General features: G+C 52.2%; 6 protein-coding genes across 9 annotated transcripts; 4 read left to right on the top strand and 2 right to left on the bottom strand.

The window, feature by feature from the left end:
• Nucleotides 1-6,109: 6,109 nt before the first annotated feature.
• LOC144953123 (uncharacterized) lies at nucleotides 6,110-11,712 on the top strand. Its single transcript, XM_078883677.1, has 4 exons — nucleotides 6,110-6,138; nucleotides 7,551-7,729; nucleotides 8,582-8,695; nucleotides 8,940-11,712. The coding sequence occupies exons 2-4, from the start codon at nucleotides 7,603-7,605 to the stop codon at nucleotides 10,172-10,174; spliced, it is 1,476 nt and encodes a 491-aa protein (XP_078739803.1). The 5' UTR covers nucleotides 6,110-6,138; nucleotides 7,551-7,602; the 3' UTR covers nucleotides 10,175-11,712.
• A 2,155-nt stretch (nucleotides 11,713-13,867) lies between these two features.
• LOC144953117 (uncharacterized) lies at nucleotides 13,868-17,177 on the top strand. Of its 2 annotated transcripts, none has more exons than XM_078883662.1 (3): nucleotides 13,868-14,139; nucleotides 14,508-14,768; nucleotides 15,074-17,177. In XM_078883662.1, the coding sequence occupies exons 2-3, from the start codon at nucleotides 14,576-14,578 to the stop codon at nucleotides 16,594-16,596; spliced, it is 1,716 nt and encodes a 571-aa protein (XP_078739788.1). In that variant the 5' UTR covers nucleotides 13,868-14,139; nucleotides 14,508-14,575; the 3' UTR covers nucleotides 16,597-17,177. The 2 variants fall into 2 exon arrangements, with proteins under 2 accessions (XP_078739788.1, XP_078739787.1); XM_078883661.1 differs by having other exon boundaries at nucleotides 14,505-14,768.
• Nucleotides 17,178-19,781: 2,604 nt separating this feature from the next.
• On the bottom strand, nucleotides 19,782-26,736 carry LOC144953129 (uncharacterized). Of its 3 annotated transcripts, none has more exons than XM_078883686.1 (7): nucleotides 26,692-26,736; nucleotides 24,551-24,663; nucleotides 23,864-24,250; nucleotides 23,315-23,401; nucleotides 22,466-22,667; nucleotides 21,200-21,381; nucleotides 19,782-20,438 (listed from the first exon to the last, which is right to left on the bottom strand). In XM_078883686.1, exons 2-7 carry the CDS (start codon nucleotides 24,609-24,611, stop codon nucleotides 20,044-20,046), a joined length of 1,314 nt encoding a protein of 437 aa, XP_078739812.1. In that variant the 5' UTR covers nucleotides 24,612-24,663; nucleotides 26,692-26,736; the 3' UTR covers nucleotides 19,782-20,043. The 3 variants fall into 3 exon arrangements, with proteins under 3 accessions (XP_078739812.1, XP_078739813.1, XP_078739811.1); XM_078883687.1 differs by lacking the exon at nucleotides 26,692-26,736 and adding an exon at nucleotides 26,600-26,661; XM_078883685.1 differs by lacking the exon at nucleotides 26,692-26,736 and adding an exon at nucleotides 25,745-26,082.
• Nucleotides 26,737-28,462: 1,726 nt separating this feature from the next.
• LOC144953167 (uncharacterized) lies at nucleotides 28,463-38,280 on the bottom strand. The gene is made up of 4 exons (XM_078883726.1): nucleotides 36,896-38,280; nucleotides 31,081-31,176; nucleotides 30,757-30,882; nucleotides 28,463-30,212 (listed from the first exon to the last, which is right to left on the bottom strand). Exons 1-4 carry the CDS (start codon nucleotides 38,277-38,279, stop codon nucleotides 29,080-29,082), a joined length of 2,739 nt encoding a protein of 912 aa, XP_078739852.1. The 5' UTR covers nucleotide 38,280; the 3' UTR covers nucleotides 28,463-29,079.
• A 3,016-nt stretch (nucleotides 38,281-41,296) lies between these two features.
• On the top strand, nucleotides 41,297-48,042 carry LOC144953165 (uncharacterized). Its single transcript, XM_078883725.1, has 4 exons — nucleotides 41,297-41,342; nucleotides 41,516-41,565; nucleotides 43,620-43,803; nucleotides 46,230-48,042. Exons 1-4 carry the CDS (start codon nucleotides 41,297-41,299, stop codon nucleotides 47,510-47,512), a joined length of 1,563 nt encoding a protein of 520 aa, XP_078739851.1. The 3' UTR covers nucleotides 47,513-48,042.
• Nucleotides 48,043-55,939: 7,897 nt separating this feature from the next.
• Nucleotides 55,940-57,319, top strand: LOC144953164 (beta-1,3-galactosyl-O-glycosyl-glycoprotein beta-1,6-N-acetylglucosaminyltransferase-like). Its single transcript, XM_078883724.1, has one exon. It carries the CDS (start codon nucleotides 55,940-55,942, stop codon nucleotides 57,317-57,319), a length of 1,380 nt encoding a protein of 459 aa, XP_078739850.1.
• Nucleotides 57,320-60,948: the final 3,629 nt, after the last annotated feature.

Raw genomic sequence — 60,948 nt, 5'->3', positions numbered from 1 at the left:
AACGCGGACGCTCTGTCGCGCTTGCCAACCACCTCCGAGTGTGCATGCCTCCTGGGGTCTGGACGTTGCAGACCTCCAGGGGACACATCGGTTCCTGTCTTGGCGGCCGCCAACGACGACGATACAGTAGTTACTAATTCGATCGAACAACAGGGCAAAGATTCCCTGTTGGGGTTGCCCGTCATTGACTGGGGGCGCCTCCAGATGGAGGATGTGTCCCTCCTCGGGTGGCGACGTCGCGTTGGCGGTGCGGCGGGGGGAAAAAGAGGTGGTTCCGACGCATGGGAAATGTGCCAAGGCCTGCTGATGCATTGGGACGGGAAGTCGCGTCGACATCGGCTGGTGGTCCCTACTGGGTTGCGGGGCAGGGTGGTATGGGCCGCTCATGAGCGCCTCCTACACCTGGGGACCCAAAAGACTCTCGCCTTGCTGCAACTTGATTTTTATTGGCCTGGCATGACGAGGGATGTTGGGGATTTGTTGGGATCATGCCCTCGATGTGCACAACGCAAACCGCCGGCACGGGAGTCTAACCCGCCCTTGCAATCGATCAAAGTGTCCAGGATAAACGAGCTGGTCGCTCTGGACATTTTGGGACCATTCCCCGCCACCCCCAGGGGGAATAGATATTTGTTGACTGGTGTCGAGTATTTAACACGCTGGCCTATGGCCTGGCCTCTGGCCAACCAGTCGGCAGCAGCCATCGTGGAGGCCTTTGTTCAGGGTTATGTCCTGGACAAAGGTGCTCCGGAGAGGCTGCTGACCGACCAGGGCAGAAATTTTTCCGGTAAACTACTCAGACAAGTCTGTGATCTCCTGGGCACAAAGAAAATTCGGACCTCCCCATATCACCCACAAACTGACGGGATGGTCGAACGGTTGCATCGCACCATCACGTCCATGTTATCACAACAAGTTTCGGACTCGCAAACGGATTGGGACCTACAAATTCAGGGGGTCTTGGCGGCGTACCGGATGGCACCCCATGCAGCTACGGGGTTTTCTCCCTTTTACCTCATGTACGGCCGAGAACCAGACCCGCCTGTTCGTGCCCAGTTGCAGATCCCCGTGCCGCAGGGAAAAACTAATCTGGCTGACCACGTTAAATTTAATCTGGACAAATTGACCGAGGCACGGGATGCTGCAATGCAAAACTCTGACCTCCGTCAGAAGGCGAATGAGCGCCTCAGATTGAGTCGAGCGCACATGCTGCAGTGGAAGCCGGGGGACAAGGCATGGCTGCACTGCCCCCAGGTGCCACTGGCAACCTCCTCTAAACTGGTGCGGCCGTGGCGGGGCCCTGTGGAAGTGGTGGAGGTGTTACGACCGCAGTGCGTGCGCATCAAGTGGGGGAAGCGGCGATGGTTCGTGCACCCCTCTAGGTTAAAACCCTTCTCTGCGGTACACAATCACACTTCACACGCGCGTGGCCAAGCATGTGGGGGGTCGGCCGACTCGCTGGGTCCGTCTCCGTCGCTCTCACCTAATGCCTTGCCGGCTGTGCCACCTTCAGGTGCATCAGGAGTGACGGGCTCACGCCCAATCACCCCTCCTGCGGATACCGAGGGTCACGCGGAGTCTGATGAATGCTCACCCCAAGACGGACAATTGCCACCTGATGGTCCGCCACACGCGGTTACCCCGTGTGAGGGGCCCGCTGCAAGGACGCGCGCTAAAATGCGCAAACTGTTGTGAGGCCGGAAAATGTGTACATAGCTGTTGTGTTCATTGGATGTTGTGTGGGTGGTGTGTTCCCCACTCCTCGGATGTACATATGTTGGCTTCACCGTGTGTTGTGTGTGCGTGGTGGGTTCCCTGCTGATTGTATATAGGCTGTTTTTTTTACGGAATTCGTATTTATTCGGGGGGGGTGCGACGGGTTGTTTTCTCATCTTGCTGTTGCGTTCTTGTTCTGGTTCCTGTTATTGTTCAAAAATAGTGAGGCACACGCGCGGTCAGGGGGTGAAGGCACCTTTATTGTCAAATTTTTGTATGTTGGCAGCCGGGACGGCTGCATGCTATGCGGGGGGGAGTGATGTAGGGGTGTTAGAGAGAGAGCCCGTTATGCATGGCAGCCTATGGTAAACAAACACAGTAGGCGGGGCTACATGTGTGCACGAGCAGGTGCCCTCTGCGACGTCCGCGCCAGACACCCTGGGGGGTCGATTCGGTCATTATGATCCCCCGGGGCCCCACCCCTCAGGGAGGGGTTGGGTATAAAAGGGGAATGTATCGAGGGGCTCGGGAGTGTTGTGTTAGCTAAGAAGAGGAGACGGAAGACGTCCTAGATAGAGCCCTGGTCTCCCCCTGGCACGCCGTCCTTATCAGGACCGCGCAGGCTCGAGCCAGTGGCGTGGTACCAGAGCCAGAGCCAGTGCTGGTCTGGACTCTGGGTACCGGGCCCGACTGACCAGTGTCGGGCCAAGATAGCCTCCCCTAGCCCATTAGAGGAGGACTCAGAGGCAGGCTAGGGTTAGCCTAGAGGTGTGTCCTCAGATAGACGGGTGAGGGGGCCGATACCCCCTCAGTGTGTATGTCACAACGTGTGGTGTTAAATAAACAAGTGTGCCTCCAACTCCGGTGTGAACGAGTCATAAGCGTTACTACAGTAGTGTAGAATGTAGAATAGTAGTGTATAATGTAGTGTATAGTGTAGTGTATAATATAGTATAATAGTATATAATTTAACGTGCTCTCCACTGCTGGCTTAAGGGAGAGCCGCGCTCTCTCCACTGCTGCCCTGAGGGAGAGCCGCGCTCTCTCCACTGCTGCCCCGAGCGAGAGCCGTGCTCCGTCCACTGCTGCCCTGAGGGAGCTCCGTGCTCTCCACTGATGGCCGCCTGAGGCTCGCGCTCCCGGGGCTGGTGGGGCCGTTTGTGCGGGTGCCGGGGGAGCCGACGGAGGGAGCCGATGGAGCCGAGGGGGCTGGGTGAGCCGATGGGGCCGGGTGGGCCGATGGAGCTGGGTGGGCCGCCGCAGGCTGTGGTTGTTCGGGGGCGCCACTACTGGACATGTGATTAAAGAGCTTTATAGCTCATCGGGATTTCTCGTGAAGTATCTTCTGAATGGAATAGGCACGGTTATCTGAGACGTTGCACCAACCTACGGTCCACCACATTGTCCAAGTGCATGAAAGTGTTTCGAGAAAGACTCGTGAGGCGACATTTTAACACGTCGGAGGCTTTTACGACCAATATCGACAATACAGGTTTTTTAGGGTTAGGGGCCGTCCATAAATGACGTCACGCACCTAGGAGGGGGGGGGGGAGTCAGACATTTGTGATGTGTGACGATTGGGGGGGGGGGGTTTGAGAAATGTGACGTCACATCAAAATGCGCAACTTTAAATAAATATAAACAACACGTTTTAATTAAATAGAATTTTTAATAAATGTTTTCTACAACAACATCAGAGTGCAGCGTCACATTAAATACTCACTACAATGACAATAGTTTAAAGCGATTTGGATGGCTCTTAGATCGCGGAAATATAAATGCTGCGTCGTTAAACCTGCCACCACCCGACACAGACAATTAGTCAGGTTTGTCACGTAAACAGATCATGCCAATTCGTTACACTCACCCACCCACTCACCTGCTCACACTCACCCACTCGCCCACCCACCCACTCACCCACTAAGTGGCGGTGATGTCACCATGGCGCTTGTGCCAGTGAACGAGTACATTGAGGCCACGTGAAGTGTCGAACGCCTGCTGGCAGGAGGTCACGGGGCAGACCCAGCAGGTGCCATGGGTCTACTGACTGAAATGAGTGGCCGATGCACCACATGTGCCCTCTACTGTGCCAACTTGCTGTGTTTAGCTGCCCGGCTAAAACACAGATCGTTGTGAGCGTCGCTCCTCTGCCCTCCGTTGTTGTTGGACGGCGACTGCCTCCAACTGCACAGTAGCGTCCTTCACGAGTCTCCTCCACAGAGGCGGATCTTGACACTGCTGGTATCAGTCATCAGCAAGTCCACTCAGCTCCAGATTGTTTATGGATTTGTGAGCTCCTCACACAATCCAGCCTGGTTAAACCCAGGATGGATCGTAGGCAGGCCAGCCTAAATATTTCTAACCGGCGAAGATGCTCCATTAGGGGGGTCCACGTTTCGCAAGCGTAGAGAAGGGAGGGAATGACTGTGGCCGAGAAGACCTGAAGCTTCGTGGGGAGCGACAGACCAGGTAGCTTCCACACAGCGTTACGCAACCGATGGAAAGATATTGCCGCTCGACTGATTCGGAGTGAGACCTCTGCTGTTAAACCGGAGCCGGTCATGAGCACACTGCCCAGGTATGGGAAACTCTCCACTACTGCCCCATCACCGATTGGGAGTTGTGGGGGTGGAGTGTCCGATGGTACAAAATACCCAGGCAGGTGCTTAGTTTTGGTGGGGCTGATGGTAAGGCCCCACCTCTTAGTGGTACGCTCCAGTCTCAGCAGCAGCGTCTCCAACTCCTCCTCTGAATGACCAGCTATTACCAAATCATCGGCATACATAACGTGGTTGACCAATAGAGAGCCATCCCTTGATCGCACCCGGGCATCGATCAGCCTCCCATTATATCTGTAACAAATGGAAATTCCCTCGGTACAGCTATTGAAGGCTTCACTAACTACGTGGTCAAAATAGATGTTAAATAATGTGGGAGCCAGAGGACATCCTTGTCGCACCCCAAGGTGTACAGGGAATGGCTCGGATTCCCGGCCACGTAGTTTTACCTGGGCCCGCTCACCATCATGAAGGTCCTTAATGATCGTGAGCAGAGGGTCAGGGACTCCGAAAGCACAAACAACAACGCAGAGCCCAGGCCTACTGATGGTATTATAGGCATTGACCAGGTCAATAAAGCAGAGATGTAGGCCGTGTTGGAATTCCCTACACCTCTGCTGTAGCAGACGGACAGAAAATATGGCATCTGTGCAGGACCGCCCTTTCCTGAAACCGCATTGGGGCTCCACAAGCCTCTCCTCAGCGTGCCTAGCAAGGCGATGTTGAATAATCCTTGCCAGGACCTTTCCCGGCACAATGACGAGATGCCCCTGTAGTTGTTACAATCTGTGCGGTCCCCCTTCGTAAAGAGGGGGACCACCAGGGCATCCTTACAATCCTGCGGAACCCGTCCAGTGGTCCGGACTGTTGTTATGATGTCATATAGGGCAGTCTGTGCACAAACGCCACCCTCCCTCAGCATTTCGCTTGGGAGATCATCTCTGCCCGGTGCCTTTCCTGGTCTCAAACACACCTACACACACACACACCTACACACACCTACACACACACCTTACACACGACCTCCTGTACATCACGTGAGGCAGTGAACATCTCCCGGATCACACCGCGGGAGAGAGGCGGAGCGCGAAACGTCGAACGCGGAGCGTTGCTGAGTGGGTGGGTGGGGGTCTACAACTGGCAAGTGAATGCACAGCCAAGACGGAGCACTCCAAACGCCGCCACCACCACCACCACCACGACTCCACTTTGACGTGGGGGGGGGAGCGGGAGACGTTTCGGGCAACGACCCTTCGTCATGGCCGGCTCAGACCCCTCACCTCCTGAACCCCCTCCCCCATTTCTGTAACCACGCCCCTCCTATCAGATGCCCCGCCCCTTCTATAAGTGGCACCGCCCACTCCAAGGCCCTCGACCACTCACATCCTTAGATAAGGAGGCCATTTATCTCTAGCCCCGCCCTCAATTTTGTGGTACCGCCCCTCCCCACCCGTGACTCCGCCCCCTCTTCCTCCAACCGGCTTGGAGCGGTGAGAGCTGCACCACCACGGCCACTGCCGCTCAGCAAGTGAAGCGTCTCCTGCGGTATCTCGCCTCTCTGCTGCTGCTCCCCCCCACACACTCACCCCCCACTCACCCCCCCCACACACTCACCGCCCACACCCCCCCCCCACACTCACCCCCCCACACTCACCCCTCCCACACTCACCCCCCCCCACACTCACCCACCCACACTCACCCCCCCCACACTCACCGCCCACACTCACCCCCCCACAGTCATCCCTCCCACACTCACCCACCCCACACTCACCCCCCACACTCATCCCCCCACCACCACCGCCCCCCCCACCACAACCGCTCGGTGTGGGGGCAGAACGAGGAGCCTCCTCCACCTCCTCCTCGGGTGCGAGCCGCGTTCTCCTCTTCCTCCTATTCCTGCTTCTCATCGTTAGCCTCCTGCTCCTCCTATTCCTCTTCATCCTCTTCTCCCACCTATTCCTGTTGCTCCTATTCTTCCTGTCCCCCCTGCTATTCATAATCCTGTCCCTTCTATTCCTGCATCTCCTATTCATCTGCTCCCATGCCTCCCTCCTATTCCTGCAGCCAAATGACTCTCTCTCTCTCTGTGTGTGCAATGACCTTGTAGGAACTGCCTCGACTTACAAACGAGTTGTGTTGTCTGTGGTCTGTCTGGTCGTAAGTACAAACGGGTTGTACTGCGCGTGCACTAAACACGGGAAATGGCTCTAAAAGTTGGGAAATGTTCTGCAGATGTAGATGCCACTGGTTCTTCATGTTCTGTAGATGTAGATGCCACTGGTTCTTCACGTTCTGTAGATGTAGATGCCACTGGTTCTTCACGTTCTGTAGATGTAGATGCCACTGGTTCTTCACGTTCTGTAGATGTAGATGCCACTGGTTCTTCACGTTTTATATATATAGATGCCACTGGTTCTCCATGTTCTGTAGATGTAGATGCCACTGGTTCTTAATGTTCTGTAGATGTAGATGCCACTGGTTCTTCACGTTTTGTAGATGTAGATGCCACTGCTTATTCGTGTTCTGCAGGTGTAGATGTCACTGGTTCTTCATGTTCTGCAAATGTAGATGCCACTGGTTCTTCACATTCTGCAGACGTAGATGCCACTGGTTCTTCACATTCTGCAGATGTAGATACTACTGGTTCTTCAGGTTCTGTAGATGTAGATGCCACTGGTTCTTCATGTTCTGTAGATGTAGATATCACTGGTTCTTCATGTCCTGCAGATGTAGATGCCACTGGTTCTTCACGCTCTACAGATGTAGATGCCACTGGTTCTTCATGTTCTGTAGATGCCACTGGTTCTTCATGTTCTGTAGATGTAGATGCCACTGGTTCTTCATGTTCTGTAGATGTAGATACCACTGGTTCTTCATGTCCTGCATATGTAGATGCCACTGGTTCTTCACGTTCTACAGATGTAGATGCCACTGGTTCTTCATGTTCTGTAGATGCCACTGGTTCTTCGTGTTCTGTAGATGTAGATGCCACTAGTTCTTCATGTTCTGTAGATGTAGATACCACTGGTTCTTCATGTTCTGCAGATGTAGATGCCACTGGTTCTTCACGTTCTACAGATGTAGATGCCACTGGTTCTTCACGTTCTGTAGATGTATTTACCATTGGTTCTTCACGTTCTGCAGATGTAGATCCCACTGGTTCTTCACGTTCTGCAGATGTAGATCCCACTGCTTCTTCACGTTCTGCAGATGTAGATCCCACTGGTTCTTCACGTTCTGCAGATGTATATGCCACTGCTTCTTCGTGTTCTGCAGATGTAGATGCCACTGGTTCTTCACGTTCTGCATCACGGTCAGTGACGAGGGCATGTCCGAGGCTCCGTCGTCCGAGGAGGGGCAGTCGCCCGTCGGGCGAGACGTTGGAGGGGACCCTGGCCGTGAGACGCCGTCCCTTGGAGGAAATGCTCAGCGCGGGGATGTTCATGCCGCCGCCGGTGAGCGATTTCTTCCCCGCACTTTTCCCTTCAGGCTGCAAAGTTGCGGGGCGAGCAGGCGGCATTAGCATTGAGTGAGTTTAACGCGTAGTAGTAGTCGTAGTGGTAGTTGTGGGCTTTTGCGACCAATATCCATAATAATGGTTTGGGCGTTTTGTTGTTTAGGTTAGATCGCGTGGATATAAACGTTATGTCCTTAAACCCGCCACCACTGCCAACATCACCACCACCACCCGACATGGCCAATCAGTGAGGGGGGGGGGGGTTGTGTCACCGAAACAACACGTGGCCGATTAGTTATTGAGTTCAGCACTAAACCAGGTGTGTTGTTACCTGTTTGGAGAGTTAAACCCGCGGCAACATTTACGCATTCGAGTAGCTGGTGACGTTTCGTTGCTGATTACAACAACAGCCAGCAGCTTCCATCAGTCGATTAGCCATCAATTGTGAAGAAGTCTTCCGGCCTTAGAGGGGGAGTAAAAGTGGTGTCCAGTAGTGTTCACGGATGTCCAGTAGTGTTCATGGATGTCCAGTAGTGTTCACGGATGTCCAGTCGTGTTCACGGATGTCCAATAGTGTTCACGGATGTTCAGCAGTGTCACAGATATCCTTGTGCTACGGCAGATCTCTCGCCTACTTCAGCAGTTTTTTCTTGCTGTGGTTGTCCCACCTGATGAGGATTGCTTGTGTTGCGATCGAAACGTCGTGATCTATTATTTTTCTACCTACGTGATTTTACCGAAAGAACTATAGAGTATGGATTCCTGCAGTCACGAAAGCTTCAAATCAAGATTAGTATCCAGTAGTGTTCACAGATGTCCAGTAGTTCTGCTGTGCTCTCACTTTGGGCAGATGAGATGGCAGCCTCTTTGCCGGTGGAGCCACGTGACGGGAAAGCGGGTCAAGAAAAGCCGAGGAATGAGACGTGGCCACGGGTGAAAGTTAAGAGTGAAGACACTGATGATAGTAAGTGGCTTTGTCTCCTGGTAAGATTACGGTGATGAGACTCGACTGTCCCCCATCTACTTCATGATTTTAAATCCTTTGTCGGTTGTAATACTCTAAATACTACTAATTAAAAAATCATCTGAACATTAGCTTGCTTGTCCATTTTTTAGCATTCCCGCTTTGCTGCATATGCATCACGAGCTGACGTTGTCCCGTGTATGACTTCGCACTGAGGCTCAACTCTTAACGTTTCGCCTCCTAGGTCAAGAAGAATCCGACATTCGTTTGAAAGAAGAAGACTCCGAAGGAGAGGACCTTAGCAGTGAGGATGAGGATCTTCAATCCGATGAGCGAGACCTTCATTCCGACGAGGGGGATGATGACAACCACGATGAGGAGGAAGCCTTTGAGGCCAGCAGTTCCAAAGGGAGGCTTCGGAGAGGGCCACGGAGCTCACGGAGAGACGGGGTGATTTCGTCGGACGTGGCCGAGATTGAGGTGGTCCTGGAGGACAGCCGGAGTCGGAAGTGTTCGACGATCGACCAGAAGGCCCACGATGAGAAGAAGTCCCACCGGTGCACCCTGTGCGGCAAGGGATTCTCCTGCCTGTCGCGCCTCAAGAGCCACACGATGACGCACACCGGAGAGCGGCCCCTTGAGTGCTCCGTGTGCGGGAAGGGTTTCCGAAAGTCGTCGGCCCTCAAGAGCCACGCGATGATCCACACGGGGGAGAAGCCGTATCGGTGCTCGCTGTGCGAAAAGGGATTCATCCAGTCGTTTGCCCTCAAGAGGCACATGATGAAGCACACGGACGAGAAGCCGTACATGTGCTCGGTGTGCGGGAAGACCTTCACGGACTCGTCGACCCTCAAGAGCCATCTTCTGATCCACACGGGCGAGAAGCCGCACGAGTGCGCGACGTGCGGGAAGACATTCGCGCACCTCTCCAACCTCAGGAGCCACACTAAGATCCACACGGGTGAGAAGCCCCACCGGTGCCCCGCGTGCGGCAAGGGCTTCATCGAGTCGAAGTCACTTAAGAATCATATGATGAGCCACACGGGAGAGAAGCCGCACAAGTGCTCCGTGTGCGGGAAGGACTTCAAGCAGATATCCACGCTCAACGTCCACATGAAGACCCACACGGGCGAGAAGCCGCACAAGTGCGACCTGTGCGCGAAGACCTTCACGCATTTTTCGACCCTCAAGAGTCACCTGATGACCCACTCGGACAGGAAGTCACACAGGTGCGCCCTGTGCGAGAAGGAGTTCGTACACCTTTCGGCGCTGAAGATCCACATGATGACCCACACGGGCGAGAAGCCGCACCAGTGCCCGATCTGCGAGAAGGGCTTCGTGAGCCCGTCGGCCCGCGACAAGCACACGAAGACGCACAACGTGCAGAAGCCGTACAAGTGCTTTGTGTGCGGGAGGAACTTTGCGGACCTTTCGAACCTGAACTTTCACATCAAGTGTCTTAATCACTACGAGTCTTGAAGCCGAGCGCGTGCCGTTTAAGGTTCAGAGGCGTCGCTTTAAACTCCTTGGCTTGACGGCCACTGGAGGCTTGGCTGCTATCGCCCGTTGCTGACATTGGGAAGCTGCAGATTTAATCGTGTTCCCATGCACATTCTTACCACCTATTCATCCCACTACGGTGTTTATTTATCAAGTATACCTTTGAGTCATCTGGGAAACCTGCTCGCATCAATGGAATCCCATCATATAGGTTTTTGGGTTGGAGCGTGTAAATATAAATGTGTCATTAAACCCGCCACCACCCGCCACAGCCAATTAGGTAAAGGGGTTAACCCCCCCCCCCCTGGTGGGTTTAACGACACATTTACGCGATCTAAACCCAAAAACCTCGATCATGGATAACATTGATCGCGAAAGCCTCCTGCTGCTACGTGTTAAATGGAACCCCAGTTCCACTTTCAAGAGGCCGAATTCCACCACGCAGGTCTGCTCCCTCACTTAACAGCGGTAGATGCTTTCCAATTTTTTTTTCCAACATGGCGCGCCAAAACGAAATCGCGGTGGTGTGGAGCGGGTGGGCACACGGTAGCCCAACCCAGAACGCACCACGGACAATGCGCAGCACGAATGGCAAAGAGTCAGGAACTTTTAAATCAGCAAGGAAGTAGGAACCGGCAACTGCATTGCGGTTGAATTGTTACGTACGCTTGTGTGTGTACGTTGAACTTCTTTCGCACACCACCGTATGTAGCGAACCGGAGGTGCGGCGGTGGGGGTATTTTCTGCTTGAACCGAGTGCGGGTGAAAGGGAAGCGGTACAGCGAACCCTCGCCCACCACGGCGGGGGTGCTACGTTTTATTGAAAATCTGAACCGCGATCGGCAAATCCACGATCATCCGAAAACTTGGAAGGCCGTTACATTGGGGGGGGATACACTGCGGTTTGGTTCGGCGTTCAGCGTAGTACGGACACCCACGGACCCACCTTTGTTGTTATGTTGCTACCCTGCGTCGACCCAACACACCAAACGGGAAGTATTTTGTTAAGTAACAAAAATTCAAAATTGTTTGTTAAATGTAGAGAATTAAAGAAGTAAGTACTGGTGGTTCAGGACCGGCATGCGGCATTTACTGCAGCACTAAACTATTCATGCAGTGCTCACCAAGCGATGAAAACAATTTTAAATTAGTTTAGTTGCTTTGTATGTATGTTGAACTTCTTTCGCTTCGTGCGTAGCCAACCACGCTAAGCAGAGGTAAGGGGGGGGGGGGGACAACAACCTAAACACAACAACAAGCAGTTCTAAACAAATTAGTTCGTCAATCTAGATGATTCAAAAGTGCGTAGCTTAGCTCCAGTGGCTTCCTAACATTGGAAGGAAGAGCGTTCCAGACGGCCGCAGAAGCAGCGCATCTGAAAGCGCCACGCGATGCGTCGACTGCCGTCTTCGTTCGATGGCCGCCCAAAAGCCGCTGCCAATTCTGCTCCTGCGAGCATGACCGGAGTTTGCGTGATGGTTTTTTTGTTGCTCGCCGATCAAATAAATGCGCATTGCTCCGAATGGCGGGTTGGCGAATGCTCCCTTCTTGTCTGGATGTGCGTGCAAGCGTTGCTGACCCACGAGATGAATCGTCAGAGCGACGCGTTTCGAATGCGCAGCACTGCACCATAGACTCAACACTGCACCATAGACTCAACACTGCAGCATAGACTCAACACTGCACCATAGACTCAACACTGCCCCATAGACTCAACACTGCACCATAGACTCAACACTGCACCATAGACTCAACACTGCCCCATAGACTCAGCACTGCACCATAGACACTGTGTAGTGCCGTAGATGGGCCACACTTACCGGCAGTGGTGGACAGGGCCCATCTGCAGGTACCTCGGACCCCCAGGGGAGGGGCCACTGTGCCAGTCCAAGAGGGGGGGGGGGGCTGCTGGGGGCTCAGGATCCTAGGCAGCTAAGCCATCGGCGCCAGGGCCTCAGGTTCCCAGACAGCTGAGCCCCTTGGCGCCACCAACGGGGGGCTGCAGGGGATCTGCGATCCCACGCAACCCCATCCCTCGATGGGCAATGGGGATAAAAGGGCCGCTCCCCAGCCGATCGGGACCAGTCGCCACTGAAGACCCAAGACCAGCCAGCTTAGGACCCTGGACCCCCTCGCCCCGCTTGTACTTGTAAAGGCCGGGACGCTGTGCGGGCCAGTGGTGGGACTCTGGGACCCTTGTAAGGGCGAGGTCCGAGGAAGCCAGAGTCTAGACCCGCACCTTGGCTGGGTCGGGTCAGGTAGCCTCCCCTAGGGTAATTGTAGTCGGAGGACCCGAGAGCGTAGCCAGTGTTAGGCACGCTAGAAGTAGGCTGTGTCCCTAGGCTGTAACAGTGTATAAGGACTGTTGGAAAGGTGTATTGTAATAAAGAAGTTGCATTTACAAAGTGTCTCCGGAACCCATTACAACTGCACCACAGACTCAGCACTGCCCATAGATTCAGCACTGCACCATAGACTCATCAATTCACCATAGACTCAGCACTGCACCATAGACTCGGCACTGCACCATAGGCTCAGCACTGCACCATAGACTCAACACTGCCTCATAGACTCAACACTGCACTATAGACTCAACACTGCCCATAGACTCAACACTGCCCATAGGCTCAGCACTGCACCATAGGCTCAGCACTGCACCATAGATTAAAAACTGCCTCCGTATATGAAGCAGTCCACCCTCCTCAACCTCCTTTTCTCTCAAGTCCCCTAAGATGCCCTGGGGTAATCTTTGAATTGTAGCTACTTAGAAAAAGTATATATAGGGGACTCCTCTACATTCGACTTACGGACTCTCTGACATATGAACAAACCAGGTCCCGTTTGTCCAGCTGCAGCCTGTTGGGATTGAGAGTCGTAAGTTCATCCGCCTCGCAATAGATGGCGGTGGTGGCATCTACATCTACAGAACGTGAAGAACCAGTGGCATCTACATCTGCAGAAGGTGAAGAACCAGTGGCATCTACATCTACAGAACGTGAAGAACCAGTGGCATTTTTATCTACACAACGTGAAGAACCAGTGGCATCTACATCTGCATAACGTGAAGAACCAGTGGCATCTACATCTGCAGAACGTGAAGAAGCAGTGGCATCTACATCTGCAGAACGTGAAGAACCAGTGGCATCTACATCTGCATAACGTGAAGAACCAGTGGTATCTACATCTACAGAACGTGAAGAACCAGTAGCAAGTACTATATAATGTAGTGTAGTTTTATAATACAGTGTAGTATATAGTAATGTAGTAGTGTATAATTTAGTATAGTAGTGTTTCATGTATAGTAGTACCGTACATGCCGTTCAATACATTTGCAGTTGACAGGAATAAAGTTGGGACTTACGAACAGACAGAGCCTCCTGCAAACCCAACTCGTTTGTATATAATGTAGTATAGTAGTGTATAATGTAGTGTAGTAGTATATGATGTGGTGTAGTATATAATGTAGTGTAGTATATAATGTAGTATAGTATAATCGACAGGAGTGAAGTTGGGACTTACGAACACATCGACTTACAGACAGACCTCCTGCAAACCAAACTTGTTTGTAAGTAGGGGCATTCGCTGCGTGCCATCTGGAGTCTACTTGGAGTGCTTCGTCTTGGCCGTGCATCTACCGCCTCTCACGCCCTCGACTCCACCCCATCCGCCATACGCGGGGGCTATGGCTGAGTGGCTACGTCTGACTCACTCTGTCTCTGTCTCACTTTGACTCCCATCTCGAGATTCGCGCTGCTCCTCACCGTCCCAGTTGGCCATTGTGGACCCACCCACACGCCCGGCCGCCTTTGTCTCTCCAGTGGCGATGTTTACGCACCGCACCAGGTACTCATTTACGGCTGAGTCGACCTAGGGGAGGCGACAGGACCGGTTCAAATTATCGTCATCGGTGTTGGCCGTGAGCGGGAATCGAACTGGGGCGCCAGGTTCGTAGCGCTGACCACTACACTCAGCCACTCAATCACTCACCCACCTACCCACCCACTCAGCCACTCACACATTCAGCCACCCACTCAGCCACTCACCCACCCACTTAGCTACTCACACACTTAGACACCCACTCACTCACCCACCCACCCACTCACCCACCTAGCCACTCAGCCACTCATCCACCCACTCACTCAGCTACTCACACACCCACCCACTCACACACTTAGACACCCACTCACCCACCGACTCACTCACCCACCCACTCAGCTGCACACTCACTTAGCTACTCACACACCCATGGAGAGCGGCAGCAGCGTCAGCGTCTTGAGTCTCTCACCGCGCTGGGTTCCTCTTGGGACAGGAGACGTGGAGGTGGAGGTGTAGCAGGAGGAGGAGGTTGTGGAGTCCCCTTCTCTGCGCGTGGAGCCACTCATGAAGCGAGAGGAGGAGGAGGTGAAGGAGATGGAGCAGGAGGTGAAGGAGGAGTTGGAGGTGAAGGAGGAGGTGGAGGTGAAGGAGGAGGAGATGGGCGCTGAGACGTGGCCACCCGTCAAGGTGGAGAGAGCTGACTCTGATGGCGGTGGTGATGATAGTGGTGGTGGTGACAGTGGTGGTGACGGTGGTGGTGAGTGATCTACTCTGACCTGGCGAAGGTTTGCGACCGTAAAAATTGTCCGCATTGAAAGATCCCCATCCACACCACTACTACCAATACTACCATCACCACTACTAATACCACTACTACCACTGCTATCACCACTACTATGACCACTAGTACTACCGCCACTACTACCACCAATACCACTACTACTACTGCCACTACCACTACTCCTACTGCTACTACTGCCACTACTACTACCACCACTACCGCCACTACTACTACGAGTGCGTTAAACCGAGGACCCGCTGTGCTGTCGTTTTACCGCTAAGGTCATGGATGCGACGAGCGAGTTCAAGAAGCCCTGCGGACTGCGGGAGATGAGCTTAACAAGGCAGGGGATGAGCTATTTGATGAGGAGGTCGATCTTCATTCCGACGGAGAGGATATTCGCATCAAGGAGGAGCCATCGCAGGAGGAGAGGGAGGAGGGGGAGGAGGAGGACCTACAGGATGCCGCTTCCAGCGACAGGCCGGGAGAGAAAGCGATCTCGTGCAGAGGCCCTCCGACTTCACGGCAAGTGGCGGAGATCGAGGTGGTCCTGGAGGGTGAAAGGGGTCACGGCAAGCTGAGGAATCGCCGGAAAACCCACGGCAAGGAGGGGAATAATAAGAAGTCACACAGGTGCTCCCTGTGCGGAGAGACTTTCGCCGAATTGTCGGACCTCAGGGGGCACGCGAAAGTCCACGCGGACGACAAGCCGCTGCGCTGCGCCGTTTGCGGAAAGGGGTTCGTGGTGGCGAAGTCTCTCCGGTACCACATGATGGGCCACACCGGGGAGAAGCCGCACCGGTGCCCCGTGTGCGGCAAGGCCTTCGCGCAGCGCTCCGCCTTCAACGCCCACGCAAGGGCTCACGCGGGCGAGAAGACTCACCGGTGCGACGTGTGCGGTAGGGCCTTCCTGCACCCGTCGTCCCTCAAGGCCCACGCGAAGGCGACGCACGCCGGGCAGGGGCCCGTCGTGTGCCCCGCGTGCGGCAAGACCTTCCGGAAGGCGTCGACCCTCGCCAGCCACGCGGTGGTGCACGGCGGCGAGAAGCCGTTCAGGTGCCCGCAGTGCGCGAGGGGCTTCGTCCTTTCCTTCTCCCTCAAGAGGCACATGGCGAGCCACGGCGACGGCGGCGGCGGCGGGGCTCGCGCCTGCCCACCGTGCGGCCGGACCTTCGCCGACCCGTCGTCGCTGAGGGCCCATGTCAGGGTCCACGCTGGCGAGAGGACGCACCGGTGCTCGCTGTGCGGCGAGGCCTTCGCGCAGCTCTCGGACCTCAGGGTCCACGCCAAGGTCCACGCGGACGAGAAGCCCCTCCGTTGCCCCGTGTGCGGGAGGGGATTCGTCGTCGCCAAGTCCCTCCGGTACCACATGATGAGCCACACGGGGTGCAAGCCGTTCACGTGCGCCGCGTGCGGCAAGGACTTTGCGCAGTTGTCGGCGTTCAACGCTCACACGAGGACCCACGCGGGAGATTCGCACAGGTGCGACGCGTGCGGGAAGGACTTCGCCCATCTGTCGGCGCTCAAGATTCACAAGATGACGCACGCGGGCAGGAGTCCGTATAAGTGCCCGACGTGCGCCAAGGATTTCGTCAACCCATCGGCTCGCGACAAGCACGCGAGGACGCACAGCGCGGAGAAGCCGCACAAGTGCTTCGTGTGCGGGAGGAGCTTTGCGGAGCTTTCGAACCTCGACTTTCACGTCAAGTGTCTGAACCACTACGGGCCTTGGGCCCAGAGCGTGGGCCGTTTAAAACCCGGGGCTTCGCTCGAACCAAAAACCGAGAGCCCCGAGGTAGATTGAGGCTCCGGAGATCCGAGGGGCGGAGGGACAAGGAAGGGGATGTCTGGGTGCAGACGACAACGACGAAGATTCGGAAAGAAGAGCTCCCGACGCCGCGCGAGGGCTTTGAGTTTATTTGAGACGTCCTGAACCTTGACTTTCCACTAGCGATGAGACAATGGGAATAGGCTTCATTACCCCCTTTCTGGCAATAAAACAGGAGTTGTGTTCAGATGGTCAAACTCAAAATGGACACCCCTTGCAAGGCATCAGGTTTGCGTTAACCACACTCGGCACTTGTGGCAAAACTTGCAAACAAACATGGCTCCTATAATACAGGGTGCTTCAAAAAAATGTCAACACTTTTACGGGACTATCGTTTTTAGGGGCCGTCCATAAATGACGTCACGCACCTAGGGGGGGTGGGGTCAGACATTTGTGACGATGTGTGACGAGGGGGGGGGGTTTGAGAAATGTGACGTCACGTAAAAATGCGCAACTTTAAATAAATATAGAATTGTTATAACACTCCTACAACATCAGCGTGCAGCGCCACATTAAATACGCACTACAATGACAATAGTTTAAAGCGATTTGAAGCATGGTTTTTTTTTTGGGGGGGGGGGGGGCAGAGCTTTGTGTCGTCATATTTGAGGGGGGGGGGGGGTTTGACTTTTTGTGATGCCGTGTGACGAGGCGGGGGGTGATCAAAAATCGTCCAAAATCGCGTGACGTCATTTATGGCCGGCCCCTGCTGCTATAAATGTCCACGTGATGATGATGATGATCATTTGTGATGGCCACATCGCTTCTGAACAAACAGTTCACACCCTCAGTAGGGCTTTGCTTGATATGGATGGGGTATGGTTTATTGTTATATCTGTGTGTCTAGGTGATTGTGTGTCTTTGTCTGTGTGATTGTGTTTACCTGCCCTCCAACAACAACGGAGGGCGGAGGAGCGACGCTCACAACAACGAGCGGAGCGCTGGGTGGCTAAAGCACAGCAAGTTGGCACAGTAGGGGGCACAGGTGGTGCAATCAGCCAGTCATCTCAGTCAGTAGACCCGTGGCACCTGCTGGGTCTGCCCCGTGACCTGCCAGCGGGCGTTCGACACTTCACGTGGCCTCAAGGTGCACATGGTCTGGCACAAGCGTCGTGGTGACGTCACCACCACTTAGTGACGAATGGCGGTTGTTGTCTGTCTGTCTAGGTGATTGTGTGTTTACCTGTCTTGTACTTTGCACTCATATCGTGTTTGTGAGTTCTGTGGGTTGTTGTTCCTGTAACGTTCTGACGGCCCCGTGTGGCCTCTACTGGACATCTGAAATTAAAGAGCTTTATAGCTCATCGGGATTCCTCGTGAAGTATCTTCTGAATGGAATCGGCACGGTTATCTGAGACGTTGCACCAACCTACGGTCCACCACATTGTCCAAGTGCATGAAAGTGTTTCGAGAAAGACTCGCAAGGCGACATTTTAACACGTCGGAGGCTTTCACGACCAATATCCACAATACAGGTTTTTTAGGGTTAGGGGCCGTCCATAAATGACGTCACGCACCTAGGGGAGGGGGGGTCAGACATTTGTGACTATGTGTGACGAGAGGGGGGGGGTTGAGACATGTGACGTCACATCAAAATGCGCAACTTTAAATAAATATAGACAATACGTTTTACTTAATTAAATAGACTTTTTAATAAATGTTTTCTCCTACATCAGAGTGCAGCGCCACATTAAATACACACTACAATGACAATAGTTTAAAGCGATTTGAAGCATGTTTTATTTTCAAAATGGAAATATGGTTTGGGGGGGGGGCAGAGCTTTGTGATGTCATATTTGAGGGGGGGTCTGACTTTTTGTGACGCCGTGTGACGGGGGGGGGGGGTGAAAAGTCGTCCAAATCGCGTGGAATAATTCTTTGCCAGGACCTTTCCCGGCACACTGAGGAGTGAGATGCCCCTGTAGTTGTTACAGTATGCGCGGTCCAGGGCATCCTTCCAATCCTGCGAAACCTGTCCAGTGGTCCAGACTTATAATGATGTCATATAAAGCAGTCTTTGTACAAACGCCACCCTCCATCAGCATTTCGCTTGAGATATCATCTCTGCCCGGTGCCTTTCCTGGTCTCAGACTCTGGATCGCCTTCAGTACTTCCTCAACAGATGGCACCTCAGCCAGCCACTCACAGGGGGTGACTTCCTCTTCCAATATTTGAGGCACTGCAGCCTCAGCAGGGTCTTCCAGACTTTGCCCCATGATCTATTCCAGACTGAGCAATTTTCCCTCCCCCAGGACTTCACAGAAATGCTCAGCAAATCTGCAAACCTGTTCCTGGGGGTTGGAGATTGGATCACTGGTCTTTCCCCTAATGATGGTGATAGGGGTGGCGCAACTTTTTTGAAGAAATTAAAGAGTGATTTGTGATCGCGGGCCATTGAGGCAGATTCCATCTCCTCAGTAACCCGCGACCACCACCCATCCTTGCAGCGCCTCACGGCTCTCCGAACCTCCGAGCGAAGGCTGCGGTAAACCTCATTTTCTGACGTGAGATGCTGGGACTTCACACTTGGTAACATAAACATTATTTAGTTTTAGGCTATAGCCTAATCACAGAGACCCATAGAGTCATTACACAGATACCCATAGACTCATTTATACAGAGACCCATAGACTCATCACACAGATACCCATAGACTCATCACACAGAGACCCATAGACTCACCACACAGAGACCCATAGACTCACCACACAGAGACCCATAGACTCAGTACACAGAGACCTATAGCCTCATCACACAGAGACCCATAGACTCATTATGCAGACCCATAGACTCATTTACATAGAGACCCATAGACTCAACACACAGAGGCCCATAGACTCAGCACACAGAGACCCATAGACTCAACACACAGAGACCTATAGCCTCATCACACAGAGACCCATAGACTCATTATGCAGACCCATAGACTCATTTACATAGAGACCCATAGACTCAACACACAGAGGCCCATAGACTCAGCACACAGAGACCCATAGACTCAACACACAGAGACCTATAGCCTCATCACACAGAGACCCATAGACTCATTATGCAGACCCATAGACTCATTTACATAGAGACCCATAGACTCAACACACAGAGGCCCATAGACTCAGCACACAGAGACCCATAGACTCAACACACAGAGACCTATAGCCTCATCACACAGAGACCCATAGACTCATTATGCAGACCCATAGACTCATTTACACAGAGACCCATAGACTCAACACACAGAGGCCCATAGACTCAGCACACAGAGACCCATAGACTCAACACACAGAGACCCATAGACTCAGCACACAGAGACCCACAGACTCGCCACACAGACCCATAGAGTGAGGGCCTTACAAGCCGGTAACATAAATGGGTGAGTTTAATCGTTAAGTTAGAACCGCGGCAACAGACATTACATTTATTCGTTTACTTCTTCAGAGATTCCTTCAGCAGGTCGGTGAACGAGCGGAGGAGGTCGTTCCTGTCGCGGGCGACCCTCAGCGCCTCCCGCTGGATGCTCATCAACTCCCTCATCGCCTCGTCCTGCGACCTCGCAAACTCCCGGAACCACCTTGGCGGGGGTCCATCATCTACCGGCTCCCCAGCTCCTCCTCCTCCACCTCCTCTCTTCCGTTTCCTCCGACGGTCGAATGATGATGGCGACGCCGCCGCTACGTTGTTGCCGGGACGTGGAGGAAGAGGAGGCGGAGGAGGAGGAGGCGGAGGAGGAGGAGGCGGAGGAGGAAGAAGAGGCGACGTCCCAGCGACGTTGGGCGCAGAGCTCCCGGGAGGCACGGCGGCGTCGTCGTCGTCTGAGCGAACTAAAGAACGGGAGGCGATGAGTAAATAATAATAATAATGATTTGAGGCTTACGTGACTGCAGGAATCCATACAGCATTGGTTCTCTCGGTAAAGTCACGTAGGTATAAAGTAAAAGAAATCACTTTACCGAAAGAACCAAAGAGTATAATAATCTTCTTGGTTCTTTCGGTAAAGTCACGTAGAAGGGAAATAATAAAATAATAAAAATAAAACAATAAAATAATTCTCACGACTTACGAACAGATCTCTGGAACCTTCCACGTTCGTAAGTAGAGGGGTTCCTATAATGTAGTGTAGCAGTATATAATAGTATATAGTATATAATGTAGTGGAGTATATTATATTGTATATAGTAGTATATACTATAGTGTAGTAGTATATAATGTAGTGTTGTAGTATGTAATGTAGTGTCGCAGTATATGATGTATGGTACAACACGTTTGGAATAAAAAAGAGTCAAGTTGGACCTCCGAACGAATCGATTTACGAACAAATCTCAGGAACCTAACTCGTTCGTAAGTGAAGGAGTCCCTGTACAGGGGTGGTTCAGATGTCATGTAAACCCCCCCCCCCGACCCCCCCCCCACCCGCTCCCCCCCACCCCCCATGTCATTCGGGCGCCCCAGAGTCAAAAGACAAAATCTGTGGCGGGGAGAACAAAAAGAAAGAAAAAGAGAGAGAAAAAAAGAGGCAAAAGAATAAATCGAACGATGATAATAAAATTATAATAACAACAAATAAATAAACTAAGTCACCGACCTTTGCGTGCTTTGGGCGGTGGCGCCGAGGTCACCGCCACCGCTGCCGCCGCTGCCGCCGCTGCCACCCCACCACCGCGGTGAGGCGCTGAACCCACGAGGTCCCGCACGAGGTCGAAGAACTCCCAGGAAGAGCGGCCGCGTGCCGTCGCCTTGCCCACATTGTCCCGGATCGTCTTGTACCTGGACCGTGGGGTGGGTCGGGGCGGGGGGAATGTTGTCCGCGCGGTGCCTCACTGACGGCGACGGTGCTGGTTCAGAGTGGCAAACGTCAACCGCGTGACGCGACGCTGTGCTCGCGATCGTGGAGAAAGAAGAGAGAGGATGGTGCAGTGTTGAGTCTAAGGTGCAGTGTTGAATATATACTGCAGTGTTGAGTCTATGGACATTGTTGAGTTTATGGTGCAGTGTTGAGTCGATGGTGCAGTGGTGAGTCTATGGTGCAGTGTTGAGTCTATGGGCAGTGGTGAGTCTATGGTGCAGTGCTGAGTCTATGGGCAGTGTTGAGTATATGGGCAGTGCTGAGTCTATGGTGCAGTGTTGAGTCTATGGGCAGTGGTGAGTCTATGGTGCAGTGCTGAGTCTATGGGCAGTGTTGAGTATATGGGCAGTGCTGAGTCTATGGTGCAGTGTTGAGTATATGGGCAGTGCTGAGTCTATGGGCAGTGTTCAGTATATGGGCAGTGTTGAGTCTATGATGCAGTGTTGAGTCTATGGGCAGTGTTGAGTCTATGGGCAGTGTTGAGTCTATGGGCAGTGCTGAGTGTATGGGCAGTGCTAAGTCTATGGGCAGTGTTGAGTCTATGGGCAGTGCTGAGTCTATGGGCAGTGTTGAGTCTATGGGCAGTGCTGAGTGTATGGGCAGTGCTAAGTCTATAGGGCAGTGTTGAGTCTATGGGCAGTGTTGAGTCTATGGGCAGTGCTGAGTATATGGGCAGTGCTGAGTCTATGGGCAGTGTTGAGTCTATGGGCAGTGCTGAGTGTATGGGCAGTGCTAAGTCTATAGGGCAGTGTTGAGTCTATGGTGCAGTGCTGAGTGTATGGGCAGTGTTGAGTATATGGGCAGTGCTGAGTCTATGGGGCAGTGTTGAGTCTATGGGGCAGTGTTGAGTATATGGGCAGTGCTGAGTCTATGGTGCAGTGTTGAGTATATGGGCAGTGTTGAGTATATGGGCAGTGCTGAGTCTATGGTGCAGTGCTGAGTCTATGGTGCAGTGTTGAGTATATGGGCAGTGACGAGCACTGCCCGGCGCCGTAATAACCGTGCCTGAACTTTAGCGCCCGCATCTTCTTATCGCACTGGTCAGGGTTGTAGGTGTAGCCGCTTGCGGCCATGACGCTGGAGATCCGTCTCCAGACGTCCACTTTCTTCACCAGGGGCGACTCGAAGTCCCCCCGGTGGCGGCGGTACGTGTCGATGAGGAGCAGGATCGCCTCGCGAGCCCACTGGATGCCCGATTGGTGCGATCCTGCAGAGAGAGAGAGAGGAAATCATTAGAATCTCTATTTAAATTATCTGGGTCTATCGGTAAAGTCATGTAGATAGGTTTAAAAATAAATGAACAAAAAATGTATAAAAGTAGATTGTTCGTATTTTTTAGTTATTTTCTTTGAACCTATCTACGTGACTTTACCAAAAGGCCCAAAGAATGTGAATTCGTGCCGTCACGAAAGCTTTAAGTCAAGATTTAAATCTCTATTTAGACAGGAGGGGTGAGGAGGATGGAGGGGAGAGGATGGAGGTGGAAGGGGGGTTAAGGAGAGGGAGGGGAGGGAGGGAGGGAGATGGAGGGAGGAGAAGGAGGAGATGGAGGGAGGAGAGGGAGGAGAGGGAGGGGAAAGGAAGAGGAGGTAGGGAGGAGGGAGGGGGGAGGAGGAGGAAGGGGGTAGGGGGGGAGTAGGGGGAGGAGTCAGCAGTAAGAGTGAGCTGTGTGAAGGTTGCTGCCGTAACGGTGTTGGTGGGCGGGGGTGGTGGTGGTGGCGGTGATTTGGTGGTGGTAGTTGTGGTGGTGGCGGTGGTGGTGTGGTGGTGGTGTGATGGCGGTGGTGGCGGTGATGGCGGTGGTGTGGAGGTGGTGCTGTGGACCTCGCTGTGATGTCCAACGGTGGAACTGACCGTTGGGGGCGTTGGGGATGCCGACCGTCGCCGCGTCTGGTGGCGACGCCTCCGTTGCCGCACCGGGAACCGTCGCTCGGCGTGTTCCTAAACGGCAAAACCAACAACCACCACCACCACCACAACAACAACAATCACCGACGACAACAACAACGTCACACGAACTCTGGTGGTCAGCAGCAGCGGCGGGGCGGCTTTTGGCCGGCTGTCGACCAAAAACTCTGGTCACCGCATCGTCGCCCACCAGTTTCAGATGCTTTATACACTACACTATACACTACACTATTATACACTATACTATACATTACTATACGCCACTATGCACTACTATACACTACATGATTCTAAATGTGGAGGGAAAAACTCCACACGACTACGGGAAGAGAGAGAAAGAGAGACGCAGACTCCAAATAGCCAGCAGCAGGTGTCGTCAGGGTCGGGATCGAACCCACGACCTCCTGCGTATCAGGCAAGGTAGTCAACATCGCCTAGCCAGCACGGGGCCCCCACTGAGACCGCACCCCTCCCACCTCCCCCCACCACCATTACCGTCCTCCTCCTCCAGGACCACCTCGATCTCCGCCACCTCCGCCGCCGGGCGTCGCCCACGCCGGCCCGGCGGGGGCGAACCGTCGCTGCGGCGGTCTCCGTCCATCGTCGCCGGAGCGCCACCACCACCACCGCCGCCGTGCCCACAGCTGCCGCCCCACGCCGAGGCCGTGCCCACGACCACCGCCCTCGCCCCCCCGCACCGCCGTGTCCAGCCGCTCTCCTCCTCTTTGACGAGCAGTGGGCGCCCGGCGCTGGCCGCCGCGTCGTGCTCGGGGGGTGCTGACGGCTTCCCCTCGTCGCCCTCCTCCGCCTCCTCTTCCTCTCGCTTCACGAGCAGCTCCACGGGTAGAGAAGGGGACTCCACCTCCTCCTCCTCCACGTCTCCTGTCCCCAAGCGACCCACGGTGGTGAGATGTTAACTACCTCGCCCGGTGTGCAGGAGGTCGTGACTTCGATCCCGACCCTGACAATCCCCTATCTATCGTAATAGCGTCGCGGTTGGGATCGAACCCACGACATCCTGCATAGCAGGCGATGCAGTTAACATTTCACCAAGCGAAGAGTGAGAGAAAGAGACGCGGACACCAAATATGCAGCAGCAGGCATCGTTAGGGTGGCCTGGGACGTCACCGCCACCACCACGGCCGCTAGTGCCAGGCTGGGTCCACCTAGAGGTTTACTCACCGGTAGCGGCGGCAGCGCCAGGGTGTCTCCGTGGCTCATCAATCCCTCTACGACGCGACATCTCACGGCCAGGAGGATCTCCTCCTGCGGCCTCCGTTGCTCCGTCACGTCACCTGCGGGCATGACACTCGAGATGGCACCAAACGGCGAGGCAATCGCCCGACCTCCGACACGGAGACCCACAGACTCACACGGAGATCCAAAGACTGACGCGGAGACCCACAGACTCACGCAAGAGAACTAGAGACTCACACAGAGACCGCCAGATTCACGCAAGAGATCCGGAGACTCACACGGAGACCCAAAGACTCATGCAAGAGAACTAGAGACTCACACAGAGACCCACAGATTCACGCCAGAGATCCGGAGATTGACACGAAGACTCACAGACTCACGCAAGATAACTGGAGACTCACACGGAGACCCAAAGTCTCACGCAAGAGATCCAAAGACTCACACGGAGACACGTAGACTCACACGGAGATCCAAAGACTCAGACAGAGACCCACAGACTCATACGGAGACTCACAGACTCACACGAAGACCCACAGACACACTGAGACACATAAACTCGCACGGAGACCCACAGACTCACGAAAGAGAACCAGAGACTGACACAAGTAGTGGAGGAGGTGGAGGTGGTGAGAGTGGTGGGAGTGGAGGTGGTGGAGGTGGGGGTGGAGGTGGTGGTGGAGGTGTTGGTGGAGGTAGTGGTGGAGATGGTGGAGGTGGTGGTTGAGGTGGTGGTGGAGGTGGTGGTGGAAGTGTTTGTGGAGGTGGTGTTGGTGGTGGAGGTAGTGGAGGTGGTGGTGGTAGGTGCTGGTGGTGGAGGTGGGGGTGGAGGTGGTGGAGGTGGTGACGGTGGAGGGGGTGGAGGTGGTGGGGGAGGGGGTGGAGGTGGTGGAGGAGGTGGTGGTGGAGGTGGAAGTGGTGGAAGAGGTGGTGGGGGTAGAGGAGGTGGTGGTGGAGGTGCTGGTGGAGGTGTTGGTGGTGGTAGGTGCTGGAGGTGGTGGTGGAGGTGGTGGTTGAGGTGGTGGTGGTAGGTGCTGGTGGTGGAGGTGGTGGAGGTGGTGGGGGTGGAGCAGGAGGTGGTGGTGGAGGTAGTGGTGGAGGTGGTGGTGGTTGAGGTGGTGGTGGTGGTGGAGGAGGTGGTGGTGGTGGAGGAGGTGGTGGTGGACTCGGAACGCGTGGGACCTCCGTGGAGGAGACGGAGCGAGGGAGCGTGGAGCGGTGGATGAGTGGGGGCTGGGGGTGGGAGAGACCCTGGAACGTGAATAGCAGCGGCCCCTGTGGCCCTAGAATCTGCATATCCGAGGGGGGGGGGAGCCCCGGAATCTGCACAGCAATGGCAAGATGCGGTACAAGACTGGGCACATGGCCTCTACCCAGCCTACCCCCTCCTGCACGAGTGTATAGTGTAGTATACTAGTACAGCACTAGTGTATAGTGTAGTGTCTAGTGTAGTATACTAGTACAGCACTCGTGTATAGTGTAGTGTACTAGTACAGTATTAGTGTATCGTGTAGTGTATAGTGTAGTATATTAGTACAGCACTAGTGTATAGTGTAGTATACTAGTACAGAACTAGTGTATAGTGTAGTGTATAGTGTAGTGTATAGTGTAGTGTATAGTGTAGTATATTAGTACAGCACTAGTGTATAGTGTAGTGTGTAGTATACTAGTACAGCAATAGTGTATAGTGTCGTGTATAGTGTAGTGTATAGTGTAGTATATTAGTACAGCACTAGTGTATAGTGTAGTGTATAGTGTAGTATACTAGTACAGCACTAGTGTATAGTGTAGTGTATAGTGTAGTATACTAGTACAGCACTAGTGTATAGTGTAGTATACTAGTACAGCACTAGTGTATAGTGTAGTATACTAGTACAGCACTAGTGTACAGTGTAGTGTATATTGTAGTATACTAGTACAGCACTAGTGTATAGTGTATTGTATAGTGTAGTATACTAGTACAGCACTAGTGTATAGTGTAGTATACTAGTACAGCACTACACCGGTTGTGTTGGAGAGAAAATCCACAACATTTACAATCCGAGTACGACGTTTCGCCACCAATTACGACCGGCACCATCAGGCGGCAGCCAGTTGCCATCTAACCCAACAAAAAAACAAATCACCACCTGCATTAGGGGGTGATATAAAGCCCGACTCCGTGTGGAACTGATTAGGGGCCGTCCATAAATGGGGGGAGGGGTCAGACATTTGTGACGATGTGTGACGAGGGTGGGTGGGGTTTGAGAAATGTGACGTCACATCAAAATGCGCAACTTTAAATAAATATAGACAATACGTTCTACTTAATTAAATAGACTTTTTAATAAATGTTTTCTCCTACAACATCAGAGTGCGGCGCCACATTAAATACGCACTACAATGACAATAGTTTAAAGCGAAGTATGTTTTATTTTTTTGGGGGGGGCAGAGCTTTGTGACGTCATATTTGAGGGGGGGGGGTCTGACGTTTTGTGACGCCGTGTGACGAGGGGGGGCGGGGTCAAAAATCATCCAAAATCGCGTGACGTCATTTATTGACGGCCCCTTAGACCGCTACGCTGCCCTACAAACTCGTGCGGCTCCCGAGGTAGACTCAGCCTCAAATGAGTTACCTGGTGTAGTGTAGTAGGCATCATCACTGAGGGAGACAAAGGCGGCCGGGCGTGGTGGTGCTGGCCACCCATCGACCCCTCTGTGTGTGCCACAATGCCGGTAGCCTTCATAGGTGCTGCTCGCTAACAGCACTTGCCGCAACAGTCTTCGCGTGACGATTATCTGAACCGGTCCTGGGCCTCCCCTAGGTCGACTCCGCCTCAAATTGGTACCCGGTGCAGTCCGTAAATATTGCCACTAGGGAAGACAAAGGCGGCCGGGCGTGGTGCTGGCCACCCACCACCTCGTGTACCGTTCCTGCCTTCATAGGTGCTGCTCGCTAACAACACTTGCCCCAACAGTGTGTTAAGGCTATATGGGGGATCTTGGTCTTTGTGTCTCAGCATGACGATTATCTGAACGCCGAATGGGCCTGAGAACCTAATTTTCCTGTGCAAGAATACGGGGTAAGTCCGTATGGGTTGACACGGTATGAGAAGTTCAACACCACTTCAACGCGTACGCTTTCGCGATCAACATTATCCATAATAGAGGTTTTCGTTGGGTTACATCGCGTAAATACAAACGTGTCGTTAAACCCGCCACCGTCTGACACAGCCAACGAGTAAGAGGGTTGTTTTACGTAAACAGAGCGTGCCAATTCGTTACTAGTATAGCACTAGTGTCGTGTATAGTGTAGTGTATCGTATAGTGTATAGTGTAGTATACCAGTACAGAACTAGTGTAGTGTGTAGTGTATCGTATAGTGTAGTGTATAGTGTAGTGTACCAGTACAGCACTAAACCGGTGTGTTGGAGAGTAAACCCACAACATTTACAATCTGAGTCCCGTGACGTTTCGCCAGTAATTACAACCGGCATCATCAGGCGACAGCCAGATTTGTGTAGAAATCCTCCTCCTGTTTCGTTCTTAAATCGAGGGATCAAGTTCAACACACACACACGAACGTACAACCGACGACGCATTATTATCTGAACGACCTCTCCGTGTCAACGTGTAGCTGCGTCCCACTGCCGAGGGTTTTGGCCGATTCTTCTTGGACGTTCCTTACTTACAATCATTCCACACTTACGAACGTTCCTCACTTACGAACGTTCCACACTTACGATCATTCCTCACTCAAAAACGTTCCTTACTTACGAACATTCCGCACTAACGAACATTCCATAAGTTCAACATACGTACGCACAAATTATTGGCACCGCCACTATCCCCATGGTCGCCCCCCCCACCGCCCTGTAATCCATGGATCAAACAAGTCACTCGAGACACCGGTTACTGGGATGGCTGCAAGAGCGGTTTATGCTGAACGCTGTCGCAACAGAGGTCGCGCGTTTGGAGGCAGCAAGCGGGTCCTGTCGCTGACAACGCGTCACGAACGGGCAGCAGCAACAGCAGCAACAGCAGAACAGAATAGGTCAGAGGTACGAGCAAAAGTAGTGGCTTGAAGGACAAACATTAACAAGGTCAACGAACCTACGGGGGCCGCGTTACAAGCGATGTTGTGGGTGTGTTGACCGGTGCATCTGTTTGCGCGAGGGTACAACGCGCTGCATAACAGTCATCCTCGCAGCGGCAGCAGGCTCTGGTTGCCCATCGAACAAAGATGGCGGCCACCGCATCATCGCGCGGAGCTTTGAGATGCGGCTGCTACTGCTGCCGCCGCGGCAGTCTGGAACGCTCTTCCTTACCGATATCAGGGAGCCGCTGGGAGCTACGCTGCACTTTTAAATCATCCACATTGACAAAACTAACATCTTTAGAACCGCTTGTCAATGTTGTCGTTGTGTTTAGTTTGTTGTCTTTCCCCCAGCGCCTCCGATAAGCCGCGGTCGGCTGCGTACGGTGCGAAATAAGTTCAACGTACGTGCACACGTGCCGGTACCTTGGCTAACACGGACTCAGTGATTGAGACACTTCATGTGGAAATTGAGATTTGAGAGATCCGCAAAGTTCCTCCCGCAGACAAAGCACTTGTACGGCTTCTCGACGCTGTGCGACTTGATGTGCCTGTTGCAGGCCGACGAATTTCTGAAGTCCTTCTCGCATATCGGGCACCGGTGCGGCTTCTCGCCCGTGTGGATCATCGCGTGGACCTTCAGGGCCGACGGCTGTACAAACTCCTTCTCGCAGAGTTCGCACTTGTGCGGCTTCTCGCCCGTGTGGGTCATCAGGTGGTTCTTGAGAGACTTCGCCTCCAGGAAGCCCTTGGAGCACACGGGGCAGCGGTGCGCCCGCTCGCCCGTGTGGATCTTCACGTGGCTCCTGAAGTTGGAGAGGTGCCCGAAGGTCTTGCCGCACGTCGGGCACTCGTGCGGCCTCTCGCCCGTGTGGATCCTCGCGTGGCTCTTGAGCGTCGACGAGTCCGTGAAGGCCTTGCCGCACGTCGGACACTTGTGCGGCTTCTCGTTGGTGTGGTTCATCATGTGCCTCTTGAGGGCCAAAGAGTGGATGAAGTCCCTGGCGCACAGGGAACACTTGTATGGCTTCTCCCCCGTGTGGATCATCATGTGACTCTTGAGGGTTGACGCGAGCCTGAAGCCGTTCCCGCACACGGAGCACTTGAAGGGCCTCTCCCCCGTGTGCGTCATCGTGTGCCTCTTCAGGGCCGATAAGCACGCCATCGCCCTGCCGCACAGAGGGCAGCTGAGCGGCTTCTTGTCGTCGCCGGATTTCCGGCCGTCCGTCCGGTTCCTCCGGCCCCTGCTGTTCTCCAGGACCACCTCGATCTCCGCCACGTCCGACGGAGTCCCCGGATCTCCCCGCGACTTCCCGGGTCTTTCCGTTGAAGCGCCAGCAGGAAGGTCCTCAACCTCCCGAGGCCCTTCTTTGCCATAAACATCCTCTTGGTCAGAGCGAAGCTTCCCATTGTCGGACTCAAGGCCCTCTTTCTCATCCTCCAAAGGTTCCTCTTTCACACGAATATCCTCTTCGTCGGACCGAAGGTTCCCGTCGTCGGAGTCAAGGTCCTCTTCTTCGCCGAGGTCCCCCACCGCTTCAGATCGGAGGACTTCGCGAAAATCAGATTCCTGACCTAGGAGGCGAAAGGTCATCGTTGAGCTCTGCGCGAATTTCCATGAAAAGGAAAACTTATCCAGCTATGGGGGTGGAGGGGGAGGGGTCATGTGACTACAATTTTCGCCATGCTGGGCAGCAGTGCAGGTTGAGTGATGAGGGGAGGAAGGGGGAGTGGGGGGCGAGAGGGTGGGGGGTGGGGGGTGGGTGCAGTGCAACACCGGGGTTCAGATTGGCCGCTCGCCATCGATGTTGCCCGCGTCATGACGCGTCACGTCACGCGTCACGCCGTCGCCAGCTCCGCCCCCTGGGCGGGCTCTGTTATGGTAGAGCAGCCCTGTTAACGACCACCACTCACCACCACCCACCACCACCACTCACCACCACACACCACCACTCACCACCACTCACCACCACCACCACCACTCACCACCACTCACCACCACCCACCACCACTCACCACCACTCACCACCACCACTCACCACCCACCACCACCCACCACCACTCACCACCACTCACCACCACTCACCACCACCACTCCGTACCCCTCACCACCACTCACCGTCGTCAGCGTCATCTCTCTCCACCTTCACGGGCGGCCACGTCTCACCGCCCGGCTCCTCTCGCTTCACGAGCGGCTCCACGGGTAGTGAAGGGACCTCCTCCTCCTCCACCTCCTCCACGTCTCCTGTCCCAAGAGGAACCCAGCACAGTGAGAATCTCAAGACGGCGCCGCCGCTCTCCAGCAACCAGGGACCCTCACTGCCGCCACCACCACCACGGCCGCTAGTGCCAGGCTAGGTGCACCCAGAGGACTACTCACCACCGCCGCCACCACCACCACGGCCACTAGTGCCAGGCTAGGTGCACCCAGAAGACTACTCACCGGTAGCGGCACCAGCGCCAGGGTGTCCCCGCGACATCTCACGGCCGGGAGGATCTCCTCCTGCCGCCTCCCGCGGAGTCTTCGAAGCGGCCTCACCTCACCTGTGGGCACGGCACGTCAGGTTTGTGTAGTGTATAGTGTAGTGTATAGTGTAGTGTATAGTGTAGTATATAGTGTAGTGTAGTGTATAGTGTAGTGGATAGTAGTGTATAGTGTAGTGTATAGTGTAGTGTATAGTAGTGTATAGTAGTGTATAGTGTAGTGTATAGTAGTGTATAGTGTATTGTATAGAAGCTTAAAATCAAGATTTACTATACACTACACTATACACTACACTACAAACTACCAGAGGTGTGGACTCGAGTCATGTGACTTGGACTCGAGTCAGACTCGAGTCATGAATTTGATGACTTGCGACTCGACTTGGACTTGCATAACAATGACTTTGTCCCACCTATGAGATGTGGACTCGAGTCATGTGACTTGGACTCGAGTCAGACTCGAGTCATGAATTTGATGACTTGCGACTCGACTTGGACTTGCATAACAATGACTTTGTCCCACCTCTGCAAACTACACTATACACTACTGTACGCTACACTACAAACTACACTATGCCCATACTCATAGAGACCCATGCAGACCCACAGAGACCCATACTCACAGAGACCCATACAGACCCACAGAGACCCATACCCATATAGACCCACAGAGAACCATACCCACACAGACCCACAGAGACCCATACAGACCCATACAGATCCACAGAGACCCATACCCATATAGACCCACAGAGAACCATACCCACACAGACCCACAGAGACCCATACAGACCCACAGAGACCCACAGAGATCCATACTCATAGAGACCCACACAGACCCACATACAGAGACCCACAGAGACCCATACCCACACAGACCCACACAGACCCACAGAGACTCATACTCACAGAGACCCACAGAGACCCATAGTCATAGAGACCCACAGAGACCCATACTCATAGAGACCCACAGAGACCTTTGGCTATCACTGATGATAGCAGCTCAACCCAATGGCTGATATCATCATCATCATCATCACGTGGACATTTACAACAGCACCTGACACACAGACAAAGTTCCCCTAGGTAGCCTCTAGCAGGGCTGTAGGGGCAAGTGCTGTTAGTAGCGAGTAGCACCACCTATGATGCACACACACAGACAAAGCTCCCCCAGGTAGCCTCTAGCAGGGTTGTAGGGGCAAGTGCTGTTAGTAGCGAGTAGCAGCACCTATGATGTACACACATACAAAGCTCCCCCAGGTAGCCTCTAGCAGGGCTGTAGGGGCAAGTGCTGATAGTAGCGAGTAGCAGCACCTATGATGTGCACACAGACAAAGCTCCCCTAGGTAGCCTCTAGCAGGGCTGTTGGGGCAAGTGCTGCTAGTAGCGAGTAGCAGCATCTATGATGCACACATAGACAAAGCTCCCCCAGGTAGCCTCCAGCAGGCCTGTAGGGGCAAGTGCTGTTAGCAGCATCTACGAAAGGATACCGGCACTGTGGCACTCACAGAGGGGTGGGTGACCAGCACCCACACCCGGCCGCCTTTGTCTCCCCAGCGCCGACGGTTAACACCCCACACCACACGCACGGCTACGCCAGGTACTCATTTGAGGCTGAGTCCACCTAGAGGAGGGCGAACCCGGGGCGAGACGATGGGGGTCCCGGAACATGAATAGCGCGGGGGGAGGGGGCTCGAATAGTGAAGGGGGCCCGGAACCTGCATAGCCTAGAGGGGGCGGAGCCTGCAAAGCTTATTGGGGGGGCGGAGCCTGTATAGCCTTTTGGTGGTGGTGGCCCCGGAACCTGCATAACGGTGGGGGCCCGGAAACCTGAATCGTAATTGGTGGTGGTGGGGGGCGTCGAGACGCGGGCCAAGCCTTGGCATCGGCTACAAATCTCAACCGCATTCGCCAATCAATAAACTATTAATGTATCGTGTATAGTAGTGTAGTATATAGTAGTGTATAGCGTAGTGTATAGTAGTGTATTGTATAATAGTGTAGTGTATAGTAATGTAGTGTTTAGCGTAGTGTATAGTGTAGGTATAGTAGTGTAGTGTATAGTAGTGTATAATAGTGTATAATAGTGTAGTGTATAGTAGTGTCGTGTATAGTGTAGTGTATAGCGTAGTGTATAGTAGTGTAGTGCATAATAGTGTAGTGTATAATAGTGTAGTGTATGGTAGTGTAGTATATAGTAATGTAGTGTAGTATATAGTGTAGTGTGACCGGATTCCGAGTGATGACCCCTTGCCCGCCCGTTTCCCCGTTCCCTTTCCATCCTCTGCCTCTCATTCCTTCTCTATCTCTCCCATTTCCTTTCAATGTTTCTCTCCTCGCACCGCGTCCTCGACTCTCCTCCCTGCGTAGCCGCGGCGTCGTTCGACCCGCCAGCACCGACACGGGTTTTAGTGTCACGCAAACAGAACGCGGTGCCAATTCGTTACTAGCACAGCACTCGTGCGTAGTGTAGTATATAGTGTAACGTATAGCAGTGTAGAGTAGTATATAGTGTAGTGTAAAGTGTATAGTAGTGTCGAGTGTCGTGTAAAGTGTCTAGTAGTGTATAGTGTAGTGTAAAGTGTCTAGTAGTTTATAGTGTAGTGTAAAGTAGTGTGTAGTGTAGTGTAAAGTGTATAGCAGTGTAGAGTGCCGTGTAAAGTGTATAGTAGTGTAAAGTGTATAGTAGTGTGTAGTGTAGTATATAGTGTAGCGTGTAGAATATAACAGTGTATAGTGTCGTGTAAAGTGTCTAGTAGTGTATAGTGTTGTGTAAAGTGTATAGCAGTGTATAGTGTCGTGTAAAGTGTCCAGTAGTTTATAGTGTAGTGTAAAGTGAATAGTAGTGTATAGTGTAGTGTAAAGTGTATAGTAGTGTATAGTGTTGTGATTTAAAACTTTCGTGACTGCAGGAAATCACATTCTTTTGGTTGTTTCGATGAAAGTCACGTGGATAGAAAAAAATACACTTTTTAAATGTTTTAATAAAAACCTAAAATTCACGACGTTTCGATCGCAACACAAGCGGTCTTCATCAGGCGATGCCTGCTGCTGAATATTTGGAGTCTGCGTCTCTCCCCGTGGCCTCGTGAAATTTTCTCCGGGTCTTCCGGTTTCTCCCTCGACATTTAGACATCAATGTCACACGTTCAGAGTACTGTATTTTGCTGCTCGAAACATTTCCACCACGATAAGCCACTTGGTTGAGCTGCCATCGTCTGTGATGGCCAAGGGTCGCTTATTTGAAAAAGAGCTACGATAGAGCTCAGTGGGACCTCACACCTGGTAACATAAACAGAGGTTAGTTTTACTGGTAGGAGACTCCTGGTTACACCAGCCCACAGGGGATTATTGTGTCCGTCCGTCGTGCATCCAAAAATGGGAGGGGTGGGGCTGGGTGGAGAGGGGAGGGTGGGGAGAGGCTGGGTGGGGAGGGGTGGGGAGGGTGGGGCTGGGTGGGGGGTGGGAGGGGTGGGGCTGGGTGGGGAGGGACTGGCCACCCCGTCGTGCCCTTATAAAACTCAACGTTTAACCTACTAACGCCGGCTTGTGCCCGCCCTCACAGTCGGCCATATTTGCGGAATACACCACGCCGCCGTTGACCCTGGCCATTGACCGAGCAACCCAACGTTCCTACCAGCTTCCTCCGCAGGAATGTGTAAGTATGGGTCTCGATGAGTGTGGGTCTCAGTGGGTTTGTATATTTATATTTACGCGATCTAACCCAAAAAACCTTTCATCTGCCCTACCGTCAAGACTTACTCCACGGGGACTGCGATCGCCGAAGTCTTCGGCGACGTTCTTTCAATCGTCGACTCCGGAGCAATCACGGTTCTCGTCGGCCTGTGACATCACATTGCCTTTTTGAGACTGTCAGTCACCTTCGGCTTTGCCAGTCTTCTCGAGTCCGACTTTGGAATCGGAGGTTCAGTCCTAAAATGGATCGCATCCTATTTGGCCGGGAGGACTTCCTCTGTTCAAAATGGCCCCTGTATTTATACTACTATTTATATTACTGGAAAGTTCTAGAATGTTCTAGAAGCTACTCCAAGTGTACTCAGCACTGAATCTATCTGGAATGTTCTGGGAAATAGCTAAATGTAAAAATATCACTGTCCTGGTCACAAAAGCAAAGTTTGTGGTGAATAATAGCCATTTTCTGTACTTTTGAGGCATAAGCAATTAGGAAATAACACTACCCAGGAACAAAAACATATTGTTACACCATCTTGATTTGAAGCTTTTGTGACTGCAGGAATCCATACTCTTTGGTTCTTTCGGTAAAGTCACGTAGGTATAAATAAAATAAAATAAATCACGACGTTGTGATCGCAACACAAGTAATCGTCATCAGGTGGGACAACTACAGCAAGAAACAACTGCTGAAGAAGGTGAGAGGGCTGTCGTGTCAAGAGGTTATATAGACTACAGTAGAACCTCTGGTCACGACCATAATTCGTTCCATAACTTTGGTCGCAACCCGATTTGGTCGTGACTCAAACTTAATTTCCCCATTGGATTGTATGTAAATACGATTAATCCGTTCCAGACTCCTATGAACTGTATATAAATATTGTTTTTTTTAAAGATTTTTAAGCACAAAAATAGTTAATTATGCCATAGAAGTCACAGTGTAATAGTAAGCTAAATGTAAAAACATTGAATAACACTGAGAAAACCTGAACAGAGAAAACTAACATTGCCACGTCAATGTTTAGAATCGTTCAACAAGATGATTGTTTCGTCTGCTACATCAGTCGGTCGATTCTGAGAGAGAGAGAATATTCATACGAGCAATTCATGTTTCTATTTAAAGTAAGTTAACAGTAATATTTGGGTACAGTATTGTTTTTGGAAGCATTCAGGGTAATATCATATGAACGTTTACTTCACCGCATCATCGTATGAATGATGCGAGAAGAGATTAACGGATTCTTATGTTAGCGATTTACGTACTCAGCGCTTTCGCTCTCTAAATTACGGCTTGAATGAGGGGGGAGGGGTATGACTACACTCACAAAATAATATCTTTCTAGGAATTTTATATAACAAAAGTTATATACATAACTGTTACGCTTTGTGTAACAGTTATGCATATAACTTTGGCGCTTACAAAAAAAATGGCGTGGAAGGGGAAATCGGCCGCGGCCATGTTTGATCGCCACCCGAGTTTGTGTTCGTGACCAGATTAAAAAATGTTGTGAATTTTTTGGTCGGAACCCGATTTGGTCGTGGTCAGAAACGTTCGTGACCAGAGGTTCTACTGTATATAGGTAGGGTACATGGGCGGGGCTAGAGATGGCGGGGGGGCAGTTAGATCTGCGGAGGCGACGGGAGAGCTAGTGGGAGAGAGAGAGGTGGGGGGTTGCCAATGAAGCAACAATGCCAATGCAGCAGCAATGCCAAACGTTGGGGATGTGGGGGGAAATTAACTCTGAAAACAAATTGCCCAGAATCAGGGTCAGGATTGAACCTACGACCCCCCCCGCATACCAGGCGAGGTAGTTAACATCTCCTAGCCACAATCAATTTTTATTTTTACGTGCCAATATCGCCCTCTTTAAAGTAGGCATGAGTGCGCATTACAGCATAACGGAAACGGGGAATGATAACTGGAAACGATGCAGCAACCGATGCCCGGGGGAAGACTGCTGGCGATGATCGTCGTAATCTTACCCCAGTGGATGTCAAGATGGGGGTTGAAAGCAGCGATATCTACGTTCAAACGGAATGGACCGTGCTTGAGGGCTTCACACGGGCTCAGTGATTGAGACACTTCATGTGGAAGTTGAGATTTGAGAGATCCGCAAAGTTCCTCCCGCAGACGAAGCACTTGTACGGCTTCTCCACGCTGTGCGACTTCATGTGCCGGCTGCAGGCCGACGACTTCCTGAAGTCCTTGTCGCATATCGGGCACCGGTGCGGCTTTTCGCCCGTGTGGATCATCGCGTGGATCTTCAGGGCCGACAGGTACGCGAAGTCCTTCCCGCAGACGTCGCACTTGTGCGGCCTCTCTCCCGAGTGGCCCATCGCGTGGACCCTGAGGGCCGCCAGCTGGGTGAAGGCCTTCCCGCACGCGTCGCACTTGTGCGGCTTCTCGTCCGCGTGCGTCAACTCGTGGTTCCTGAGGAAGGACGGCTTCGTGAAGCCCTTGCCGCACGCGCCGCACTTGTGCGGCTTCTCGCCCGTGTGGGTCATCAGGTGGTTCTTGAGAGACTTCGCCTCCAGGAAGCCCTTGGAGCACAGGGGGCAGCGGTGCGCCCGCTCGCCCGTGTGGATCTTCACGTGGATCCTGAAGTTGGAGAGGTGCGCGAAGGTCTTGCCGCACGTCGGGCACTCGTGCGGCCTCTCGCCCGTGTGGCTCTTGAGGTGGCTCTTGAGCGTCGACGAGTCCGTGAAGGCCTTGCCACACGTCGGGCACTTGTGCGGCTTCTCGTTGGTGTGGTTCATCATGTGCCTCTTGAGGGCCGATGAATGGATGAAGTCCCTGGCGCACAGGGAACACTTGTACGGCTTCTCCCCCGTGTGGATCATCATGTGACTCTTGAGGGTCGACGCGAGCCTGAAGCCGTTCCCGCACACGGAGCACTTGAAGGGCCTCTCGCCCGTGTGCGTCATCGTGTGCCTCTTCAGGGCCGATAAGCACGCCATCGCCCTGCCGCACAGAGGGCAACTGAGCGGCTTCTTGTCGTCGCCGGATTTCTGGTCGTTCGTCCGAGTCCTCCGACCTCTGCTGTTCTCCAGGACCACCTCGATCTCCGCCACGTCCGAGGGAATCCCCGGATCTCCCCGCGACTTCCCGGGTCTCTCCGTTGAAGCGCCAGGCCGAGAGTCTTCATTCTCCAAAGGCCCTTCTTTGACGTCAAGACCCTCTTCATCAGAATCAAGGTCCCCATCGTCACTCCGAATATCCTCTTCATCGGACTGAAGCTTCCCGTCGTCGGACTCAAGGTCCTCTTTCTCATTCTCCAAAGGTTCTTCTTTAACACGAATATCCTCTTCGTCTGACTGTAGCTTCCCGTCATCTGACTGAAGTTCCCCGTCATCGGACTGAAGCTCCTCTTCTTCACCGAGGTCCTCCGCTTCTCCGAGCTCATCAGCTTCAGACCGGAGGTCCTCTTGAAAACGAGGCTCCTGACCTGGAAGGCGAAACGTCATCTTTGAGCTCCGTGCAAATTTTAAGAAGGAAAAAGAAAAACGCGTCTACTACCGGATGAGTTGTCTGTCCATTTCACACCTTTCGGTCGTGGGCGGGCTTCGGCAACCAAAATAACAATAAGTGCCATCGTTTTCGAATTCGATAAAAAAACAAAAACCTCGATATTTTTCGATTAAAAGCTTTCGTGACTGCAGGGATTCATATTCTTGGTTCTTTCGGTAAAGTCACGTAGAAGGGAAATAATAAAAGAATACAAATAAAACGTAATAAAATAAAATTCTCACGATGTTTCGGCCACAACGCAAGCAGCCGTCTTCAGGTGAAGAACAGAGCTGTCGGAAAGACAGCATCCTAATGAACACTGCTAAGCTTGGCAGCGTATTTTAAGCTGGGTGGGAGGAGGAGAGCGCCTTGACAAAGGAGTTTACATATGAACAGAGGAATTTAGCATATTGATGACAAATGAAGATATTGGGTTAGTCACTCCTTGTGGAATGTGTAGGCGGTGGGGGGGGGTCTCAAAGTCATATTATGCTCGTGTATTATGTAGGATTAGCAGTAATAAAGGGAGGTAAATGGAATATATAACTGAATTTGGAGCTTTCGTGACTGCAGGAATTACTCTTTGGTTCTTTCGATAAAGTCACGTATAAAGAGAAAATAATAAATTAAATACTAGCATACAACGTTAATTCGACTCTCTGTTGTATTACGTTACATTTCTAAGTATACTAGATTTGTGTTTCTATTTCATTTATACCTGATGATGATTGCTTGTGTTGCAATCGAAACGTCGTATGCTAGTATTTAATTTATTATTTTCTATTTATACGTGACTTTACCGAAAGAACCAAAGAGTAATATATAACTGCTCAACCCAGGCTATCAATGCTTCATTACTTGCATTGTCCTTGCACTGTTGATGTTCTCTGGTCAAACACTGGTGGTGAGACGAGGCTATAAAAGGGACTGTATCTCCAGTGTAGGCCAAGAAGTTTAAAGGACAATCCATGTATTATTAAGAACGTGTTTGCATCTCTTTTACTCCCAGCCTTGCACACTACCATCACTAGGAAATTTGACGTGCAGTGTTTCAATCGTGCAAATTGAAATGATGTCACATTGGTGGTCTGGCCGCACGGTAAAGATGCACTTTGTGAGTTTCTAAATCATCTCGACTCGCTAAACCCGGCCACCCAGTTCACGATCTTATCTTATATTCGCATAGCGCTTTTATCGAAGGCGCCTTACAAGGGTTACGAGTGGTACAATTGGGTGACTAAAAGTGATATGGTGAATAGGGATGGGGTATTGGGAGGGTGTGCTTAGTGGGAACGGGAATTACGGGGTTACCTAGAAATGGAGGGAAGGACGTGGCCAGGAATAAGAGGTGGGAGTCTTGAGCGAGGAGTAGAAATTAGACAGGGAGTGGTGCTTCTGGCTACATGTGGAGGGGGACGTTTGTTCCAGTGCAAGGGGGCGAGCAGGAAAACGGAGCGGAAACGGTGGATCGTGCACAAGGAGAGGCGGGGACGGTGAGGAGCGGGAGAGATGGAAGTGGAGGTGGCTAATGGACCCATCCCAATTCGTGGATATTTTCCTCGGACGTGGCCTAAACGTAGTGAAACCCGCCACCGCCACCACCACCACCACCGCAAAACTAAGTCGAGGGGTTTGTCACGTAAACACAACGTGGTGCCAATTAGTTACCGGTACGACACTCACCGGTTTGCCGTGTTTTTGGAGAGCAAACCCGCGACCACGTTCGCTATTCGAGTAGCCGCGACGTGGCGCCGCTGGGAATTACAACAAATACCAGCATCACCAGGCGACACTTGTTAGCCAATCAGATGCGGAGACCAGAGGCGGGTGGGTTAATGACGTCATAAACGTCGCAATGGATGCCCATTACCGGTTGGCTTATTCATGGGGTAATCGACGCGCGCAATGAATTGTTTTTTGGTATCGTTGCTACCGCTGTTGCTGACCCCCCCCACCTTGCAAGGATTCAAGACGGGAGGAGAGGGGACAGGGCGGAACCGGCTACACCAAGTGACGTCACCACCACCACCACCGCCACGGCCGCTAGTGCCAGGCTAGGTGCACCCAGAGGACTACTCACCGGTAGCGGCAGCAGCGCCAGGGTGTCCCCGCGACATCTCACGGCCGGGAGGATCTCCTCCTGCCACCTCCCGCGGAGTCTTCGAAGCGGCCTCACCTCACCTGTGGGCACGGCACGTCAGGTTTATGCAGTGTATAGTGTAGTGTATAGTGTAGTGTATAGTGTAGTGTATAGTGTAGTGTATGGTAGTGTATCGTGTAGTGTATAGTGTAGTGTATAGTCGTGTAGTGTATAGTGTAGTGTATAATGTAGTGTATAGTAGTGCAGTGCGTAGTAGTGTATAGTGTAGTGTAAAGTAGTGTATAGTGGAGTGTATAATTGAGTATATACACTAATACACACTGCACCACTTAGTGTAACTTGAACACTACACACTACACAATGCACCACTTTCGTAACTCTCCAAACCTTTACAGCTGTTCTGTGAGTTCAGTTTACCTGGGCTAGAGAGCCTGAACAGCAGCAGGAGGAGGTGGTGGTGGAGGTGGTGGAGGTGGTGGTGGAGGTGGTGGAGGTAGTGGTGCTGGAGGTGGAGGTGGTGGAGGTGGTGGTGCTGGAGGTGGCGGTGGTGGATTCGGAGCGCGTGGAACCTCCGTGGAGGAGACGGAGCGAGGGAGCGTGGAGCGGTGAATGAGTGGGGGGGCTGGGGGTAGGAGAGACCCCGGAACGTGAATAGCAGCTGCCACTGGGCCCCAGAATCTGCATTGCCACGAGGGGCGTGGTTAAGGGAGCCTCAGAACGTGCATAGCCAATGGGAGGGGAGAGCGGGGGGAGGCCCCGGAATCTGCATAGCCAGAAGGGGGGCGTGGTTAAGGGAGCCTCTGAACGTGCATAGCCAATGGGAGGGGAGAGCGGGAGGTTTGCCCCGGAATCTGCATAGCCAGGAGAGACGAGATGCGGGACAAGACTGTGGCATTGGCTCCCTGGAATCCTGCGGGCAGTACGGACCCCGCTGTGTGAGGTTCACCGACTCATCACACATGAACACACTGTGTGTGTGTGGTGTTCACCGTCTCATCACACGTGAACGCACTGTGTGTGCCCGTGGTTCAGCAGAAGCTGGACTGTCGCTCTCTCCCTGGATCTGGTTCCAACGTTGAGTGGTCTCATCAGTCGGTCTCCATTCACCCATTGGTTCAGTACCAGCAGCAACTGTTGACCTGGTGAGTGTGTGGTGGGTGAGTGGGTGAGTGATTGGTTGAGTAAGTGGTTGAATGGTTGAGTGAGTGGGTGAGTGAGTGGTTGAGTGAGTGGCTGAGTGAGTGGGTGCGTGAGTGAGTGGTTGAGTGAGTGATGAGTGAGTGGTTGAGTGAGTGATGAGTGAGTGGTTGAGTGAGTGAGTGGTTGAGTGAATGGTTGAGTGAGTGAGTGATTGAGTGAGTGAGTGGTGGAGTGAGTGATTGAGTGTTGTCTTCGCCAGCGGTCCCCAACCTTTTTGTTACCAGGAACCGGTTTCGTGGAAGACAATTTTTTCACGGACCGGAGGGGACGGGGGGGTTTCATTATTGGGTTTTTCCCCCCTTTCAAAGAAGCTCTCCGGCGACGTTTGTTTTTTTACTCATGTTGGCCAGGGGTGAGCTTGTGGGCTGACCAAAACCGCGACCGCTGAGACGAGTTCGTGGTGCGGCAAAGATGCGCGGACGGAAGTGGTCAATAAAATAATGGGAGCGGGCCACGCGCGGACTCACCGCTCTCACCTCCTGCTATGGGGCCAGCTTCCTAACAGGCCATGGACTGGTACTGGCCCGCGGTCCGGGAGTTGGGGACCCCCTGGTCTATGCGACATCTTGCCCAGCGGCTGCACGAGGTTACCGGGCGCGAAAGGAGCGGAGTGACAGTGATGGCCGTGGCAGTGGCCACGGGGACAGCGGCGCCGACTGTTGGAACGTCGTCACCGGAGGCCGGGCGGGACAGAAAGCCGCCTCGAGAACTTTTAATCTTGAATCTTTATATCCGCCTTGGCCGTGCGACTCTTCGACGTTTCGTGCGGCCTCGTGTGTCTGAGCACCAGTTGGGCATCCTGCATCTCCTCATCCCCCTTCCTCATCCCCCCCCCCTCATCCCCCCTGTCTCTCTCTATGTGGTGATATGTTAACTACCTCGCCTGGTGTGCAGAAGGTTGTGGGTTCGATCCTGACCCTGACGACGCCTGCTGCTGTTTATTTGGAGTCTGCGTCTCTCTCCCCATAGTGAGATGTTGACTACCTCGCCTGGTGTGCAGGAGGGTCGTGGGTTCGAGCCCGACCCTGGCGACGCCTGCTGCTGTATATTTGGAGTCTGCGTCTCTTTCCCCATAGTGAGATGTTGACTACCTCGCCTGGTGTGCAGGAGGGTCGTGGATTCGATCCCGACCCTGACGACGCCTGCTGTCTATGTGGAGTCTGCGTCTCTCTCCCCGTGGTCGCTACGTGGATTTGTCTTCGGGTCCTCCTCCGGTTTTTCCTCCTAATTTAGAATCAACGTCACCACGCGTTTAGAGTAATTTGTCTACTGCTATGAATGTCCACGTGATGATGATGACATCAGGCCCACGTGGTTGAGCTCCTATCATTTGTGATGGTCAGGTCCCTTCTCAAAAAGCTACATTGCAGCTCAGTGGGACCTTACAGATGGTAAAATAAACATAGTTTAGTTTCTAGTATGAATCTCGATGATTATGGACCTCTATGGACCTATGTGGATCGATGGGTCTCTATGAGTCTCTGTGAGTATGAGTCACTTTTGGTATCTGTGGATCTATGGGTTTCTATGCGTCTCTGTGAGTCTGTAGAAACACACGCTTAGAGCATTTGGCTGCTGCTACGAATACTCGGCGATGATGACGATATCAGCCCACGTGGTTGAGCTGCTATCATCTGTGATGGCGACGTCGCTTCTGACAAGATATCTACTACACAGTAGCAGCTCAGTGGGGCCTTACAGCTGGTAACATCAACAAAGTTTTAGTTGAATTGGTGAAACCTCGGTAGGAAACGGCGGTTGTTGTCGGACTGCTGCTGCTGCCGCCGCTGGTGAGTAGTCCTCGAGGTGCACCTAGCCTGGCACGAGCGGCCGTGGTGGTGGGCGGTGACGGTCCCACGGTTTTGTTGGGGCGTTGTCTCTGCGTTTGCTTCCCCCCCCCCCCCCCGCTGCAACCTCATGGAGAGTGGCCGCGACGGTAGCGGCAGCGGCGTCGTCTTGAGTCTCTCACCACGCTGGGTTCCTCTTGGGACAGGAGACGTTGGAGGAGGTGAAGGAGGAGGTGGACGAGGTGGACGAGGAGGAGGCAGAGGAGGTGGAGGAGGTGGCTCTTTCTCTACCCATGGAGGTGTTCGTGAAGCGAGAGGTGGAGGAGCCGGGCGGTGAGACGTGGCCACCCGTGAAGGTGGAGAGAGAAGACGCCGATGGAGGTGGTGATGCTGGTGAGTGATCGTGATGGTGGTGGTGAGACGTGGTGGTGGTGGCGAGCGGTGGTGGTGAGTGGTGATCACGGTTCTCCGCGGCGAGTTAAACACGACGCCCATTAACAACATCGTTTGTGATGGTCAGGGCCGCGGCTTTCACAGCGGTTCAGTGGGGACTTACAGCTGGTAACGTAAACGTAGTTCCGTTTCAGTGTGCACCGATGTTTGGACCGGAGGACGAACGTCAAACGGTGAACAGCACAACAGCAATGCAAGCAAACGTGCTCTGATAATAAGAATGATTATAATAATCCATAATAGAGATTTGTGGGTGAGATCGCGTAAATATATAAATGTGTCGTTAAAACCCGCCACCACTCGGCACAGCCAACTAGTGAGGGTTGTCACGTAAACAGAACGTACCAATTCGTCACTAGTACAGCACTAGTATGTAGTGTAGTGTGTAGTGTATAGTAGTGTAGTGTATAGTAGTGTATAGTGTAGTGTATAGTCGTGTATAGTGTAGTGTATAGTCGTGTATAGTGTAGTGTATAGTAGTGTGTAGTGTATAGTAGTGTATAGTGTCGTGTATAGTGTAGTGTATAGTAGCGTAGTGTATAGTGTAGTGTACTAGTACAACACACCGGTGTGTTTGAGAGCCAAGCCACAACATTTACAAACTGAGTACGACATTTCGCCAGTAATTACAACCAGCTTCACCAGGCGACAGCCAGATTTGTGGAGAAGTCTTACTGCTTCTTTCCTTATATAGAGGCGTAGATGTGTTGACCACCCTGCTGCGCTCTTGCAAAATGTGGGGGGGAATTACTGAAGCGACGTACATTCTGCATGTGCATTATGTGAACCCTTTGTAGGCATGCATTTAAATAATGACTTATTTGATGATTCGCTTCCACGCAGAACTAAGACGAATGGTTACAGTTATTTTGATTTCTTTCAATTTCGATAGATTCTCTAATTAGTATTGGCCAGTAGTAGCTAGTTTTGCACAAAACTTCAACAAAATCAATTGAGTGTCCTTGTTGGCACACATGTTCTGCTACTGCTGACAGTTTTATTTGGGAGTATTTAATATTTCTCTGATGTTCTTTTAGTCGTGTGCTGTTTGCCCAACACAGCATTTACTACACGTGCAGTTAATCCTGTACACACCTTCTGTTGATAGCTTCGGTAATACATCTTTTGTACCAGATATTAGATTCTGTATTTTATGTACTGTGCCAAATCTGACTCTGATGTTTTGTTTTTCCAAACATCTGGCTAGTTTTTTTGTTACTCCCGCAATGTACGGTATTTTGATCGTTTTAATGACTTGGGCAGTTTCAGTGCTCTTGTTGTTTGATTTGGTTTTAGTATTCAATGCCCTGTTGATTTGTGCATTATTGTAACCGTTCATTTGCACCGCTTCTTAAACATGTTGAATTTCACTTCTCAGACTGTCACCATCTGACACTTTCTTAGCTCGATGAATGAGCGTCTTGCAAAGAGCAGATTTCTTTACGGGGTGATGGTGTGACTCTGCATTCAGATAGGCGTCAGTGTGCGTTTTCTTTCGGTAAACGCTGTGTGCTATATTACCATTTCTACCCCATCCGAGCAGAATATCCAGAAATGGTAGAGTTCTGTCAGCTTCCACTTCACAGATCTGGCTGTCGCCTGCTAGTTGTAATTACTGGCAAAACGTCGTACTCAGTTTGTAAATGTTGTGGCTTGGCTCTCCAACACACCGGTGTGCTGTATTAGTGACGAATTGGCACGTTCTGTTTACGTGACAACCTTACTAGTTGGCTGTGTTGGGTGGTGGCGGGTTTGAACGACACTTTTATATATTTACGTGATCTAACCGAAAAACCTCTATTGTGGATGATATTGGTCGCGAAAGCCTACGTGTTAAATTATAATAATGATGATTATTATCATGGGGACCTGTTGCCGGCATCAAAGTATGAAAACTAAGGAGGGGTGTTTTTACGCTTTCGGGCAGCAAAAATTCCTTTAAAAAAGTTTTTTTTAAAAACAACGGTTTTATTCACAACTTCGTTTAACTCACGGTCGTTGAGAAGTACGTCAATGGCGCCTGAGACACGCGGCGCCTGCTTTGTGTGCGAGCCGATTCCACAGTTCAGGGACCATGGCGTTTTTGACCGACACAAAAATATATATAAATAATAAGGCGTCCATACAAAATGTAAATTGCTTTAAAGTAGCGAATTTAATTGATTAATTGATGCCGATTTTGATACGGGCATGCATTGTCAATGGATCTGAGAACGTGTGCAAAATGTGGTATTTATTCGTGTTGTTGTTGTTGTTTTATATGTTGTTGGGGGGGGGGGGGGGGGGGAGAGACCTTCGTCCGGTAGCAGACTTAAGTTTTACTTGAAATTTTCATGGAGCTCAATGGTGAACCTTTCGCCTCCTAGGTCAGGACCCTGATTCTCAAGAGGATGAGCTCGGCGTAGTGGAGGACCTCGGTGAAGAAGAGTTTCAGTCAGATGGCGGGGTCCTTCAGTCCGATGATGAGGATATTCGTGTTAAAGAGGAACCTTTGGAGAATGAGAAAGATGAGCTTGGGAGTGACGATGGGGACCTTGATTCGGACGAAGAGGGTCTTGACGTCAAAGAAGGGCCTTTGGGGAATGAGGACCCTCGGCCTGGCGGTTCTACCGGGAGACCCGGGAAGTCGCGGGGAGACCAGGAGACTCCGTCGGACGTGGCGGAGATCGAGGTGGTCCTGGAGAGCAGCAGGGGCCGGAGGAACCGGACGGACGGCGACGACAGGAGACCGCACGAGTGCCCCTTGTGCGGCCGGGCCTTCACATGCTCGTCGGCCCTGAAGAGGCACGCGATGACGCACACGGGAGAGAGGCCCTACCGCTGCTCGGTGTGCGGGAACGGCTTCAGGAAGTCGTCGGCGCTCAAGAGCCACGCGATGATCCACACGGGCGAGAAGCCCTTCAAGTGCCCGCTGTGCCCCAGGGGCTTCGTCCAGTCGTTCGCCCTCAAGAGGCACGTGATGAAGCACACGGACGAGAGGCCGCACGCGTGTCCGACGTGCGGCAAGGCCTTCACCGACTCGTCGACGCTCCGGAGCCACGCCAGGATCCACACGGGCGAGAGGCCGCACGAGTGCCCGACGTGCGGCAAGGCCTTCGCGCACCTCTCCAACCTCAGGAGCCACACGAAGATCCACACGGGCGAGCGGGCGCACCGCTGCCCCGTGTGCGACAAGGGCTTCGTCGAGTCGTCGGACCTCAAGAACCACCTGATGACCCACACGGGCGAGAAGCCGCACAAGTGCGCCGCGTGCGGCAAGGGCTTCACGAAGCCGTCCTTCCTCAGGAACCACGAGTCGACGCACGGGGGCGAGAAGCCGCACAAGTGCGACGTTTGCGGGAAGGCCTTCACCCAGCTGGCGGCCCTCAGGGTCCACGCGATGGGCCACTCAGGAGAGAGGCCGCATTGCTGCGACGTCTGCGGGAAGGGCTTCGCGCACCTGTCGGCCCTGAAGGTCCACGCGATGATCCACACGGGCGAGAGGCCACACCGGTGCCCGATATGCGACAAGGATTTCATAAAGTCGTCGGCCTGCAGCCGGCACATGAAATCGCACAGCGTGGAGAAGCCGTATAAGTGCTTCGTCTGCGGGAGGAACTTTGCGGATCTCTCAAATCTCAACTTCCACATGAAGTGTCTCAATCACTGAGACACTTCAAACTGTCCAGATCCCTAGAATCTCAACTTTAATGTGAAGTGTCTCAATGACCAAGACAATTCACACTTTGCATATCGCTCGAACCTTAACTTCCTAATGAAGTGTCTCCATCACTGAGACAATTCAAGTACAATCCGTTTGAACGTAGATTCATAGCAAAGTTTTGGTTTACTTTTGGGGGTTAGATCGCGTCGACGTAAACGCGTCATTAGGCCCGCCACACCGCCCGCCACGGCCAATTGGTTCAGGGTTTTGTCACGTGAACAAAACGTGCCGGTCGGTTTACCACTTCAGCACCCTGGCGTGTGTTGGAGAGTGATCCCATGGATGTTGTAAATGCACATGCTCTGGATTCGCGAGCCTCGCGCATTCGCGAGCCACCGAATAGAATGTCTTCACCCTTTTAAAAGGAGGGCTGGAACGAGATCCGCTCTTGCCTTCCGAACGGACGACTGAGTGAATGACAGCAGTCTAAAACTGCATCTTCAATCCGCTGCTGTTGAGTCCACGCGAAAGAGAAGAAGACCAAACGTCTCAGCTGTAATACCCCTGTGCTCGCGAGCGTCACGCAGCGCCTACAGACCAACGACAACGGTGATGAGTGGTGGGGGGGGGGGGCGGGAAGATGCACGTAGAACCCCACTCGGCCACCCGCTCAGGCCTCCATCTCGCAGTGATCCCTCTCCGGACTCGCCGCTGTGCATTTGCTCACTTCATGCTTACTCCTTTATACGCTCTTGGTTGTTATCAACGGGTTGAAGCTTTCGTGACTGCAGGAATCCATATTCTTTGGTTCTTTCGGTAAAGTCACGTAGTTAGTCATCAGGCAAAAGTTTTGGCAAAAGTTTTGCCTGATGACGACCGCTTGTGTTGCGATCGAAACGTCGTGATTTTTTAAATTTTATTTCTAACTACGTGACTTTACCGAAAGAACCAAATAGTATTATCAACGGGTCGACCGCGAGGTCCATCGGGAAGGGAGCGAACGCATTCGGGGAGAGTGTTTCGGGGGAGATCGCTACCTCCCCAGAGTGGACACTTCCAATTTATATATTGCTTAGACACATTGTGTATCTACATACTGTATACTCGACAAAAGCTCACCCTAATGTATCTGTTGTTGTAGATATCATTCATAGTGTTCATTCATCCCGTGCACACGCACACATTGTTAATTGGATGATTGTTAGAGTGTTATTTGGTTTGTCATTTGGGTTCGTTCGGATATTTTGTGATTTTTCTTGATTCGCTTTTCGAATTTTTCGTCGATTAATTATAATCATTTATTCGTGAGACGTTCTATTGCAATGCTGCGGAGCTGATACCTCGAGCATTTCACTGCACCCGCTACAACATGAAACGTAGCTGTGTATGCGACCAATATACATTTTTTATTTGCTCAAAATGAAAAAAACTAAAACTGTGCGGTCGTTTTAATCATCGAACTCCCGCATCTTCCAATGTGGAGTCATCCACCCTCCCGAAATCCTCACCACCACCACCTCCCATTGTCGTCCAATCATCATCAAAGGTAATACAAATGGAACACATTGTTCTTGACTTAGAGCTTTCGTGACTGCAGGAATTCATATTCTTGGGTCTTTCGGTAAAGCCACGTAGATAGATCAAAGCTGCTGATATTCTCAGCAGCTCTCCTGCGATATGTCTCACCTGCTGATGATTGCTTGTGTTACGATCGAAACATCGTGATATTGTATTTTTTTTAATTACTTTTTATTATTTGATCTATCTACGTGGCTTCACCGAAAGACTCAATAATACATTGTTCCTTATAATGTATTGTGGTCATTGTTATTACACATTGACAATCCCCCCCCGCTGTATGTTCGCCTCGTACCAAGAACGTAATGACATTTCCCCACCCTCTCCACATTGGAATGAGGTTTTCTGCATTCGCGAATTTGCATTACAAGAATGCTACCCTCGTGGATACAGAGGAGATGGCGTTAACCGTAGAGTAATACGTCGTTTAACACGCAGGTGTAGGTTTTCGCGACTAATAGTGTCCGAAACGGGTTTTTTTTGGGGTGGTTAGATCGCGTAATTATAAATTTGTCATTAAACCCGCCGCCACCACCACTCGACACAGCCAATTAGTAAGGTTTGTGTCGCTTTAACAAAACGTGCCAATTCGTTACTAGCACAGCACTAAATCGGTTGTTGGAGTAGTGAACCAATTCGTTACTAGTACAGCACTAAATCGGTTGTGTTTTGGAGAGGGAATAAATTCGTTACTAGTACAGCACTAACCGGTTGTGTGTTGGAGTAGTGACCAATTCGTTACTAGTACAGCACTAACCGGTTGTGTGTTGGGGTAGTGACCGATTCGTTACTAGTACAGCACTAACTGGTTGTGTGTTGGGGTAGTGAAACAATTCGTTACTAGTACAGCACTAAACCGGTTGTGTGTTGGAGAGTGAACCAATTCGTTACTCGTACAGCACTAACCGGTTGTGTGTTGAGAGCAAACCCACTATAACATTTACAATTCGAGTAGTTGTAACGTTTCGCCGGTAATTACGAATTGGCGGACCGTTTTACGTGACACATGCTCCTTACTGATTGGCCGTGTTGGGTGGCGGTGTTTAACGACACACAGGTACGCGATCTAACTAAAAAAAAGAACCCCGATCGTGGATAATATTGGTCGCGAAAGCCCTACTGCGTGTTAATACCAAAACACGATAGGAGTGCAGAGTTTGGGACATGCAATCAAATCCCTTTAAATTATATATATCTACAAACCAGTTCATGAAGCCTGCATTCGCCAGGCAAACGTTTTCAATAAACATAATACTGAACCTGATGTGATTTTTTTGTCTTTGCGATTTGTATCTACGATCATATCACGAACAACTATGCCAAACATTTTGTATTCGCCTCTACGTCGCCCTCTCGTGGCCAGCTCCATAGTAGCTGGTGAGGCTATAGAAGGCTCAACGAGACTTAATGCTGAATGGGAATCAGAACGTTTATTGAGGCTGCAAGAGGAATCCGATGAGCTATTAAGCTATTTTATTCATAGATGTCCAGTTAGAGGCACGGGGTCAGAACGTTAGAGCAACAAACAGTGACACAAACACCATAACAACTACAGGTAGTCCTCTACTTACGATGGAGATGCATTACGACCCCATCGTAAGTCGAAGATGGCCTAGCCTACCCAGGAGTCTTAAAGAATGGTGATAATTTAGCAAAACAGAGCAATTTACAGTACCGTACTGTATAAACTATAAACTGTATGTATTTATTAATTACAATACTGCATTGCATAGTAAAATGTAAAGTAAAAAAACCAAGGTAAATTCTTAGCCTACCGATATGAACTGCAATTTAATAGAAAGTTTTTTCAGGAAACAATCCTATCTGCTATAAAAAATTTTAACATGCATATCATCGTATCGTGGTAACCCTAAAATGAAATCGCTGAAGCTACGTATCATACATGCATTGAACGTATAGTAATGTATCATATTGTACTGTACTCGCCAAGATTCTGTCCGTCGTCTGCATACTTGAACGATGTTAGGTTGTTGATGGCAATTTTGTCATATCGCTATCGCCATCATAAGATCGAAATATCGTAAGTCAGACCACCGTAACTCGGGGACTACCTGTACTCCAAACATTTGGTATTTTTCCGCCAATAAAAAACCCCGCAAAAATTGCTGACGACGCAATTCAACTTCTATTTAGAAACGTACTCATCAGAAATCGCTCCATTTAAAGTTTCCGTTTTTTTGTTCTTATTAAGAAAAAAATGGAATGAACTTCGTCTCTATGAGGGGAAGCTCTATCTTTTACCGTTTTCGAATTATTCAGATGTGGACGTCATATAATGCTTGTATTGTTTCGTTCGAAACCGCTCGAATCTGAAATATCTAAAAAAAATATGAAAGGTAGAACACAACCAATGGTTCTCGCTTGAATTTTATTTGCCGTCTAACTCGGTCAGCGTTACTCACTGAGCCTGACTCATGAAGTCACTCAGCTTGACTTCATGAAAAAAACCCGCAGTCTTATTTTGTGAATGTTTTCTGCTGAATAACACCACGCACACAAACGTGTTTATGGGGCGCTTAACATCGAGATTTGGGGGCCTTAACATGAAAAATCTTAGATTTTATGATTCTCCTGTTTGCATCCTAACAGCTACCTATTTGCCAAATGTCAGCTTTCTATCTTGCCAGGAAGTTACCTCTAGAGGGTTTTGAGACATACAGATCAAGGTCTGTATTTATATAGAATATATATTTATCTCCCTGTTGTTTTCGTCCTTAAAGCTACCTGGGTTCAAATGTCAGCTTTATACCTTGTTGGGAAGTTACCCCTAGAGGGTTTTGAGACATACAGATTAAGGTATTTATTTATATAGAATATATATTTATCTCCCTGTTGTTTGTGCGTCCTTAAAGCTACCTTGGTTCAAAATGTCAGCTTTTTACCTTTTTGGGAAGTTTCCCCTAGAGGGGTTTGAGACATACAGAATAAGGTCTTTATTTATATAGATAGAAGAGTATTATTATTATTGAAGACGAGTCTTATTAAAAGCTACCTGTGCACCACATTTCAGCTTTCTACCTTGTCAGGAAGTACCCCAGAGGTTTGTTGAGACATACAGACAGATTAAGGTCTGTATCTACATAGAATGTACAGACCGAAAAAACAGAGACTACTTACCTGACACGGTGTGCTGGCTAAGGACAGGGAATGGAAATGATTGGCGGAGGGGAAATTGAAATGTAAAAATGAGGATTGAGTGTCATGGGGGGGGGGGCATTGGAGAAGGAGGACGAGGATTTGGCGGAGGGAAATGGGGGTGAGCGGAACCTTCCAGAAAAGGGGCGGGTAGGGGACTCGAGGTATGTTATGAGTGGGGATAGCATGAGGGGAAGGTGACGCTTGGAGAGAAGTTCGTGTGTCAAGCAGCGAAGTGCAGGGCTCTTAGTAATTAATCTTGATTTGAAGCTTTCGTGACTGCAGGAATCCATACTCTTTGGTTCTTTCGGTAAAGTCACGTAGTTAGAAATAAAATAAAACAAATCACGACGTTTCGATCGCAACACAAGAGGTCGTCCTCAGGCGGGAAAAAATAAGAATCCCCCTGCCTGAGGACGACCGCTTGTGTTGCGATCGAAACGTCGTGATTTGTTTTATTTTATTTTTAACTAAGTCTCTTAGTAACGGAGAAGAAACCACGTGTGTCGGATGTCATTACAAATGTAGCGCATAGCTGTAAACTTGATCACAGACCAATTCAGACCGTATAGGTCACCCCGTGCCCCTCATAAATCTCAACGTTCATCCTACAGAGTCCCATCACACTACTGTAGTATACTACTATACTATAGTATACTACTATACTAATACACTACTATACTACTACACTACTATACCACACTATACTACTATACCACTAACCTACTATACCACTACACTACTGTAGTGAGTAATTTCTGAGACGCTATTTTAGGAGGCAACAACGTTTATTCTACACTATATCTTGCACACTGTTCACACACGTGATAACTATTTAAGGGTCAGAGCAGCCAACATGCTGTCTGACCCATGACGCCAGAGATGAAGACATAGCACCTCGGGTTCCATTCCACCTGTAGACAGCCCCGATTCAGCCTCGGGGCTTCCCTTTTATGTCCCTTAGCGTGGACTGGCTCCGCCCTCGGCCACGCCCCCTTCTGGAACCTTCCAGGACGTTTTGGGCCACCTTCCACGTGCCACCTGCCCGGCTCTGCCCTTAACCACGCCCCCTTCTAAAACCCTCCAGAAGGTCCTGGGCCATGCTCCCCGTGTCCACTCGGTCACCTTTGCCCTACCTCCCTCACCCCGGCCCATCACGTGCTTCGCCAGCCGGCCAGGGTGCCATGTCCCCACGTGCCCCGCTCCGCCAGCAGCCAGCACCACGCCCCCTAGTGACCCACTTCGTGGCATTACATGGTGTGCTGGCTGCTACACTCACATTCCCTCATTCTACTGTACCTCGCGCTACACGCAGTAGTGATCCATTCTATGTCACTACACTACCATACCTGTCAACCCCTTATCAGTGCGCTACCTTATTAGAGATCAGTTCAGACCTGATTTGTCACACCCCGTGCCCTTATCAATCTCAACGCTCATCCTACAAAGTCCCATCGCAAGGAATAAACACAAACAAATAGACACAACGAGATCATTATTATTTTGCTCGTATTGAAACGGCTGTACGCTGCATGGACCGAGAACTCAATTTCTCTGCACAAAGAATACGGGGAAAACCGTGTGGGTTGACGCGGTGTGGTAGTAACATCGACGCACGTTCTTGCCTTCATTTCGGAAACAAACGCTATTCTGTAGGCCTCCCCAAGCCGTTTGCCCCTTCCCCTCGTGGTACCCCCCTTTTATATCCCTCGAGCCCCCCTCCCTCGAAGGTTCACTCACCCGCATTGTCCCTCGGCCAATCCCCCCGTCCTTCTTGTCGAGCTGTCATCAGCCTTTACCCCCCCCCACCCATACCCACGACCCCCTCCTGATAGTCCACCCTCGTTTTCCCGCCATTTTACGTTTGAATTTCTTCACCAATAGGTTTAATGCCCTTGCCGTCACCAATCATCTCTGCACCAATCACAGGCGCCCCCTAACGCACTCCCCGAGTGCCCGTCGTCTGCACGCGTATCACGTCAGGCGAGTGGGTCGGTTGTCTTCGGTCTTGACACATCGATGGTGATAATAGTAATCATACTCTTAGGGTCTTTTGGTCAAGTCACCTACATAGAAATAATAGATCATGACGTTTCGATAATAATCATTCAAATATCCAATGCGCCATTTTCCACGCCTGGATCCCGCAATGCGCAATCCGCGAAGTGCGATCTAACCCCCCCAAAAAAACCCTATCGTGGATAATATTGGTCGCGAAAGCCCTGCGTGCTAAACCGTGACGTAGTTGTTGTTCAATCTTGATTTGAAGCTTTCGTGACTGCAGGAATCCATACTCTTTGGTTCTTTCGGTAAAGTCACGTCGATAGAAAAAACAATAAAAGAAAACACGACTGGCATCCACCTGAAGACGGCTGCTTATGTTGCGACCGAAACGTCGTGTTTTCGTTGATTATTTTTTCTATCTACGTGACTTTACCGAAAGAACCAGAGAGTATGTAGTTGTTATAGTTGTTGTCTCTGCATCTGTACGGATGAAGAAGATCGTGCCAAATTCCGCACAGGGAGATGAGAATTGAACCCAGGTCCCCTTTCTCGCTTGCGAGTGCTACGCGAGGGGGAGGGGGGGGTGGTGAGGCATGTGGTTTATGGGTTAATGCCAGTTCCACTGTGGGCGGAGGAAACCCACTGCGGAACACGGCACGCATTTCTAAATTATTTGTTTTTCTCCGCAACGCAATGAAGCCCTCTACTCTACCCAGTGTCTACAGGGTGGTGCCAAAAGTCAGGACACGTAGGGTTGTTATTACACAGGGTGGCCCAAAAGTACGGTGCGAAGGAAGTGCAACGCACATTTGTACGTACGAACATTTGTTTAAAATTCGTGAAATAAACCTTCATGATTTATTAAAACAAAAGTGGCCACCAGCGTAAAATAAGTGAATTGCTGAAATGCAAAGGTGGACCCTCCCTCCCTCCACTCCCCTCCCTCCCTCCACTCCCCTCCCTCCCTCCCATCCCTTCCCCTCCCTCCACTCTCCTCCCTCCCCTCCCCACGCCTCCCTTCCCTCCAGACCCTACCTCCCTCCCCCTCCCTCCACTCTCCTCCCTCCCCTCCCCGACCTCCCTCCCACCCCCTCCTTCCCTCCACAACCTAGTCCAGAGATTATAGCTCCAGCTAATAACGGACTCAGCACAAACTCAACGGACTCGAGAGTGGCCAGCAACGTGTGCGAGCGACCCCCCCCCCTGCCCACCGCGTAGTTCCTCACCGATCGTTCAACGGAACGAACGGCGAATTTATAATTCTCAATCCCTATGCACACCGAAATATATACAGGTGTGTGTGTGTGTACATGTATACGCGCATACATGTGCCGTGTCGGCCTTCATAGGCGCTGTTAGCCGCTAACGGCACTTGCCCCCAACAGCCTGTCGTGGCTATACGGGAGATCTTTATCTTTGTTACGTGTGGGGAGCAGTTGGTGAGGCTAGAGATCCAAGTTCGACTCCCGCTCACTGCCACCACCGCCACCACTACCACCGCCACCACCTCCACTACCACTGCCACCACCACCGCCACCACTATCACCACTACCACCACTGCCACTGCTCAGCGTGACCACTGCGATTTTCACCGTCGAGTGTCGGAGGCAGACGTTGACCCGAAATCCGAAGACGACCCCCACCCCCAACGCGGCGAACGCGAAGGAGGTCCCCGAGACCCGGACGGCCTCGACGATGGCCCCCAGGACACAGCGGCGACAGCGACGGTGGTGGCGGCGCTGGTCCACGCAGCTTGCGTGTGCGGCGGCGGTCGTCGTCTCCGTGACGCTGATCGCGCGCCTCGCCACTCGCCCCGGGTGTCCGTCGCTGCCGGAGGGCGCGGAGACGGAACGTCCGGAGGCCCTCGGGGAGGAGGAAGATGGCCTCCTGGGGACGGGGGAGGAGGAAGGTCGACCCGAGGGAGGCCGACCCGGCCGCGGGCGATTTCGCGTCGATTGCCCTGCGATCGTCGCAGGCGACGCCTCGGCGGTGGAAAGCGCCGCCCTCCTCGTTCGGACGGTGGAGTTCAAGAGACGGCTGAGGCCCCTCGACGAGGGCAGCCTGCTGAACGCGACGCGCAACTGTGCTGCCTTCAGGCGCACGCGGCGCTACGCGGCCGCCCCTCTGAGCTGCGAGGAGGCGGCCTTCCCCGTCGCCTACGCCATCGCCGCCCACCACCGCGTGGACATGCTGGAGAGGCTGCTGCGTGCCATCTACGCGCCGCAGAACCTCTACTGCCTCCACGTGGACGCCAAGTCCCTCAGCGCCTACCTGGAGGCGGCGCGCGCCCTCGCCGCCTGCTTCCCCAACGTGTTCGTGGCCCGCCGGCTGGAGAAAGTGGTCTACGCCTCGTGGTCACGCGTGCAGGCCGACCTCAACTGCATGCGCGAGCTGGTGGAGCGTGCCGGCGAGTACCCCTGGAGGTACTTCATCAACCTCTGCGGCCTCGACTTCCCCATCAAGACCAACCTGGAGATCGTGCGGGCGCTGCGCGGGCTGCACGGCGCCAACAGCTTGGAGTCGATGAAGACCTCGGGCTACAAGAGGCGTCGTTGGGAGTATCACTACGAGGTCGTGGACGGCCTAGTGAAAATCACGGACGTCAAGAAGTCCCCCCCGCCCATCCCCTCGCCAATGTTCGTGGGCAGCGCCTACATGGTGGTGACGCGTGCCTTCGTGGAGCACGTGCTGAGCGACCCGGCGGCCCGGGCCTTCGCCGAGTGGTCGAGGGACACCTACAGCCCTGATGAGCACCTGTGGGCGACGCTCCAGCGGATGCCCGGGGTGCCCGGCTCCACGCCCGCGCACACCAAGTACCACGTGGAGGACGTGCAGGCCCTGGCGCGCCTGGTCAGGTGGTCCTACTTGGAGGGGGACGGCGGCGGTGGCGGGGGGGAGGAGGCGGCTTACCCTCGCTGCAGGGGCCCCCACGTCCGCGCCGTTTGCGTCAACACCGTGGGCGACCTGGCCTGGGTGCTGCGGCAGCGTCACCTGTTCGTCAACAAGGTTGACTCGGCCGTCGACCCCGTGGCCGTCCACTGCCTGGAGCGACACCTGAGACGCAGAGGTGGCTGATGCCCAGGCCGCACATCCGCCCCCTCTCCCCACCCCCGGAACTAAACTGGTGGGTGGGCCGGAGGTGGTGGTCGACCAGGGGCAGCAGTCCGTGTGCATTTATTTGCGGTGAGTGGGTGGGTGAGTGAGTGGGTGAGTGGTTGGGTGAGTGAATGAATAGGTCAGTGAGTGGGTGGGTGGGTGAGTGGTTGGGTGAGTGAGTGAATAGGTCAGTGAGTGGGTGGGTGGGTGTGTGAGTGGGTGGGTGAATGAATTAAAGGGTCAGTGAGTGGGTAAGTGAGGGACCGTGTGAGTAGGTAAGTGAGTAGGTGGTTAAGTGGGTGGGTCGGTGAGTGGGTGAGGGAATGGGTGAATACGTGAGTGAGTGGGTGAGTGAGTAGGTTAGTGAGTGGGTGAGTAAATGAATGGGTCAGTGAGTGGGTGAGTGAGCAAGTGGGTGAGTAGGTGATTGAGTGGGTGAGAGGGTGAGTGGGTGATGGGTGGGTGGGTGAGCGAGTGGTTTCGTGAGCGAGTGGGTGAGTGAGTGGTTGAGTAGCTGATTGAGTGGGTGAGAGAGTGAGTGAGCAGCTGTCCCTGTGCATTAGTCTGCTCTGGGTGGGTCGGTGAGTGAGTATGTGAGTGGGTGTGTGGGAGTGTGATTGATTGGGTGAGTGATTGAGTGGTTGAGTGGGTGGGTGAGAGGGTGAGTGAGTTGGTGATTGAGTGGGTGAGCGAGTGAGTGAGCAGCTGTCTTTGTGTCTTAGTCTGCTGCCAGAAGTTGGGGCGATGATTGCTGTGTGGTGTAGCCTAGCGGCACCCCCCAGTGGCAAATGTCCCTGTGCATCAGTCTGCTGTGAGTGGGTGGGTGAGTGGGTGAGTGAACAATCGAGTGAGTGGGTGAGCGACTGAGTGGGCAACTGTCCCTGTGGGTTATTCTGCTGCCAAGATTAATCCACCACCAAGATCCCGTGTCCATTTTCGTCAAGGTCGAAACTTGGCACGACTGCTCCCCACAAATCCATGGAGAGTCCTGGGTTAATGGGGAGCGGTAGTGCAGCGGTTCGTTATTTTACTCACCGATCCTCTCACCTACTCACCCGCTCGTTCACTCACTCAAATACCCACACACTCACACCCTCAATTAACCACCTACCCACTCACCCATTTGCTCACGAACGCACTCACTCATCCACTTACTGACCCATCCACTCACCCACTCGCTCACCCACCCACCTGCTCACTCACTCATTGCCCGACTCGCGCACTCACCCACTCACTCACCAACCTACCCACTCACCCAATCATTCTTTTGCTCACTCACCCACTCACTCATCCACTCCCTGACCCACTCACTCACCCACTCGCTCACCGACCCACCCGCTCACCCACTCACTCACCGACTCGCTCACTCACCCACGCATTCACCCACTCACTGACCCACTCACTCACTCACTCACCCACTCACCCACCACCCACTCACCCACTCACCCACCACCCACTCACCCACCACCCACTCAACCACTCGCCCATTCACCCACTCACCCACCCACCCACTACACTCCCTGACCCACCCACTCACACACTCGCTCACCCACCTGTCCGTTCACCCACTCACTCACCGACTCGCTCACTCACCCACTCACTCACTCACCCACTCACTCACCCACTCACTGACCCACTCACTCACTCACTCACCCACTCACCCACTCACTCACCCACTCACTCACCCACTCACTCACCAACTAACCCACCCACTCACCCACTCACTCACTCACTCACCTACCACCCACTCACTCACTCACCCACTCACTCACCCACTCACTCACCCACTCACTCACTCACTCACCCACTCACCCACTCACTCACCCACTCACTCACCCACTCACTCACCAACTAACCCACCCACTCACCCACTCACTCACTCACTCACTCACTCACCTACCACCCACTCACTCACTCACCCACTCACCCACTCACTCACCCACTCACTCACCCACTCACTTTCCCACTCACTCACCCACCCACTCATCCACTCACCCACCACTCACCCACCCACTCACCCACTCACCTGCCCACTCACTAACCGCTGCACTACCGCTCCCCGATGGGCGGCATTAGCCCAGCCATTACCCTGGCCAATTCATGGCCCCAACTAAGATATCGTATCTGTGAATGACCCCCCCCCACCTCCCCCCACGACTTTTCACATATTTCACTGCCCTCGAATCAAAGGATCGCACGCGGCTGTTTGTTTATGACCGCAGCGTTCAATGAGATCGCCGAGATAGTGGGGTTGACGACATTCTGCGCCCTGTGGGCCCCACATATAACGATGAGGGGGGTAGGGGGGGGGCTATTGGGGTCACCCCCATGCGCTCCGTTAAACCGACCCCTGTTTATTGTTGGGTCCCTGATGGGTGCAGAGGGGAAGGGGTCTATCCACTGCTGGATGGAGTGCAATCGTCACCAGGATCTTTCTAATACTAGATGATGATGTCTCCACTCTGTATGTGTTCTCTAATGTAATCATCACCACCATGGTCTATTCACTGCTGGACGGAGATAAATGCGGTGGTGGTGATCATAATGATGATGTCTCTACCCACGCGTGCACTCTCTAATCCACGTGTCGCTGTCAGCTTTCTTTAGAGCCTAGTCTCAAACAGTGTTAGACCAGAGGACACCAAAAGGCAACGCTGCCTAACACTGTTTGAGACTGGGCTCTAAAGAAAGCTGTCTATGGTGTGGACCAATCAGTTTCAAAGACAATGCCTTCATCATCCACTGCCAGAGCATCTTTTTTGTTTGCATGTTCGCCACAAGTGCCCTGTGTGCGTGGTTAATGCAGTAACTTGATTCCTCGCTGAAGGTTTCAGTTTGTTGTTTTAACATCTCCTGTTTCATTATGGCCAGAAAGGATAAAGCCCATTTTCGTGTCATGTCAGGACGAACAAACTACCCAGTGATGCTAGACTTGAGTCAAGTCATCCCAGACTTCACGGGTGAAGGGATCAGAGCGATCGTACGTGAGTTGCTGCGCACCTGTCGAAACAACGGCGAACCTTCACCGAAGGCCGTAAATCATGTTGCAGTCGGCTCGATTGCACCCAAAGGAAACAAACACTGGATTGGCATTTGGCGCGTGCGTACAGCTGTTGAGTCACGGTCGGATTTTCGTGCAGTGCTTCAAATGAACTTTCATTGGCGCGTTGATCCTTCCCGAGGATTTGGAGCGGATGAAGGCCCGAGTGTTGGGAAGGCAGGAAAGCACGATGGCCTACTTCTATGAAATAGGTCAGACTATGCCAGGAACTTCATTTGGAGTTCTCAGATAAAAAAAAAAGCTACTGGTGATTGGTCTGCGGTCCTGTGAGCTGAGCTTGCACCGGATTGTGCGCGCCCACTGCAACGCCGATAATTACCTGCACGATGATCTCCAAGAGGTCGAAGAGGCCTGCAGAGGGCTTGCCGATCGTATCTTCAAACGTGAACTGGGAAACTGGAATCAAGAACAGACACGGTCCCAAGGATGAAAAAATGAGACCCAAATGAAGGGGCAAGCAACACCATCCGTCACCGGAAACACGACACGCTACAGCAACAACGGGGGTCCACCAGCAACAATACATTAGAGTGGTGCCGATGATATA

The sequence above is a fragment of the Lampetra fluviatilis genome, chromosome 72, assembly GCF_964198595.1.
Source record: "Lampetra fluviatilis chromosome 72, kcLamFluv1.1, whole genome shotgun sequence".
NCBI classification, from domain to species: domain Eukaryota; kingdom Metazoa; phylum Chordata; class Hyperoartia; order Petromyzontiformes; family Petromyzontidae; genus Lampetra; species Lampetra fluviatilis.
This window is presented reverse-complemented; position numbering and strand designations above follow the sequence as displayed.

Bases quoted from the DNA above. Each gene is read 5' to 3' on its own strand.
- LOC144953167 (XM_078883726.1), bottom strand. From the start codon at position 38,279: ATGACGTTTCGCCTTCCAGGTCAGGAGCCTCGTTTTCAAGAGGACCTC. The intron at 31,177-36,895 runs GTCTCAATCACT...CCCACAGGTGAG, and splicing joins TCTCAACTTCCACATGAAGT to GTGAGGCCGCTTCGAAGACT. The intron at 30,883-31,080 runs GTGAGTAGTCTT...CTCTTGGGACAG, and splicing joins TGGCGCTGGTGCCGCTACCG to GAGACGTGGAGGAGGTGGAG.
- LOC144953129 (XM_078883686.1), bottom strand. From the start codon at position 24,611: ATGTCGCGTCGTAGAGGGATTGATGAGCCACGGAGACACCCTGGCGCT. The intron at 22,668-23,314 runs GTCAGTTCCACC...CTCTCTCTGCAG, and splicing joins CATCCCCAACGCCCCCAACG to GATCGCACCAATCGGGCATC. The intron at 20,439-21,199 runs GTCGGTGACTTA...CCCGTTCTTTAG, and splicing joins ACCGCCCAAAGCACGCAAAG to TTCGCTCAGACGACGACGAC.
- LOC144953117 (XM_078883662.1), top strand. From the start codon at position 14,576: ATGAAGCGAGAGGAGGAGGAGGTGAAGGAGATGGAGCAGGAGGTGAAG. The intron at 14,769-15,073 runs GTGAGTGATCTA...TTTACCGCTAAG, and splicing joins CAGTGGTGGTGACGGTGGTG to GTCATGGATGCGACGAGCGA.
- LOC144953123 (XM_078883677.1), top strand. From the start codon at position 7,603: ATGTCCGAGGCTCCGTCGTCCGAGGAGGGGCAGTCGCCCGTCGGGCGA. The intron at 7,730-8,581 runs GTGAGCGATTTC...CACTTTGGGCAG, and splicing joins GGATGTTCATGCCGCCGCCG to ATGAGATGGCAGCCTCTTTG. The intron at 8,696-8,939 runs GTAAGTGGCTTT...TTCGCCTCCTAG, and splicing joins GAGTGAAGACACTGATGATA to GTCAAGAAGAATCCGACATT.
- LOC144953164 (XM_078883724.1), top strand. From the start codon at position 55,940: ATGGCCCCCAGGACACAGCGGCGACAGCGACGGTGGTGGCGGCGCTGG.
- LOC144953165 (XM_078883725.1), top strand. From the start codon at position 41,297: ATGCGGGACAAGACTGTGGCATTGGCTCCCTGGAATCCTGCGGGCA. The intron at 41,343-41,515 runs GTACGGACCCCG...TGGTCTCATCAG, and splicing joins TCCCTGGAATCCTGCGGGCA to TCGGTCTCCATTCACCCATT. The intron at 43,804-46,229 runs GTGAGTGATCGT...TTCGCCTCCTAG, and splicing joins CGATGGAGGTGGTGATGCTG to GTCAGGACCCTGATTCTCAA.